The sequence below is a fragment of the Rhinolophus hipposideros genome, assembly GCF_964194185.1.
Source record: "Rhinolophus hipposideros genome assembly, chromosome: 13".
In the NCBI taxonomy this organism is placed as follows: domain Eukaryota; kingdom Metazoa; phylum Chordata; class Mammalia; order Chiroptera; family Rhinolophidae; genus Rhinolophus; species Rhinolophus hipposideros.
Window position 1 is genome coordinate 43,341,749 of NC_138059.1, and position 72,089 is coordinate 43,413,837.

Below are 72,089 nucleotides of genomic sequence, written 5' to 3' on the forward strand. Positions count from 1 at the left end.
GTGTCCGTGATAACTTCCCCTTTCTCATTTCTGATTTTGTTAGTGTCTCCTCTCTTTTTATCTCAGTGAGTCCAACCAAGGGTCGGTCGATTCTGTTAAGCTTTTCAAAGAACCAGCTCTTTGTCACATGAATTTTTTTCTCTTGTCTTTTTGTTCTCTAGTTCATTTAGTTCCGCTCTGATTGTTGTTATTTGCTTTCTCCCGCGGACCTTGGGTTTCACTCGTTCTTACTTTTCTAGCTTTCTAAGGTGGTAACATGAGGTTATTTATTTGGGGTTTTTCTTGTTTTCTTGAGATAGGCCTCTAATGATATAATTTTCCTCTTAGACGTGCTTTCGCTACCTCCCAAAAATTTTGGTAGGATGTGTGTGTGTGTTTTCATTGCCACTTGTTGCTATGTATCTTTTGATCTCTCCTCTAGTTCCTTCTTTGACCCAGTCGTTCTTTACAAGTCTATGGTTTAATCTCCATGTATTTGTTTATTCTCCTGCTTTCTTCTCGCAGTTGATAGCCAATTGATCACAACTCCTTGTGATCAGAGACCATATGCCTGGTGTGATTTCAAGCTTCTTCAATTTGCTGAGGCTGATTTTACGTCCCAATAGGTGGTCTATCCTTGAGAGTGTCCCATGTACCCTCGAAAAGAATGTGTAGTATAGCCTGATGTTTCAGGATGAAGGGCTCTGTACCTGTCAATTGTGTCCATTTCAGCTAGTGTGTCATTTAGGGCTGCTATTTCATTATTTCTTTTCTGTTTGGATGATCTATCCATAGCTGTCAGTGATGTATTTAAGTCCCTAGCATAATTGAGTGTTGCTCAATTTCTCCCTTTAGCTCTGGTAGAAGTTGCTGGGTATATTTCGGTGCTCCCAGATTGGGGCCCTAAATATGGATGATGTTACGTCTTCTTGTTGTATAATCCCCTTTGTCTCTTGTTCATCTTTGTCTCTTGTTATCTGTTCCACTCTGAAGTCTGTTTAATCTGGTTTCAGTATGGCTACACCTGCTTTCCTCTGGGTACCATATACTTGGAGTATCAATTACCACCCTTTCACTTTGAGTCTATGTTTGTCCTTGTAGCTGAGATGTGTCTCTTTGAGACAGCCTATGTTTGGGTTTACTGTTTTGATCCAGTCTGCTACTCTGTGCCTTTTCAGTGGTGAGTTCAGTCCATGTACACTTAGGGTGATTATTGATACGTGAGGATTTTCTGTCATTCTAGCTTGAGTTTTCTGGTAAGACTGTGTCTCCATTGTTTGCCTTTCCACCATCACAGAATACCTGTGGTGGTATTGTATGATGTTTCCCTCTGCTTATTTGTTTATTTTTTGGTGTTTTCTTTTTAAATTTATTGGGGTGACAATCGTTAGTGAAATTACACAGATTTCAGGTGCACAATTCCGTATTACATCATCTATAAATCCCACGGTGTGTTCACCACCCGGACTCAGTTCTCCTTCCATCACCATATCTTTGATCCCACCCCCTTACCCTCATCTTCCTCCCCACACCCCCTTTACTCTCTGGTAACCACTAAACGCTTGTCTGTGTCTATGAGGTTTTCTTTTTTTTTTTCTCATTTGATGTATTCTTCTTATGTTGTTTTTGGTTTCTGTACCACATATCAGTGAAATAACATGGTTCTCTGCTTTTTCCGTCTGACTCAATTCGCTGAGATTTATACTCTCAAGATCCATCCATGCTGTCAGAAATGTTCCTATATCACCTTTCCTTACTGCCGAATGGTATTCCATTGTGTATCTATACCACAACTTCCAACTTTTTCCTTTCGTCTATTGAAGGGCATTTTGGTTGTTCCCATGTCTTGGCCACCGTAAACAAAGCTGCAATGAACATTGGAGCACACGTGTCGTTATGTAGAAATGTTTTCAAATGTTGGGGGTAGATATCCAGGAGAGGGATTGCTGGATCATATGGTCAATTCTTTCTAGTCGAAGTTTTTTGAGGAACCTCCACACTGCCTTCCATAACGGCTGCACCAGTCTGCATTCCCACATCTCACTGTGGTTTTTATTTGAATTTCTCTGATGATTATTGATGTTGAGCATTTTTTCATATGTCTATTTGGCATTTGTATGTCCTCTTTGGAGAAATCTCTCTTCAGGTCATCTGCTCATTTTTCAATGGGTTTTTTTATTTTTATTTTTTTGCTTTGTTTTCTTGTCGTTGGACGACATGAGTTCCTTGTATAGTTTGGATATTAGCCCCTTGTCGGAGGCACTGTTTGCAAAAGTCTTTTCCCGTTCAGTCGGTTGCCTCTTTATTTTGTCGATGGCTTCTTCTGCTGTGCAGAAGCTTTTAAGTTTCATGTAGTCCCATTCGTTTATTTTAGCTTTTACACTTCCATTGCCTTTGGAGTCAAATTCATAAAATGCTCTTTGAACCCCAGGTCTATAAGTTTAGTACGTACGTTTTCTTCTGTGCAGTTTATTGTGTCAGGTCCTATGCTTCGGTCTTTGATCCACTTTGAATTAATTTCGGTACGGGGTGACAGATAGCATTCCAGTTTCGTTCTTTTGCGCGTGGCTGTGCAGTTCTCCCAGCACCGTTTATGGAAGAGGCTGTCTTTCCTCCTCTGTATGTGTTTAGCTTCTTCGTCAAAAATTGTCTGTCCATATTTATGTGGTTTTCTTTCGGGGTTCTCAGTTCTATTCCATTGGTCTATGTGGCTGTTTTGCTGCCAATACCATGCTGTTTTGATTATTGTAGCCCTGTAGTACAAGCTAAAGTCGGGGAGTGCGATACCTCCAGTATTGTTCTTCTTTTTTTCTTAAGATTGCTTTGGCTATTCGGGGTCTTTAGTGGTTCCAAACAGATCGGATGCTTTTTCTGTCGTGTTTCCTTAAAAAGTGCCATTGGGATTTTGATGGGAATGGCATTAAATCTGTGTATTCCTTCGGGTAATATGGCCATTTGAACTATGTTGATTCTTCCAATCCACGAGCACGGGATGTCTTTCCATTTCTTTGTGTCTTCTTCGATTTCTTTAGTTTTCAGCATATAGGTCGTTCACATCCTTGGTTAAGTTTCTCCCTAGGTATTTTATTCTTTTGGCTGCGATGGCAAAGGGAATTGTTTTTCGTGTTTCTTTTTCTGAGATTTCATTGTTGGTAGATAGCAATGCAATGGATTTTGTACGTTGATTTTTGTAGCCAGCAACTTTGCTGTATTCGTTGATTGTTTCTAACAGCAGTTTGGTGGCGTCTTTAGGGTTCTCTATGTATCTCTATGCATGTCATCGGCAAAGAGTGATAATTTACCTTCTTCATTCCCAATGTGGATGCCTTTTATTTCTCTCTCTTGCCTGATTGGTCTGGTAAGGACTTCCAACACTACGTTGAAAAGCAGAGGTGATAGGGGACAGCCCTGCCGTGTTCCTGAACGTCGAGCAAAGGGGCTTCAGTTTGTCACCATTAATTAAGTATGAGATTAGCTGAGGGCTTGGCATATATGGGCCTTAATTGTGTTAAGGTATTTTCCTTCTATACCTATTTTATTAAGTGTTTTAAACATAAATGGATGTTGTGTCTTGCCAAATGCTTTTTCTGCATCAACTGATCAAAGAATATGACTTTTGTCCTTTAGTCTGTTTACGTGACGTATCGCATTGATGGACTTGCGGATGTTGAAACATCCCTGTGGCTCGGGGATGAACCCCACTTGGTCGTGATGAATAATCTTCTTAACGCATCGTTGTATTCGATTTGCTAGAATTTTGTTTAGGATTTTTGCCTCAGTATTCATCAGAGATCTTTGGTGTGTCGTTTTCTTTTCTGTGTGTTGTCCTTACCAGGTTTTGTTATCAGCATAATGTTGGCCTCATAAAATGAGTTAGGGAGTACTGACTCTTCTTCAATGTTTTGGAAGACTTTGAGCAGGATTGGTACTCGATCTTCAGTGAAGGTTTGGTAGAATTCGCTAGTGAAACAATCTGGTCCCAGACTTTTGCTTTTGGGAAGGTTTTGGATGACTGATTCAATGTCCTTAGTGGTGATCGGTCTGTTTAGATTTTCCACTTCTTCATGGTTCAAAGCCTTGGGAGGCTATATGTTCCTAAGAACTTGTCCATTTCTTCTAGGTTATTGGATTTGGTGGCATGTATTCCTTCATAGCATTCTTGCATGATCCTTTGTATTTCCGTGGTGTCCGTGATAACTTCCCCTTTCTCATTTCTGATTTTGTTAGTGTCTCCTCTCTTTTTATCTCAGTGAGTCCAACCAAGGGTCGGTCGATTCTGTTAAGCTTTTCAAAGAACCAGCTCTTTGTCACATGAATTTTTTTCTCTTGTCTTTTTGTTCTCTAGTTCATTTAGTTCCGCTCTGATTGTTGTTATTTGCTTTCTCCCGCGGACCTTGGGTTTCACTCGTTCTTACTTTTCTAGCTTTCTAAGGTGGTAACATGATGTTATTTATTTGGGGTTTTTCTTGTTTTCTTGAGATAGACCTCTAATGATATAATTTTCCTCTTAGACGTGCTTTCGCTACCTCCCAAAAATTTTGGTAGGATGTGTGTGTGTGTTTTCATTGCCACTTGTTGCTATGTATCTTTTGATCTCTCCTCTAGTTCCTTCTTTGACCCAGTCGTTCTTTACAAGTCTATGGTTTAATCTCCATGTATTTGTTTATTCTCCTGCTTTCTTCTCGCAGTTGATAGCCAATTGATAACAACTCCTTGTGATCAGAGACCATATGCCTGGTGTGATTTCAAGCTTCTTCAATTTGCTGAGGCTGATTTTACGTCCCAATAGGTGGTCTATCCTTGAGAGTGTCCCATGTACCCTCGAAAAGAATGTGTAGTATAGCCTGATGTTTCAGGATGAAGGGCTCTGTACCTGTCAATTGTGTCCATTTCAGCTAGTGTGTCATTTAGGGCTGCTATTTCATTATTTCTTTTCTGTTTGGATGATCTATCCATAGCTGTCAGTGATGTATTTAAGTCCCTAGCATAATTGAGTGTTGCTCAATTTCTCCCTCTAGCTCTGTTAGAAGTTGCTGGGTATATTTCGGTGCTCCCAGATTGGGGGCCTAAATATGGATGACTGTTACGTCTTCTGGTTGCATAATCCCCTTTGCCATTATGAAATCTTGATCTTTGTCTCTTGTTATCTGTTCCACTCTGAAGTCTGTTTAATCTGGTATCAGTATGGCTACACCTGATTTTCTCTGGGTACCATATACTTGGAGTATCAATTACCACCCTTTCACTTTGAGTCTATGTTTGTCCTTGTAGCTGAGATGTGTCTCTTTGAGACAGCCTATGTTTGGGTTTACTGTTTTGATCCAGTCTGCTACTCTGTGCCTTTTCAGTGGTGAGTTCAGTCCATGTACACTTAGGGTGATTATTGATACGTGAGAATTTTCTGTCATTCTTGCTTGAGTTTTCTGGTAAGACTGTGTCTCCATTGTTTGCCTTTCCACCATCACAGAATACCTGTGGTGGTATTGTATGATGTTTCCCTCTGCTTATTTGTTTATTTTTTGGTGTTTTCTTTTTAAATTTATTGGGGTGACAATCGTTAGTGAAATTACACAGATTTCAGGTGCACAATTCCGTATCACATCATCTATAAATCCCACGGTGTGTTCACCACCCGGACTCAGTTCTCCTTCCATCACCATATCTTTGATCCCACCCCCTTACCCTCATCTTCCTCCCCACACCCCCTTTACTCTCTGGTAACCACTAAACGCTTGTCTGTGTCTATGAGGTTTTCTTTTTTTTTTTCTCATTTGATGTATTCTTCTTATGTTGTTTTTGGTTTCTGTACCACATATCAGTGAAATAACATGGTTCTCTGCTTTTTCCGTCTGACTCAATTCGCTGAGATTTATACTCTCAAGATCCATCCATGCTGTCAGAAATGTTCCTATATCACCTTTCCTTACTGCCGAATGGTATTCCATTGTGTATCTATACCACAACTTCCAACTTTTTCCTTTCGTCTATTGAAGGGCATTTTGGTTGTTCCCATGTCTTGGCCACCGTAAACAAAGCTGCAATGAACATTGGAGCACACGTGTCGTTATGTAGAAATGTTTTCAAATGTTGGGGGTAGATATCCAGGAGAGGGATTGCTGGATCATATGGTCAATTCTTTCTAGTCGAAGTTTTTTGAGGAACCTCCACACTGCCTTCCATAACGGCTGCACCAGTCTGCATTCCCACATCTCACTGTGGTTTTTATTTGAATTTCTCTGATGATTATTGATGTTGAGCATTTTTTCATATGTCTATTTGGCATTTGTATGTCCTCTTTGGAGAAATCTCTCTTCAGGTCATCTGCTCATTTTTCAATGGGTTTTTTTATTTTTATTTTTTTGCTTTGTTTTCTTGTCGTTGGACGACATGAGTTCCTTGTATAGTTTGGATATTAGCCCCTTGTCGGAGGCACTGTTTGCAAAAGTCTTTTCCCGTTCAGTCGGTTGCCTCTTTATTTTGTCGATGGCTTCTTCTGCTGTGCAGAAGCTTTTAAGTTTCATGTAGTCCCATTCGTTTATTTTAGCTTTTACACTTCCATTGCCTTTGGAGTCAAATTCATAAAATGCTCTTTGAACCCCAGGTCTATAAGTTTAGTACGTACGTTTTCTTCTGTGCAGTTTATTGTGTCAGGTCCTATGCTTCGGTCTTTGATCCACTTTGAATTAATTTCGGTACGGGGTGACAGATAGCATTCCAGTTTCGTTCTTTTGCGCGTGGCTGTGCAGTTCTCCCAGCACCGTTTATGGAAGAGGCTGTCTTTCCTCCTCTGTATGTGTTTAGCTTCTTCGTCAAAAATTGTCTGTCCATATTTATGTGGTTTTCTTTCGGGGTTCTCAGTTCTATTCCATTGGTCTATGTGGCTGTTTTGCTGCCAATACCATGCTGTTTTGATTATTGTAGCCCTGTAGTACAAGCTAAAGTCGGGGAGTGCGATACCTCCAGTATTGTTCTTCTTTTTTTCTTAAGATTGCTTTGGCTATTCGGGGTCTTTAGTGGTTCCAAACAGATCGGATGCTTTTTCTGTCGTGTTTCCTTAAAAAGTGCCATTGGGATTTTGATGGGAATGGCATTAAATCTGTGTATTCCTTCGGGTAATATGGCCATTTGAACTATGTTGATTCTTCCAATCCACGAGCACGGGATGTCTTTCCATTTCTTTGTGTCTTCTTCGATTTCTTTAGTTTTCAGCATATAGGTCGTTCACATCCTTGGTTAAGTTTCTCCCTAGGTATTTTATTCTTTTGGCTGCGATGGCAAAGGGAATTGTTTTTCGTGTTTCTTTTTCTGAGATTTCATTGTTGGTAGATAGCAATGCAATGGATTTTGTACGTTGATTTTTGTAGCCAGCAACTTTGCTGTATTCATTGACTGTTTCTAACAGCAGTTTGGTGGCGTCTTTAGGGTTCTCTATGTATCTCTATGCATGTCATCGGCAAAGAGTGATAATTTACCTTCTTCATTCCCAATGTGGATGCCTTTTATTTCTCTCTCTTGCCTGATTGGTCTGGTAAGGACTTCCAACACTACGTTGAAAAGCAGAGGTGATAGGGGACAGCCCTGCCGTGTTCCTGAACGTCGAGCAAAGGGGCTTCAGTTTGTCACCATTAATTAAGTATGAGATTAGCTGAGGGCTTGGCATATATGGGCCTTAATTGTGTTAAGGTATTTTCCTTCTATACCTATTTTATTAAGTGTTTTAAACATAAATGGATGTTGTGTCTTGCCAAATGCTTTTTCTGCATCAACTGATAGAAGCATATGACTTTTGTCCTTTAGTTTGTTTACGTGACGTATCGCATTGATGGACTTGCGGATGTTGAAACATCCCTGTGGCTCGGGGATGAACCCCACTTGGTCGTGATGAATAATCTTCTTAACGCATCGTTTTATTCGATTTGCTGGGATTTTGTTTAGGATTTTTGCCTCAGTAGTCATCAGAGATCTTTGGCGTGTCGTTTTTTTTTCTGTGTGTTGTCCTTACCAGGTTTTGGTATCAGCATAATGTTGGCCTCATAAAATGAGTCAGGGAGTACTGACTCTTCTTCAATGTTTTGGAAGACTTTGAGCAGGATTGGTACTCGATCTTCTGTGAAGGTTTGGTAGAATGCGCTAGTGAAACCATCTGGTCCCAGACTTTTGCTCTTGGGAAGGTTTTGGATGACTGATTCAATGTCCTTAGTGGTGATCGGTCCGTTTAGATTTTCCACTTCTTCATGGTTCAAAGCCTTGGGAGGCTATATGTTCCTAAGAACTTGTCCATTTCTTCTAGGTTGTTGGATTTGGTGGCATGTATTCCTTCATAGCATTCTTGCATGATCCTTTGTATTTCCGTGGTGTCCGTGATAACTTCCCCTTTCTCATTTCTGATTTTGTTAGTGTCTCCTCTCTTTTTATCTCAGTGAGTCCAGCCAAGGGTCGGTCGATTCTGTTAAGCTTTTCAAAGAACCAGCTCTTGGTCCCATGAATTTTTTTCTCTTGTCTTTTTGTTCTCTAGTTCATTTAGTTCCGCTCTGATTTTTGTTATTTGCTTTCTCCCGCGGACCTTGGGTTTCACTCGTTCTTACTTTTCTAGCTTTCTAAGGTGGTAACATGAAGTTATTTATTTGGGGTTTTTCTTGTTTTCTTGACATAGGCCTCTAATGATATAATTTTCCTCTTAGACGTGCTTTCGCTGCATCCCAAAAATTTTGGTAAGATGTGTGTGTGTGTTTTCATTGCCACTTGTTGCTATGTATCTTTTGATCTCTCCTCTAGTTTCTTCTTTGACCCAGTCGTTCCTTACAAGTCTGTTGTTTAATCTCCATGTATTTGTGTTTTCTCCTGCTTTCTTCTCGCAGTTGATAGCCAATTGATCACAACTCCTTGTGATCAGAAACCATATGCCTGGTGTGATTTCAATCTTCTTCAATTTGCTGAGGCTGATTTTACGTCCCAATAGGTGGTCTATCCTTGAGAGTGTCTCATGTAGCCTCGAAAAGAATGTGTAGTATAGCCTGATGTTTCAGGATGAAGGGCTCTGTACCTGTCAATTGTGTCCATTTCAGCGAATGTGTCATTTAGGGCTGCTATTTCATTATTTCTTTTCTGTTTGGATGATCTATCCATAGCTGTCAGTGATGTATTTAAGTCCCTAGCATAATTGAGTGTTGCTCAATTTCTCCCTTTAGCTCTGGTAGAAGTTGCTGGGTATATTTCGGTGCTCCCAGATTGGGGCCCTAAATATGGATGATGTTACGTCTTCTTGTTGTATAATCCCCTTTGTCTCTTGTTCATCTTTGTCTCTTGTTATCTGTTCCACTCTGAAGTCTGTTTAATCTGGTTTCAGTATGGCTACACCTGCTTTCCTCTGGGTACCATATACTTGGAGTATCAATTACCACCCTTTCACTTTGAGTCTATGTTTGTCCTTGTAGCTGAGATGTGTCTCTTTGAGACAGCCTATGTTTGGGTTTACTGTTTTGATCCAGTCTGCTACTCTGTGCCTTTTCAGTGGTGAGTTCAGTCCATGTACACTTAGGGTGATTATTGATACGTGAGGATTTTCTGTCATTCTAGCTTGAGTTTTCTGGTAAGACTGTGTCTCCATTGTTTGCCTTTCCACCATCACAGAATACCTGTGGTGGTATTGTATGATGTTTCCCTCTGCTTATTTGTTTATTTTTTGGTGTTTTCTTTTTAAATTTATTGGGGTGACAATCGTTAGTGAAATTACACAGATTTCAGGTGCACAATTCCGTATCACATCATCTATAAATCCCACGGTGTGTTCACCACCCGGACTCAGTTCTCCTTCCATCACCATATCTTTGATCCCACCCCCTTACCCTCATCTTCCTCCCCACACCCCCTTTACTCTCTGGTAACCACTAAACGCTTGTCTGTGTCTATGAGGTTTTCTTTTTTTTTTTCTCATTTGATGTATTCTTCTTATGTTGTTTTTGGTTTCTGTACCACATATCAGTGAAATAACATGGTTCTCTGCTTTTTCCGTCTGACTCAATTCGCTGAGATTTATACTCTCAAGATCCATCCATGCTGTCAGAAATGTTCCTATATCACCTTTCCTTACTGCCGAATGGTATTCCATTGTGTATCTATACCACAACTTCCAACTTTTTCCTTTCGTCTATTGAAGGGCATTTTGGTTGTTCCCATGTCTTGGCCACCGTAAACAAAGCTGCAATGAACATTGGAGCACACGTGTCGTTATGTAGAAATGTTTTCAAATGTTGGGGGTAGATATCCAGGAGAGGGATTGCTGGATCATATGGTCAATTCTTTCTAGTCGAAGTTTTTTCAGGAACCTCCACACTGCCTTCCATAACGGCTGCACCAGTCTGCATTCCCACATCTCACTGTGGTTTTTATTTGAATTTCTCTGATGATTATTGATGTTGAGCATTTTTTCATATGTCTATTTGGCATTTGTATGTCCTCTTTGGAGAAATCTCTCTTCAGGTCATCTGCTCATTTTTCAATGGGTTTTTTTATTTTTTATTTTTTTGCTTTGTTTTCTTGTCGTTGGACGACATGAGTTCCTTGTATAGTTTGGATATTAGCCCCTTGTCGGAGGCACTGTTTGCAAAAGTCTTTTCCCGTTCAGTCGGTTGCCTCTTTATTTTGTCGATGGCTTCTTCTGCTGTGCAGAAGCTTTTAAGTTTCATGTAGTCCCATTCGTTTATTTTAGCTTTTACACTTCCATTGCCTTTGGAGTCAAATTCATAAAATGCTCTTTGAACCCCAGGTCTATAAGTTTAGTACGTACGTTTTCTTCTGTGCAGTTTATTGTGTCAGGTCCTATGCTTCGGTCTTTGATCCACTTTGAATTAATTTCGGTACGGGGTGACAGATAGCATTCCAGTTTCGTTCTTTTGCGCGTGGCTGTGCAGTTCTCCCAGCACCGTTTATGGAAGAGGCTGTCTTTCCTCCTCTGTATGTGTTTAGCTTCTTCGTCAAAAATTGTCTGTCCATATTTATGTGGTTTTCTTTCGGGGTTCTCAGTTCTATTCCATTGGTCTATGTGGCTGTTTTGCTGCCAATACCATGCTGTTTTGATTATTGTAGCCCTGTAGTACAAGCTAAAGTCGGGGAGTGCGATACCTCCAGTATTGTTCTTCTTTTTTTCTTAAGATTGCTTTGGCTATTCGGGGTCTTTAGTGGTTCCAAACAGATCGGATGCTTTTTCTGTCGTGTTTCCTTAAAAAGTGCCATTGGGATTTTGATGGGAATGGCATTAAATCTGTGTATTCCTTCGGGTAATATGGCCATTTGAACTATGTTGATTCTTCCAATCCACGAGCACGGGATGTCTTTCCATTTCTTTGTGTCTTCTTCGATTTCTTTAGTTTTCAGCATATAGGTCGTTCACATCCTTGGTTAAGTTTCTCCCTAGGTATTTTATTCTTTTGGCTGCGATGGCAAAGGGAATTGTTTTTCGTGTTTCTTTTTCTGAGATTTCATTGTTGGTAGATAGCAATGCAATGGATTTTGTACGTTGATTTTTGTAGCCAGCAACTTTGCTGTATTCGTTGACTGTTTCTAACAGCAGTTTGGTGGCGTCTTTAGGGTTCTCTATGTATCTCTATGCATGTCATCGGCAAAGAGTGATAATTTACCTTCTTCATTCCCAATGTGGATGCCTTTTATTTCTCTCTCTTGCCTGATTGGTCTGGTAAGGACTTCCAACACTACGTTGAAAAGCAGAGGTGATAGGGGACAGCCCTGCCGTGTTCCTGAACGTCGAGCAAAGGGGCTTCAGTTTGTCACCATTAATTAAGTATGAGATTAGCTGAGGGCTTGGCATATATGGGCCTTAATTGTGTTAAGGTATTTTCCTTCTATACCTATTTTATTAAGTGTTTTAAACATAAATGGATGTTGTGTCTTGCCAAATGCTTTTTCTGCATCAACTGATAGAAGCATATGACTTTTGTCCTTTAGTTTGTTTACGTGACGTATCGCATTGATGGACTTGCGGATGTTGAAACATCCCTGTGGCTCGGGGATGAACCCCACTTGGTCGTGATGAATAATCTTCTTAACGCATCGTTTTATTCGATTTGCTGGGATTTTGTTTAGGATTTTTGCCTCAGTAGTCATCAGAGATCTTTGGCGTGTCGTTTTCTTTTCTGTGTGTTGTCCTTACCAGGTTTTGGTATCAGCATAATGTTGGCCTCATAAAATGAGTCAGGGAGTACTGACTCTTCTTCAATGTTTTGGAAGACTTTGAGCAGGATTGGTACTCGATCTTCTGTGAAGGTTTGGTAGAATGCGCTAGTGAAACCATCTGGTCCCAGACTTTTGCTCTTGGGAAGGTTTTGGATGACTGATTCAATGTCCTTAGTGGTGATCGGTCCGTTTAGATTTTCCACTTCTTCATGGTTCAAAGCCTTGGGAGGCTATATGTTCCTAAGAACTTGTCCATTTCTTCTAGGTTGTTGGATTTGGTGGCATGTATTCCTTCATAGCATTCTTGCATGATCCTTTGTATTTCCGTGGTGTCCGTGATAACTTCCCCTTTCTCATTTCTGATTTTGTTAGTGTCTCCTCTCTTTTTATCTCAGTGAGTCCAGCCAAGGGTCGGTCGATTCTGTTAAGCTTTTCAAAGAACCAGCTCTTGGTCCCATGAATTTTTTTCTCTTGTCTTTTTGTTCTCTAGTTCATTTAGTTCCGCTCTGATTTTTGTTATTTGCTTTCTCCCGCGGACCTTGGGTTTCACTCGTTCTTACTTTTCTAGCTTTCTAAGGTGGTAACATGAAGTTATTTATTTGGGGTTTTTCTTGTTTTCTTGACATAGGCCTCTAATGATATAATTTTCCTCTTAGACGTGCTTTCGCTGCATCCCAAAAATTTTGGTAAGATGTGTGTGTGTGTTTTCATTGCCACTTGTTGCTATGTATCTTTTGATCTCTCCTCTAGTTTCTTCTTTGACCCAGTCGTTCCTTACAAGTCTGTTGTTTAATCTCCATGTATTTGTGTTTTCTCCTGCTTTCTTCTCGCAGTTGATAGCCAATTGATCACAACTCCTTGTGATCAGAAACCATATGCCTGGTGTGATTTCAATCTTCTTCAATTTGCTGAGGCTGATTTTACGTCCCAATAGGTGGTCTATCCTTGAGAGTGTCTCATGTAGCCTCGAAAAGAATGTGTAGTATAGCCTGATGTTTCAGGATGAAGGGCTCTGTACCTGTCAATTGTGTCCATTTCAGCGAATGTGTCATTTAGGGCTGCTATTTCATTATTTCTTTTCTGTTTGGATGATCTATCCATAGCTGTCAGTGATGTATTTAAGTCCCTAGCATAATTGAGTGTTGCTCAATTTCTCCCTTTAGCTCTGGTAGAAGTTGCTGGGTATATTTCGGTGCTCCCAGATTGGGGCCCTAAATATGGATGATGTTACGTCTTCTTGTTGTATAATCCCCTTTGTCTCTTGTTCATCTTTGTCTCTTGTTATCTGTTCCACTCTGAAGTCTGTTTAATCTGGTTTCAGTATGGCTACACCTGCTTTCCTCTGGGTACCATATACTTGGAGTATCAATTACCACCCTTTCACTTTGAGTCTATGTTTGTCCTTGTAGCTGAGATGTGTCTCTTTGAGACAGCCTATGTTTGGGTTTACTGTTTTGATCCAGTCTGCTACTCTGTGCCTTTTCAGTGGTGAGTTCAGTCCATGTACACTTAGGGTGATTATTGATACGTGAGGATTTTCTGTCATTCTAGCTTGAGTTTTCTGGTAAGACTGTGTCTCCATTGTTTGCCTTTCCACCATCACAGAATACCTGTGGTGGTATTGTATGATGTTTCCCTCTGCTTATTTGTTTATTTTTTGGTGTTTTCTTTTTAAATTTATTGGGGTGACAATCGTTAGTGAAATTACACAGATTTCAGGTGCACAATTCCGTATCACATCATCTATAAATCCCACGGTGTGTTCACCACCCGGACTCAGTTCTCCTTCCATCACCATATCTTTGATCCCACCCCCTTACCCTCATCTTCCTCCCCACACCCCCTTTACTCTCTGGTAACCACTAAACGCTTGTCTGTGTCTATGAGGTTTTCTTTTTTTTTTTCTCATTTGATGTATTCTTCTTATGTTGTTTTTGGTTTCTGTACCACATATCAGTGAAATAACATGGTTCTCTGCTTTTTCCGTCTGACTCAATTCGCTGAGATTTATACTCTCAAGATCCATCCATGCTGTCAGAAATGTTCCTATATCACCTTTCCTTACTGCCGAATGGTATTCCATTGTGTATCTATACCACAACTTCCAACTTTTTCCTTTCGTCTATTGAAGGGCATTTTGGTTGTTCCCATGTCTTGGCCACCGTAAACAAAGCTGCAATGAACATTGGAGCACACGTGTCGTTATGTAGAAATGTTTTCAAATGTTGGGGGTAGATATCCAGGAGAGGGATTGCTGGATCATATGGTCAATTCTTTCTAGTCGAAGTTTTTTCAGGAACCTCCACACTGCCTTCCATAACGGCTGCACCAGTCTGCATTCCCACATCTCACTGTGGTTTTTATTTGAATTTCTCTGATGATTATTGATGTTGAGCATTTTTTCATATGTCTATTTGGCATTTGTATGTCCTCTTTGGAGAAATCTCTCTTCAGGTCATCTGCTCATTTTTCAATGGGTTTTATTATTTTTTATTTTTTTGCTTTGTTTTCTTGTCGTTGGACGACATGAGTTCCTTGTATAGTTTGGATATTAGCCCCTTGTCGGAGGCACTGTTTGCAAAAGTCTTTTCCCGTTCAGTCGGTTGCCTCTTTATTTTGTCGATGGCTTCTTCTGCTGTGCAGAAGCTTTTAAGTTTCATGTAGTCCCATTCGTTTATTTTAGCTTTTACACTTCCATTGCCTTTGGAGTCAAATTCATAAAATGCTCTTTGAACCCCAGGTCTATAAGTTTAGTACGTAAGTTTTCTTCTGTGCAGTTTATTGTGTCAGGTCCTATGCTTCGGTCTTTGATCCACTTTGAATTAATTTCGGTACGGGGTGACAGATAGCATTCCAGTTTCGTTCTTTTGCGCGTGGCTGTGCAGTTCTCCCAGCACCGTTTATGGAAGAGGCTGTCTTTCCTCCTCTGTATGTGTTTAGCTTCTTCGTCAAAAATTGTCTGTCCACATTTATGTGGTTTTCTTTCGGGGTTCTCAGTTCTATTCCATTGGTCTATGTGGCTGTTTTGCTGCCAATACCATGCTGTTTTGATTATTGTAGCCCTGTAGTACAAGCTAAAGTCGGGGAGTGCGATACCTCCAGTATTGTTCTTCTTTTTTTCTTAAGATTGCTTTGGCTATTCGGGGTCTTTAGTGGTTCCAAACAGATCGGATGCTTTTTCTGTCGTGTTTCCTTAAAAAGTGCCATTGGGATTTTGATGGGAATGGCATTAAATCTGTGTATTCCTTCGGGTAATATGGCCATTTGAACTATGTTGATTCTTCCAATCCACGAGCACGGGATGTCTTTCCATTTCTTTGTGTCTTCTTCGATTTCTTTAGTTTTCAGCATATAGGTCGTTCACATCCTTGGTTAAGTTTCTCCCTAGGTATTTTATTCTTTTGGCTGCGATGGCAAAGGGAATTGTTTTTCATGTTTCTTTTTCTGAGATTTCATTGTTGGTAGATAGCAATGCAATGGATTTTGTACGTTGATTTTTGTAGCCAGCAACTTTGCTGTATTCGTTGACTGTTTCTAACAGCAGTTTGGTGGCGTCTTTAGGGTTCTCTATGTATCTCTATGCATGTCATCGGCAAAGAGTGATAATTTACCTTCTTCATTCCCAATGTGGATGCCTTTTATTTCTCTCTCTTGCCTGATTGGTCTGGTAAGGACTTCCAACAGTACGTTGAAAAGCAGAGGTGATAGGGGACAGCCCTGCCGTGTTCCTGAACGTCGAGCAAAGGGGCTTCAGTTTGTCACCATTAATTAAGTATGAGATTAGCTGAGGGCTTGGCATATATGGGCCTTAATTGTGTTAAGGTATTTTCCTTCTATACCTATTTTATTAAGTGTTTTAAACATAAATGGATGTTGTGTCTTGCCAAATGCTTTTTCTGCATCAACTGATAGAAGCATATGACTTTTGTCCTTTAGTTTGTTTACGTGACGTATCGCATTGATGGACTTGCGGATGTTGAAACATCCCTGTGGCTCGGGGATGAACCCCACTTGGTCGTGATGAATAATCTTCTTAACGCATCGTTTTATTCGATTTGCTGGGATTTTGTTTAGGATTTTTGCCTCAGTAGTCATCAGAGATCTTTGGCGTGTCGTTTTTTTTTCTGTGTGTTGTCCTTACCAGGTTTTGGTATCAGCATAATGTTGGCCTCATAAAATGAGTCAGGGAGTACTGACTCTTCTTCAATGTTTTGGAAGACTTTGAGCAGGATTGGTACTCGATCTTCTGTGAAGGTTTGGTAGAATGCGCTAGTGAAACCATCTGGTCCCAGACTTTTGCTCTTGGGAAGGTTTTGGATGACTGATTCAATGTCCTTAGTGGTGATCGGTCCGTTTAGATTTTCCACTTCTTCATGGTTCAAAGCCTTGGGAGGCTATATGTTCCTAAGAACTTGTCCATTTCTTCTAGGTTGTTGGATTTGGTGGCATGTATTCCTTCATAGCATTCTTGCATGATCCTTTGTATTTCCGTGGTGTCCGTGATAACTTCCCCTTTCTCATTTCTGATTTTGTTAGTGTCTCCTCTCTTTTTATCTCAGTGAGTCCAGCCAAGGGTCGGTCGATTCTGTTAAGCTTTTCAAAGAACCAGCTCTTGGTCCCATGAATTTTTTTCTCTTGTCTTTTTGTTCTCTAGTTCATTTAGTTCCGCTCTGATTTTTGTTATTTGCTTTCTCCCGCGGACCTTGGGTTTCACTCGTTCTTACTTTTCTAGCTTTCTAAGGTGGTAACATGAAGTTATTTATTTGGGGTTTTTCTTGTTTTCTTGACATAGGCCTCTAATGATATAATTTTCCTCTTAGACGTGCTTTCGCTGCATCCCAAAAATTTTGGTAAGATGTGTGTGTGTGTTTTCATTGCCACTTGTTGCTATGTATCTTTTGATCTCTCCTCTAGTTTCTTCTTTGACCCAGTCGTTCCTTACAAGTCTGTTGTTTAATCTCCATGTATTTGTGTTTTCTCCTGCTTTCTTCTCGCAGTTGATAGCCAATTGATCACAACTCCTTGTGATCAGAAACCATATGCCTGGTGTGATTTCAATCTTCTTCAATTTGCTGAGGCTGATTTTACGTCCCAATAGGTGGTCTATCCTTGAGAGTGTCTCATGTAGCCTCGAAAAGAATGTGTAGTATAGCCTGATGTTTCAGGATGAAGGGCTCTGTACCTGTCAATTGTGTCCATTTCAGCGAATGTGTCATTTAGGGCTGCTATTTCATTATTTCTTTTCTGTTTGGATGATCTATCCATAGCTGTCAGTGATGTATTTAAGTCCCTAGCATAATTGAGTGTTGCTCAATTTCTCCCTTTAGCTCTGGTAGAAGTTGCTGGGTATATTTCGGTGCTCCCAGATTGGGGCCCTAAATATGGATGATGTTACGTCTTCTTGTTGTATAATCCCCTTTGTCTCTTGTTCATCTTTGTCTCTTGTTATCTGTTCCACTCTGAAGTCTGTTTAATCTGGTTTCAGTATGGCTACACCTGCTTTCCTCTGGGTACCATATACTTGGAGTATCAATTACCACCCTTTCACTTTGAGTCTATGTTTGTCCTTGTAGCTGAGATGTGTCTCTTTGAGACAGCCTATGTTTGGGTTTACTGTTTTGATCCAGTCTGCTACTCTGTGCCTTTTCAGTGGTGAGTTCAGTCCATGTACACTTAGGGTGATTATTGATACGTGAGGATTTTCTGTCATTCTAGCTTGAGTTTTCTGGTAAGACTGTGTCTCCATTGTTTGCCTTTCCACCATCACAGAATACCTGTGGTGGTATTGTATGATGTTTCCCTCTGCTTATTTGTTTATTTTTTGGTGTTTTCTTTTTAAATTTATTGGGGTGACAATCGTTAGTGAAATTACACAGATTTCAGGTGCACAATTCCGTATCACATCATCTATAAATCCCACGGTGTGTTCACCACCCGGACTCAGTTCTCCTTCCATCACCATATCTTTGATCCCACCCCCTTACCCTCATCTTCCTCCCCACACCCCCTTTACTCTCTGGTAACCACTAAACGCTTGTCTGTGTCTATGAGGTTTTCTTTTTTTTTTTCTCATTTGATGTATTCTTCTTATGTTGTTTTTGGTTTCTGTACCACATATCAGTGAAATAACATGGTTCTCTGCTTTTTCCGTCTGACTCAATTCGCTGAGATTTATACTCTCAAGATCCATCCATGCTGTCAGAAATGTTCCTATATCACCTTTCCTTACTGCCGAATGGTATTCCATTGTGTATCTATACCACAACTTCCAACTTTTTCCTTTCGTCTATTGAAGGGCATTTTGGTTGTTCCCATGTCTTGGCCACCGTAAACAAAGCTGCAATGAACATTGGAGCACACGTGTCGTTATGTAGAAATGTTTTCAAATGTTGGGGGTAGATATCCAGGAGAGGGATTGCTGGATCATATGGTCAATTCTTTCTAGTCGAAGTTTTTTCAGGAACCTCCACACTGCCTTCCATAACGGCTGCACCAGTCTGCATTCCCACATCTCACTGTGGTTTTTATTTGAATTTCTCTGATGATTATTGATGTTGAGCATTTTTTCATATGTCTATTTGGCATTTGTATGTCCTCTTTGGAGAAATCTCTCTTCAGGTCATCTGCTCATTTTTCAATGGGTTTTTTTATTTTTTATTTTTTTGCTTTGTTTTCTTGTCGTTGGACGACATGAGTTCCTTGTATAGTTTGGATATTAGCCCCTTGTCGGAGGCACTGTTTGCAAAAGTCTTTTCCCGTTCAGTCGGTTGCCTCTTTATTTTGTCGATGGCTTCTTCTGCTGTGCAGAAGCTTTTAAGTTTCATGTAGTCCCATTCGTTTATTTTAGCTTTTACACTTCCATTGCCTTTGGAGTCAAATTCATAAAATGCTCTTTGAACCCCAGGTCTATAAGTTTAGTACGTACGTTTTCTTCTGTGCAGTTTATTGTGTCAGGTCCTATGCTTCGGTCTTTGATCCACTTTGAATTAATTTCGGTACGGGGTGACAGATAGCATTCCAGTTTCGTTCTTTTGCGCGTGGCTGTGCAGTTCTCCCAGCACCGTTTATGGAAGAGGCTGTCTTTCCTCCTCTGTATGTGTTTAGCTTCTTCGTCAAAAATTGTCTGTCCATATTTATGTGGTTTTCTTTCGGGGTTCTCAGTTCTATTCCATTGGTCTATGTGGCTGTTTTGCTGCCAATACCATGCTGTTTTGATTATTGTAGCCCTGTAGTACAAGCTAAAGTCGGGGAGTGCGATACCTCCAGTATTGTTCTTCTTTTTTTCTTAAGATTGCTTTGGCTATTCGGGGTCTTTAGTGGTTCCAAACAGATCGGATGCTTTTTCTGTCGTGTTTCCTTAAAAAGTGCCATTGGGATTTTGATGGGAATGGCATTAAATCTGTGTATTCCTTCGGGTAATATGGCCATTTGAACTATGTTGATTCTTCCAATCCACGAGCACGGGATGTCTTTCCATTTCTTTGTGTCTTCTTCGATTTCTTTAGTTTTCAGCATATAGGTCGTTCACATCCTTGGTTAAGTTTCTCCCTAGGTATTTTATTCTTTTGGCTGCGATGGCAAAGGGAATTGTTTTTCATGTTTCTTTTTCTGAGATTTCATTGTTGGTAGATAGCAATGCAATGGATTTTGTACGTTGATTTTTGTAGCCAGCAACTTTGCTGTATTCGTTGACTGTTTCTAACAGCAGTTTGGTGGCGTCTTTAGGGTTCTCTATGTATCTCTATGCATGTCATCGGCAAAGAGTGATAATTTACCTTCTTCATTCCCAATGTGGATGCCTTTTATTTCTCTCTCTTGCCTGATTGGTCTGGTAAGGACTTCCAACAGTACGTTGAAAAGCAGAGGTGATAGGGGACAGCCCTGCCGTGTTCCTGAACGTCGAGCAAAGGGGCTTCAGTTTGTCACCATTAATTAAGTATGAGATTAGCTGAGGGCTTGGCATATATGGGCCTTAATTGTGTTAAGGTATTTTCCTTCTATACCTATTTTATTAAGTGTTTTAAACATAAATGGATGTTGTGTCTTGCCAAATGCTTTTTCTGCATCAACTGATAGAAGCATATGACTTTTGTCCTTTAGTTTGTTTACGTGACGTATCGCATTGATGGACTTGCGGATGTTGAAACATCCCTGTGGCTCGGGGATGAACCCCACTTGGTCGTGATGAATAATCTTCTTAACGCATCGTTTTATTCGATTTGCTGGGATTTTGTTTAGGATTTTTGCCTCAGTAGTCATCAGAGATCTTTGGCGTGTCGTTTTTTTTTCTGTGTGTTGTCCTTACCAGGTTTTGGTATCAGCATAATGTTGGCCTCATAAAATGAGTCAGGGAGTACTGACTCTTCTTCAATGTTTTGGAAGACTTTGAGCAGGATTGGTACTCGATCTTCTGTGAAGGTTTGGTAGAATGCGCTAGTGAAACCATCTGGTCCCAGACTTTTGCTCTTGGGAAGGTTTTGGATGACTGATTCAATGTCCTTAGTGGTGATCGGTCCGTTTAGATTTTCCACTTCTTCATGGTTCAAAGCCTTGGGAGGCTATATGTTCCTAAGAACTTGTCCATTTCTTCTAGGTTGTTGGATTTGGTGGCATGTATTCCTTCATAGCATTCTTGCATGATCCTTTGTATTTCCGTGGTGTCCGTGATAACTTCCCCTTTCTCATTTCTGATTTTGTTAGTGTCTCCTCTCTTTTTATCTCAGTGAGTCCAGCCAAGGGTCGGTCGATTCTGTTAAGCTTTTCAAAGAACCAGCTCTTGGTCCCATGAATTTTTTTCTCTTGTCTTTTTGTTCTCTAGTTCATTTAGTTCCGCTCTGATTTTTGTTATTTGCTTTCTCCCGCGGACCTTGGGTTTCACTCGTTCTTACTTTTCTAGCTTTCTAAGGTGGTAACATGAGGTTATTTATTTGGGGTTTTTCTTGTTTTCTTGACATAGGCCTCTAATGATATAATTTTCCTCTTAGACGTGCTTTCGCTGCATCCCAAAAATTATGGTAAGATGTGTGTGTGTGTTTTCATTGCCACTTGTTGCTATGTATCTTTTGATCTCTCCTCTAGTTTCTTCTTTGACCCAGTCGTTCCTTACAAGTCTGTTGTTTAATCTCCATGTATTTGTGTTTTCTCCTGCTTTCTTCTCGCAGTTGATAGCCAATTGATCACAACTCCTTGTGATCAGAAACCATATGCCTGGTGTGATTTCAATCTTCTTCAATTTGCTGAGGCTGATTTTACGTCCCAATAGGTGGTCTATCCTTGAGAGTGTCTCATGTAGCCTCGAAAAGAATGTGTAGTATAGCCTGATGTTTCAGGATGAAGGGCTCTGTACCTGTCAATTGTGTCCATTTCAGCGAATGTGTCATTTAGGGCTGCTATTTCATTATTTCTTTTCTGTTTGGATGATCTATCCATAGCTGTCAGTGATGTATTTAAGTCCCTAGCATAATTGAGTGTTGCTCAATTTCTCCCTTTAGCTCTGGTAGAAGTTGCTGGGTATATTTCGGTGCTCCCAGATTGGGGCCCTAAATATGGATGATGTTACGTCTTCTTGTTGTATAATCCCCTTTGTCTCTTGTTCATCTTTGTCTCTTGTTATCTGTTCCACTCTGAAGTCTGTTTAATCTGGTTTAAGTATGGCTACACCTGCTTTCCTCTGGGTACCATATACTTGGAGTATCAATTACCACCCTTTCACTTTGAGTCTATGTTTGTCCTTGTAGCTGAGATGTGTCTCTTTGAGACAGCCTATGTTTGGGTTTACTGTTTTGATCCAGTCTGCTACTCTGTGCCTTTTCAGTGGTGAGTTCAGTCCATGTACACTTAGGGTGATTATTGATACGTGAGGATTTTCTGTCATTCTAGCTTGAGTTTTCTGGTAAGACTGTGTCTCCATTGTTTGCCTTTCCACCATCACAGAATACCTGTGGTGGTATTGTATGATGTTTCCCTCTGCTTATTTGTTTATTTTTTGGTGTTTTCTTTTTAAATTTATTGGGGTGACAATCGTTAGTGAAATTACACAGATTTCAGGTGCACAATTCCGTATCACATCATCTATAAATCCCACGGTGTGTTCACCACCCGGACTCAGTTCTCCTTCCATCACCATATCTTTGATCCCACCCCCTTACCCTCATCTTCCTCCCCACACCCCCTTTACTCTCTGGTAACCACTAAACGCTTGTCTGTGTCTATGAGGTTTTCTTTTTTTTTTTCTCATTTGATGTATTCTTCTTATGTTGTTTTTGGTTTCTGTACCACATATCAGTGAAATAACATGGTTCTCTGCTTTTTCCGTCTGACTCAATTCGCTGAGATTTATACTCTCAAGATCCATCCATGCTGTCAGAAATGTTCCTATATCACCTTTCCTTACTGCCGAATGGTATTCCATTGTGTATCTATACCACAACTTCCAACTTTTTCCTTTCGTCTATTGAAGGGCATTTTGGTTGTTCCCATGTCTTGGCCACCGTAAACAAAGCTGCAATGAACATTGGAGCACACGTGTCGTTATGTAGAAATGTTTTCAAATGTTGGGGGTAGATATCCAGGAGAGGGATTGCTGGATCATATGGTCAATTCTTTCTAGTCGAAGTTTTTTCAGGAACCTCCACACTGCCCTCCATAACGGCTGCACCAGTCTGCATTCCCACATCTCACTGTGGTTTTTATTTGAATTTCTCTGATGATTATTGATGTTGAGCATTTTTTCATATGTCTATTTGGCATTTGTATGTCCTCTTTGGAGAAATCTCTCTTCAGGTCATCTGCTCATTTTTCAATGGGTTTTTTTATTTTTTATTTTTTTGCTTTGTTTTCTTGTCGTTGGACGACATGAGTTCCTTGTATAGTTTGGATATTAGCCCCTTGTCGGAGGCACTGTTTGCAAAAGTCTTTTCCCGTTCAGTCGGTTGCCTCTTTATTTTGTCGATGGCTTCTTCTGCTGTGCAGAAGCTTTTAAGTTTCATGTAGTCCCATTCGTTTATTTTAGCTTTTACACTTCCATTGCCTTTGGAGTCAAATTCATAAAATGCTCTTTGAACCCCAGGTCTATAAGTTTAGTACGTACGTTTTCTTCTGTGCAGTTTATTGTGTCAGGTCCTATGCTTCGGTCTTTGATCCACTTTGAATTAATTTCGGTACGGGGTGACAGATAGCATTCCAGTTTCGTTCTTTTGCGCGTGGCTGTGCAGTTCTCCCAGCACCGTTTATGGAAGAGGCTGTCTTTCCTCCTCTGTATGTGTTTAGCTTCTTCGTCAAAAATTGTCTGTCCATATTTATGTGGTTTTCTTTCGGGGTTCTCAGTTCTATTCCATTGGTCTATGTGGCTGTTTTGCTGCCAATACCATGCTGTTTTGATTATTGTAGCCCTGTAGTACAAGCTAAAGTCGGGGAGTGCGATACCTCCAGTATTGTTCTTCTTTTTTTCTTAAGATTGCTTTGGCTATTCGGGGTCTTTAGTGGTTCCAAACAGATCGGATGCTTTTTCTGTCGTGTTTCCTTAAAAAGTGCCATTGGGATTTTGATGGGAATGGCATTAAATCTGTGTATTCCTTCGGGTAATATGGCCATTTGAACTATGTTGATTCTTCCAATCCACGAGCACGGGATGTCTTTCCATTTCTTTGTGTCTTCTTCGATTTCTTTAGTTTTCAGCATATAGGTCGTTCACATCCTTGGTTAAGTTTCTCCCTAGGTATTTTATTCTTTTGGCTGCGATGGCAAAGGGAATTGTTTTTCGTGTTTCTTTTTCTGAGATTTCATTGTTGGTAGATAGCAATGCAATGGATTTTGTACGTTGATTTTTGTAGCCAGCAACTTTGCTGTATTCGTTGACTGTTTCTAACAGCAGTTTGGTGGCGTCTTTAGGGTTCTCTATGTATCTCTATGCATGTCATCGGCAAAGAGTGATAATTTACCTTCTTCATTCCCAATGTGGATGCCTTTTATTTCTCTCTCTTGCCTGATTGGTCTGGTAAGGACTTCCAACAGTACGTTGAAAAGCAGAGGTGATAGGGGACAGCCCTGCCGTGTTCCTGAACGTCGAGCAAAGGGGCTTCAGTTTGTCACCATTAATTAAGTATGAGATTAGCTGAGGGCTTGGCATATATGGGCCTTAATTGTGTTAAGGTATTTTCCTTCTATACCTATTTTATTAAGTGTTTTAAACATAAATGGATGTTGTGTCTTGCCAAATGCTTTTTCTGCATCAACTGATAGAAGCATATGACTTTTGTCCTTTAGTTTGTTTACGTGACGTATCGCATTGATGGACTTGCGGATGTTGAAACATCCCTGTGGCTCGGGGATGAACCCCACTTGGTCGTGATGAATAATCTTCTTAACGCATCGTTTTATTCGATTTGCTGGGATTTTGTTTAGGATTTTTGCCTCAGTAGTCATCAGAGATCTTTGGCGTGTCGTTTTTTTTTCTGTGTGTTGTCCTTACCAGGTTTTGGTATCAGCATAATGTTGGCCTCATAAAATGAGTCAGGGAGTACTGACTCTTCTTCAATGTTTTGGAAGACTTTGAGCAGGATTGGTACTCGATCTTCTGTGAAGGTTTGGTAGAATGCGCTAGTGAAACCATCTGGTCCCAGACTTTTGCTCTTGGGAAGGTTTTGGATGACTGATTCAATGTCCTTAGTGGTGATCGGTCCGTTTAGATTTTCCACTTCTTCATGGTTCAAAGCCTTGGGAGGCTATATGTTCCTAAGAACTTGTCCATTTCTTCTAGGTTGTTGGATTTGGTGGCATGTATTCCTTCATAGCATTCTTGCATGATCCTTTGTATTTCCGTGGTGTCCGTGATAACTTCCCCTTTCTCATTTCTGATTTTGTTAGTGTCTCCTCTCTTTTTATCTCAGAGTCCAGCCAAGGGTCGGTCGATTCTGTTAAGCTTTTCAAAGAACCAGCTCTTGGTCCCATGAATTTTTTTCTCTTGTCTTTTTGTTCTCTAGTTCATTTAGTTCCGCTCTGATTTTTGTTATTTGCTTTCTCCCGCGGACCTTGGGTTTCACTCGTTCTTACTTTTCTAGCTTTCTAAGGTGGTAACATGAGGTTATTTATTTGGGGTTTTTCTTGTTTTCTTGACATAGGCCTCTAATGATATAATTTTCCTCTTAGACGTGCTTTCGCTGCATCCCAAAAATTTTGGTAAGATGTGTGTGTGTGTTTTCATTGCCACTTGTTGCTATGTATCTTTTGATCTCTCCTCTAGTTTCTTCTTTGACCCAGTCGTTCCTTACAAGTCTGTTGTTTAATCTCCATGTATTTGTGTTTTCTCCTGCTTTCTTCTCGCAGTTGATAGCCAATTGATCACAACTCCTTGTGATCAGAAACCATATGCCTGGTGTGATTTCAATCTTCTTCAATTTGCTGAGGCTGATTTTACGTCCCAATAGGTGGTCTATCCTTGAGAGTGTCTCATGTAGCCTCGAAAAGAATGTGTAGTATAGCCTGATGTTTCAGGATGAAGGGCTCTGTACCTGTCAATTGTGTCCATTTCAGCGAATGTGTCATTTAGGGCTGCTATTTCATTATTTCTTTTCTGTTTGGATGATCTATCCATAGCTGTCAGTGATGTATTTAAGTCCCTAGCATAATTGAGTGTTGCTCAATTTCTCCCTTTAGCTCTGGTAGAAGTTGCTGGGTATATTTCGGTGCTCCCAGATTGGGGCCCTAAATATGGATGATGTTACGTCTTCTTGTTGTATAATCCCCTTTGTCTCTTGTTCATCTTTGTCTCTTGTTATCTGTTCCACTCTGAAGTCTGTTTAATCTGGTTTCAGTATGGCTACACCTGCTTTCCTCTGGGTACCATATACTTGGAGTATCAATTACCACCCTTTCACTTTGAGTCTATGTTTGTCCTTGTAGCTGAGATGTGTCTCTTTGAGACAGCCTATGTTTGGGTTTACTGTTTTGATCCAGTCTGCTACTCTGTGCCTTTTCAGTGGTGAGTTCAGTCCATGTACACTTAGGGTGATTATTGATACGTGAGGATTTTCTGTCATTCTAGCTTGAGTTTTCTGGTAAGACTGTGTCTCCATTGTTTGCCTTTCCACCATCACAGAATACCTGTGGTGGTATTGTATGATGTTTCCCTCTGCTTATTTGTTTATTTTTTGGTGTTTTCTTTTTAAATTTATTGGGGTGACAATCGTTAGTGAAATTACACAGATTTCAGGTGCACAATTCCGTATCACATCATCTATAAATCCCACGGTGTGTTCACCACCCGGACTCAGTTCTCCTTCCATCACCATATCTTTGATCCCACCCCCTTACCCTCATCTTCCTCCCCACACCCCCTTTACTCTCTGGTAACCACTAAACGCTTGTCTGTGTCTATGAGGTTTTCTTTTTTTTTTTCTCATTTGATGTATTCTTCTTATGTTGTTTTTGGTTTCTGTACCACATATCAGTGAAATAACATGGTTCTCTGCTTTTTCCGTCTGACTCAATTCGCTGAGATTTATACTCTCAAGATCCATCCATGCTGTCAGAAATGTTCCTATATCACCTTTCCTTACTGCCGAATGGTATTCCATTGTGTATCTATACCACAACTTCCAACTTTTTCCTTTCGTCTATTGAAGGGCATTTTGGTTGTTCCCATGTCTTGGCCACCGTAAACAAAGCTGCAATGAACATTGGAGCACACGTGTCGTTATGTAGAAATGTTTTCAAATGTTGGGGGTAGATATCCAGGAGAGGGATTGCTGGATCATATGGTCAATTCTTTCTAGTCGAAGTTTTTTCAGGAACCTCCACACTGCCTTCCATAACGGCTGCACCAGTCTGCATTCCCACATCTCACTGTGGTTTTTATTTGAATTTCTCTGATGATTATTGATGTTGAGCATTTTTTCATATGTCTATTTGGCATTTGTATGTCCTCTTTGGAGAAATCTCTCTTCAGGTCATCTGCTCATTTTTCAATGGGTTTTTTTATTTTTTATTTTTTTGCTTTGTTTTCTTGTCGTTGGACGACATGAGTTCCTTGTATAGTTTGGATATTAGCCCCTTGTCGGAGGCACTGTTTGCAAAAGTCTTTTCCCGTTCAGTCGGTTGCCTCTTTATTTTGTCGATGGCTTCTTCTGCTGTGCAGAAGCTTTTAAGTTTCATGTAGTCCCATTCGTTTATTTTAGCTTTTACACTTCCATTGCCTTTGGAGTCAAATTCATAAAATGCTCTTTGAACCCCAGGTCTATAAGTTTAGTACGTGCGTTTTCTTCTGTGCAGTTTATTGTGTCAGGTCCTATGCTTCGGTCTTTGATCCACTTTGAATTAATTTCGGTACGGGGTGACAGATAGCATTCCAGTTTCGTTCTTTTGCGCGTGGCTGTGCAGTTCTCCCAGCACCGTTTATGGAAGAGGCTGTCTTTCCTCCTCTGTATGTGTTTAGCTTCTTCGTCAAAAATTGTCTGTCCATATTTATGTGGTTTTCTTTCGGGGTTCTCAGTTCTATTCCATTGGTCTATGTGGCTGTTTTGCTGCCAATACCATGCTGTTTTGATTATTGTAGCCCTGTAGTACAAGCTAAAGTCGGGGAGTGCGATACCTCCAGTATTGTTCTTCTTTTTTTCTTAAGATTGCTTTGGCTATTCGGGGTCTTTAGTGGTTCCAAACAGATCGGATGCTTTTTCTGTCGTGTTTCCTTAAAAAGTGCCATTGGGATTTTGATGGGAATGGCATTAAATCTGTGTATTCCTTCGGGTAATATGGCCATTTGAACTATGTTGATTCTTCCAATCCACGAGCACGGGATGTCTTTCCATTTCTTTGTGTCTTCTTCGATTTCTTTAGTTTTCAGCATATAGGTCGTTCACATCCTTGGTTAAGTTTCTCCCTAGGTATTTTATTCTTTTGGCTGCGATGGCAAAGGGAATTGTTTTTCATGTTTCTTTTTCTGAGATTTCATTGTTGGTAGATAGCAATGCAATGGATTTTGTACGTTGATTTTTGTAGCCAGCAACTTTGCTGTATTCGTTGACTGTTTCTAACAGCAGTTTGGTGGCGTCTTTAGGGTTCTCTATGTATCTCTATGCATGTCATCGGCAAAGAGTGATAATTTACCTTCTTCATTCCCAATGTGGATGCCTTTTATTTCTCTCTCTTGCCTGATTGGTCTGGTAAGGACTTCCAACAGTACGTTGAAAAGCAGAGGTGATAGGGGACAGCCCTGCCGTGTTCCTGAACGTCGAGCAAAGGGGCTTCAGTTTGTCACCATTAATTAAGTATGAGATTAGCTGAGGGCTTGGCATATATGGGCCTTAATTGTGTTAAGGTATTTTCCTTCTATACCTATTTTATTAAGTGTTTTAAACATAAATGGATGTTGTGTCTTGCCAAATGCTTTTTCTGCATCAACTGATAGAAGCATATGACTTTTGTCCTTTAGTTTGTTTACGTGACGTATCGCATTGATGGACTTGCGGATGTTGAAACATCCCTGTGGCTCGGGGATGAACCCCACTTGGTCGTGATGAATAATCTTCTTAACGCATCGTTTTATTCGATTTGCTGGGATTTTGTTTAGGATTTTTGCCTCAGTAGTCATCAGAGATCTTTGGCGTGTCGTTTTTTTTTCTGTGTGTTGTCCTTACCAGGTTTTGGTATCAGCATAATGTTGGCCTCATAAAATGAGTCAGGGAGTACTGACTCTTCTTCAATGTTTTGGAAGACTTTGAGCAGGATTGGTACTCGATCTTCTGTGAAGGTTTGGTAGAATGCGCTAGTGAAACCATCTGGTCCCAGACTTTTGCTCTTGGGAAGGTTTTGGATGACTGATTCAATGTCCTTAGTGGTGATCGGTCCGTTTAGATTTTCCACTTCTTCATGGTTCAAAGCCTTGGGAGGCTATATGTTCCTAAGAACTTGTCCATTTCTTCTAGGTTGTTGGATTTGGTGGCATGTATTCCTTCATAGCATTCTTGCATGATCCTTTGTATTTCCGTGGTGTCCGTGATAACTTCCCCTTTCTCATTTCTGATTTTGTTAGTGTCTCCTCTCTTTTTATCTCAGTGAGTCCAGCCAAGGGTCGGTCGATTCTGTTAAGCTTTTCAAAGAACCAGCTCTTGGTCCCATGAATTTTTTTCTCTTGTCTTTTTGTTCTCTAGTTCATTTAGTTCCGCTCTGATTTTTGTTATTTGCTTTCTCCCGCGGACCTTGGGTTTCACTCGTTCTTACTTTTCTAGCTTTCTAAGGTGGTAACATGAGGTTATTTATTTGGGGTTTTTCTTGTTTTCTTGACATAGGCCTCTAATGATATAATTTTCCTCTTAGACGTGCTTTCGCTGCATCCCAAAAATTTTGGTAAGATGTGTGTGTGTGTTTTCATTGCCACTTGTTGCTATGTATCTTTTGATCTCTCCTCTAGTTTCTTCTTTGACCCAGTCGTTCCTTACAAGTCTGTTGTTTAATCTCCATGTATTTGTGTTTTCTCCTGCTTTCTTCTCGCAGTTGATAGCCAATTGATCACAACTCCTTGTGATCAGAAACCATATGCCTGGTGTGATTTCAATCTTCTTCAATTTGCTGAGGCTGATTTTACGTCCCAATAGGTGGTCTATCCTTGAGAGTGTCTCATGTAGCCTCGAAAAGAATGTGTAGTATAGCCTGATGTTTCAGGATGAAGGGCTCTGTACCTGTCAATTGTGTCCATTTCAGCGAATGTGTCATTTAGGGCTGCTATTTCATTATTTCTTTTCTGTTTGGATGATCTATCCATAGCTGTCAGTGATGTATTTAAGTCCCTAGCATAATTGAGTGTTGCTCAATTTCTCCCTTTAGCTCTGGTAGAAGTTGCTGGGTATATTTCGGTGCTCCCAGATTGGGGCCCTAAATATGGATGATGTTACGTCTTCTTGTTGTATAATCCCCTTTGTCTCTTGTTCATCTTTGTCTCTTGTTATCTGTTCCACTCTGAAGTCTGTTTAATCTGGTTTAAGTATGGCTACACCTGCTTTCCTCTGGGTACCATATACTTGGAGTATCAATTACCACCCTTTCACTTTGAGTCTATGTTTGTCCTTGTAGCTGAGATGTGTCTCTTTGAGACAGCCTATGTTTGGGTTTACTGTTTTGATCCAGTCTGCTACTCTGTGCCTTTTCAGTGGTGAGTTCAGTCCATGTACACTTAGGGTGATTATTGATACGTGAGGATTTTCTGTCATTCTAGCTTGAGTTTTCTGGTAAGACTGTGTCTCCATTGTTTGCCTTTCCACCATCACAGAATACCTGTGGTGGTATTGTATGATGTTTCCCTCTGCTTATTTGTTTATTTTTTGGTGTTTTCTTTTTAAATTTATTGGGGTGACAATCGTTAGTGAAATTACACAGATTTCAGGTGCACAATTCCATATCACATCATCTATAAATCCCACGGTGTGTTCACCACCCGGACTCAGTTCTCCTTCCATCACCATATCTTTGATCCCACCCCCTTACCCTCATCTTCCTCCCCACACCCCCTTTACTCTCTGGTAACCACTAAACGCTTGTCTGTGTCTATGAGGTTTTCTTTTTTTTTTTCTCATTTGATGTATTCTTCTTATGTTGTTTTTGGTTTCTGTACCACATATCAGTGAAATAACATGGTTCTCTGCTTTTTCCGTCTGACTCAATTCGCTGAGATTTATACTCTCAAGATCCATCCATGCTGTCAGAAATGTTCCTATATCACCTTTCCTTACTGCCGAATAGTATTCCATTGTGTATCTATACCACAACTTCCAACTTTTTCCTTTCGTCTATTGAAGGGCATTTTGGTTGTTCCCATGTCTTGGCCACCGTAAACAAAGCTGCAATGAACATTGGAGCACACGTGTCGTTATGTAGAAATGTTTTCAAATGTTGGGGGTAGATATCCAGGAGAGGGATTGCTGGATCATATGGTCAATTCTTTCTAGTCGAAGTTTTTTCAGGAACCTCCACACTGCCCTCCATAACGGCTGCACCAGTCTGCATTCCCACATCTCACTGTGGTTTTTATTTGAATTTCTCTGATGATTATTGATGTTGAGCATTTTTTCATATGTCTATTTGGCATTTGTATGTCCTCTTTGGAGAAATCTCTCTTCAGGTCATCTGCTCATTTTTCAATGGGTTTTTTTATTTTTTATTTTTTTGCTTTGTTTTCTTGTCGTTGGACGACATGAGTTCCTTGTATAGTTTGGATATTAGCCCCTTGTCGGAGGCACTGTTTGCAAAAGTCTTTTCCCGTTCAGTCGGTTGCCTCTTTATTTTGTCGATGGCTTCTTCTGCTGTGCAGAAGCTTTTAAGTTTCATGTAGTCCCATTCGTTTATTTTAGCTTTTACACTTCCATTGCCTTTGGAGTCAAATTCATAAAATGCTCTTTGAACCCCAGGTCTATAAGTTTAGTACGTACGTTTTCTTCTGTGCAGTTTATTGTGTCAGGTCCTATGCTTCGGTCTTTGATCCACTTTGAATTAATTTCGGTACGGGGTGACAGATAGCATTCCAGTTTCGTTCTTTTGCGCGTGGCTGTGCAGTTCTCCCAGCACCGTTTATGGAAGAGGCTGTCTTTCCTCCTCTGTATGTGTTTAGCTTCTTCGTCAAAAATTGTCTGTCCATATTTATGTGGTTTTCTTTCGGGGTTCTCAGTTCTATTCCATTGGTCTATGTGGCTGTTTTGCTGCCAATACCATGCTGTTTTGATTATTGTAGCCCTGTAGTACAAGCTAAAGTCGGGGAGTGCGATACCTCCAGTATTGTTCTTCTTTTTTTCTTAAGATTGCTTTGGCTATTCGGGGTCTTTAGTGGTTCCAAACAGATCGGATGCTTTTTCTGTCGTGTTTCCTTAAAAAGTGCCATTGGGATTTTGATGGGAATGGCATTAAATCTGTGTATTCCTTCGGGTAATATGGCCATTTGAACTATGTTGATTCTTCCAATCCACGAGCACGGGATGTCTTTCCATTTCTTTGTGTCTTCTTCGATTTCTTTAGTTTTCAGCATATAGGTCGTTCACATCCTTGGTTAAGTTTCTCCCTAGGTATTTTATTCTTTTGGCTGCGATGGCAAAGGGAATTGTTTTTCATGTTTCTTTTTCTGAGATTTCATTGTTGGTAGATAGCAATGCAATGGATTTTGTACGTTGATTTTTGTAGCCAGCAACTTTGCTGTATTCGTTGACTGTTTCTAACAGCAGTTTGGTGGCGTCTTTAGGGTTCTCTATGTATCTCTATGCATGTCATCGGCAAAGAGTGATAATTTACCTTCTTCATTCCCAATGTGGATGCCTTTTATTTCTCTCTCTTGCCTGATTGGTCTGGTAAGGACTTCCAACAGTACGTTGAAAAGCAGAGGTGATAGGGGACAGCCCTGCCGTGTTCCTGAACGTAGAGCAAAGGGGCTTCAGTTTGTCACCATTAATTAAGAATGAGATTAGCTGAGGGCTTGGCATATATGGGCCTTAATTGTGTTAAGGTATTTTCCTTCTATACCTATTTTATTAAGTGTTTTAAACATAAATGGATGTTGTGTCTTGCCAAATGCTTTTTCTGCATCAACTGATAGAAGCATATGACTTTTGTCCTTTAGTTTGTTTACGTGACGTATCGCATTGATGGACTTGCGGATGTTGAAACATCCCTGTGGCTCGGGGATGAACCCCACTTGGTCGTGATGAATAATCTTCTTAACGCATCGTTTTATTCGATTTGCTAGAATTTTGTTTAGGATTTTTGCCTCAGTAGTCATCAGAGATCTTTGGCGTGTCGTTTTTTTTTCTGTGTGTTGTCCTTACCAGGTTTTGGTATCAGCATAATGTTGGCCTCATAAAATGAGTCAGGGAGTACTGACTCTTCTTCAATGTTTTGGAAGACTTTGAGCAGGATTGGTACTCGATCTTCTGTGAAGGTTTGGTAGAATGCGCTAGTGAAACCATCTGGTCCCAGACTTTTGCTCTTGGGAAGGTTTTGGATGACTGATTCAATGTCCTTAGTGGTGATCGGTCCGTTTAGATTTTCCACTTCTTCATGGTTCAAAGCCTTGGGAGGCTATATGTTCCTAAGAACTTGTCCATTTCTTCTAGGTTGTTGGATTTGGTGGCATGTATTCCTTCATAGCATTCTTGCATGATCCTTTGTATTTCCGTGGTGTCCGTGATAACTTCCCCTTTCTCATTTCTGATTTTGTTAGTGTCTCCTCTCTTTTTATCTCAGTGAGTCCAGCCAAGGGTCGGTCGATTCTGTTAAGCTTTTCAAAGAACCAGCTCTTGGTCCCATGAATTTTTTTCTCTTGTCTTTTTGTTCTCTAGTTCATTTAGTTCCGCTCTGATTTTTGTTATTTGCTTTCTCCCGCGGACCTTGGGTTTCACTCGTTCTTACTTTTCTAGCTTTCTAAGGTGGTAACATGAGGTTATTTATTTGGGGTTTTTCTTGTTTTCTTGACATAGGCCTCTAATGATATAATTTTCCTCTTAGACGTGCTTTCGCTGCATCCCAAAAATTTTGGTAAGATGTGTGTGTGTGTTTTCATTGCCACTTGTTGCTATGTATCTTTTGATCTCTCCTCTAGTTTCTTCTTTGACCCAGTCGTTCTTTACAAGTCTGTTGTTTAATCTCCATGTATTTGTGTTTTCTCCTGCTTTCTTCTCGCAGTTGATAGCCAATTGATCACAACTCCTTGTGATCAGAGACCATATGCCTGGTGTGATTTCAATCTTCTTCAATTTGCTGAGGCTGATTTTACGTCCCAATAGGTGGTCTATCCTTGAGAGTGTCTCATGTAGCCTCGAAAAGAATGTGTAGTATAGCCTGATGTTTCAGGATGAAGGGCTCTGTACCTGTCAATTGTGTCCATTTCAGCGAATGTGTCATTTAGGGCTGCTATTTCATTATTTCTTTTCTGTTTGGATGATCTATCCATAGCTGTCAGTGATGTATTTAAGTCCCTAGCATAATTGAGTGTTGCTCAATTTCTCCCTTTAGCTCTGGTAGAAGTTGCTGGGTATATTTCGGTGCTCCCAGATTGGGGCCCTAAATATGGATGATGTTACGTCTTCTTGTTGTATAATCCCCTTTGTCTCTTGTTCATCTTTGTCTCTTGTTATCTGTTCCACTCTGAAGTCTGTTTAATCTGGTTTCAGTATGGCTACACCTGCTTTCCTCTGGGTACCATATACTTGGAGTATCAATTACCACCCTTTCACTTTGAGTCTATGTTTGTCCTTGTAGCTGAGATGTGTCTCTTTGAGACAGCCTATGTTTGGGTTTACTGTTTTGATCCAGTCTGCTACTCTGTGCCTTTTCAGTGGTGAGTTCAGTCCATGTACACTTAGGGTGATTATTGATACGTGAGGATTTTCTGTCATTCTAGCTTGAGTTTTCTGGTAAGACTGTGTCTCCATTGTTTGCCTTTCCACCATCACAGAATACCTGTGGTGGTATTGTATGATGTTTCCCTCTGCTTATTTGTTTATTTTTTGGTGTTTTCTTTTTAAATTTATTGGGGTGACAATCGTTAGTGAAATTACACAGATTTCAGGTGCACAATTCCGTATCACATCATCTATAAATCCCACGGTGTGTTCACCACCCGGACTCAGTTCTCCTTCCATCACCATATCTTTGATCCCACCCCCTTACCCTCATCTTCCTCCCCACACCCCCTTTACTCTCTGGTAACCACTAAACGCTTGTCTGTGTCTATGAGGTTTTCTTTTTTTTTTTCTCATTTGATGTATTCTTCTTATGTTGTTTTTGGTTTCTGTACCACATATCAGTGAAATAACATGGTTCTCTGCTTTTTCCGTCTGACTCAATTCGCTGAGATTTATACTCTCAAGATCCATCCATGCTGTCAGAAATGTTCCTATATCACCTTTCCTTACTGCCGAATGGTATTCCATTGTGTATCTATACCACAACTTCCAACTTTTTCCTTTCGTCTATTGAAGGGCATTTTGGTTGTTCCCATGTCTTGGCCACCGTAAACAAAGCTGCAATGAACATTGGAGCACACGTGTCGTTATGTAGAAATGTTTTCAAATGTTGGGGGTAGATATCCAGGAGAGGGATTGCTGGATCATATGGTCAATTCTTTCTAGTCGAAGTTTTTTGAGGAACCTCCACACTGCCTTCCATAACGGCTGCACCAGTCTGCATTCCCACATCTCACTGTGGTTTTTATTTGAATTTCTCTGATGATTATTGATGTTGAGCATTTTTTCATATGTCTATTTGGCATTTGTATGTCCTCTTTGGAGAAATCTCTCTTCAGGTCATCTGCTCATTTTTCAATGGGTTTTTTTATTTTTATTTTTTTGCTTTGTTTTCTTGTCGTTGGACGACATGAGTTCCTTGTATAGTTTGGATATTAGCCCCTTGTCGGAGGCACTGTTTGCAAAAGTCTTTTCCCGTTCAGTCGGTTGCCTCTTTATTTTGTCGATGGCTTCTTCTGCTGTGCAGAAGCTTTTAAGTTTCATGTAGTCCCATTCGTTTATTTTAGCTTTTACACTTCCATTGTCTTTGGAGTCAAATTCATAAAATGCTCTTTGAACCCCAGGGCTATAAGTTTAGTACGTACGTTTTCTTCTGTGCAGTTTATTGTCTCAGGTCCTATGCTTCGGTCTTTGATCCATTTTTATTTAATTTCGGTATGGGGTGACAGATAGCAGTCCAGTTTCGTTCTTTTGCACGTGGCTATGCAGTTCTCCCAGCACCGTTTATGGAAGAGGCTGTCTTTCCTCCTCTGTATGTGTTTAGCTTCTTCATCAAAAATTGTCTGTCCATATTTATGTGGTTTTATTTCTGGGTTCTCAGTTCTATTCCATTGGTCTATGTGGCTGTTTTGCTGCCAATACCATGCTTTTTGATTATTGTAGCCCTGTAGTACAAGCTAAAGTCGGGGAGTGCGATACCTCCAGTATTGTTCTTTTTTCTTAAGATTGCTTTGGCTATTCGGGGTCTTTAGTGGTTCCAAACAGATCGGATGCTTTTTCTGTCGTGTTTCCTTAAAAAGTGCCATTGGGATTTTGATGGAAATGGCATTAAATCTGTGTATTCCTTTGGGTAATATGGCCATTTGAACTATGTTGATTCTTCCAATCCACGAGCACGGGATGTCTTTCCATTTCTTTGTGTCTTCTTCGATTTCTTTAGTTTTCAGCAAATAGGTCGTTCACATCCTTGGTTAAGTTTCTTCCTAGGTATTTTATTCTTTTTGCTGCAATTGCAAAGGGAATTGTTTTTCATGTTTCTTTTTCTGAGATTTCATTGTTGGTAGATAGCAATGCAATGGATTTTGTACGTTGATTTTTGTAGCCAGCAACTTTGCTGTATTCGTTGATTGTTTCTAACAGCAGTTTGGTGGCGTCTTTAGGGTTCTCTATGTATCTCTATGCATGTCATCGGCAAAGAGTGATAATTTACCATCTTCATTCCCAATGTGGATGCCTTTTATTTCTCTCTCTTGCCTGATTGGTCTGGTAAGGACTTCCAACACTATGTTGAAAAGCAGAGGTGATAGGGGACAGCCCTGCCGTGTTCCTGAACGTCGAGCAAAGGGGCTTCAGTTTGTCACCATTAATTAAGTATGAGATTAGCTGAGGGCTTGGCATATATGGGCCTTAATTGTGTTAAGGTATTTTCCTTCTTTACCTATTTTATTAAGTGTTTTAAACATAAATGGATGTTGTGTCTTGCCAAATGCTTTTTCTGCATCAACTGATAGAAGCATATGACTTTTGTACTTTACTTTGTTTACGTGACGTATCGCATGGATGGACTTGCGGATGTTGAAACATCCCTGTGGCTCGGGGATGAACCCCATTTGGTCGTGATGAATAATCTTCTTAACGCATCGTTGTATTCGATCTGCTAGAATTTTGTTTAGGATTTTTGCCTCAGTATTCATCAGAGATCTTTGGTGTGTCGTTTTCTTTTCTGTGTGTTGTCCTTACCAGGTTTTGGTTTCAGCATAATGTTGGCCTCATAAAATGAGTTAGGGAGTACTGACTCTTCTTCAATGTTTTGGAAGACTTTGAGCAGGATTGGTACTCGATCTTCAGTGAAGGTTTGGTAGAATTCGCTAGTGAAACAATCTGGTCCCAGACTTTTGCTTTTGGGAAGGTTTTGGATGACTGATTCAATGTCCTTAGTGGTGATCGGTCTGTTTAGATTTTCCACTTCTTCATGGTTCAAAGCCTTGGGAGGCTATATGTTCCTAAGAACTTGTCCATTTCTTCTAGGTTATTGGATTTGGTGGCATGTATTCCTTCATAGCATTCTTTCATGATCCTTTGGATTTCCGTGGTGTCCGTGATAACTTCCCCTTTCTCATTTCTGATTTTGTTAGTGTCTCCTCTCTTTTTATCTCAGTGAGTCCAACCAAGGGTCGTTCGATTCTGTTAAGCTTTTCAAAGAACCAGCTCTTTGTCACATGAATTTTTTTCTCTTGTCTTTTTGTTCTCTAGTTCATTTAGTTCCGCTCTGATTGTTGTTATTTGCTTTCTCCCGCGGACCTTGGGTTTCACTCGTTCTTACTTTTCTAGCTTTCTAAGGTGGTAACATGAGGTTATTTATTTGGGGTTTTTCTTGTTTTCTTGAGATAGGCCTCTAATGATATAATTTTCCTCTTAGACGTGCTTTCGCTACCTCCCAAAAATTTTGGTAGGATGTGTGTGTGTGTTTTCATTGCCACTTGTTGCTATGTATCTTTTGATCTCTCCTCTAGTTCCTTCTTTGACCCAGTCGTTCTTTACAAGTCTATGGTTTAATCTCCATGTATTTGTTTATTCTCCTGCTTTCTTCTCGCAGTTCATAGCCAATTGATAACAACTCCTTGTGATCAGAGACCATATGCCTGGTGTGATTTCAAGCTTCTTCAATTTGCTGAGGCTGATTTTACGTCCCAATAGGTGGTCTATCCTTGAGAGTGTCCCATGTACCTCGAAAAGAATGTGTAGTATAGCCTGATGTTTCAGGATGAAGGGCTCTGTACCTGTCAATTGTGTCCATTTCAGCTAGTGTGTCATTTAGGGCTGCTATTTCATTATTTCTTTTCTGTTTGGATGATCTATCCATAGCTGTCAGTGATGTATTTAAGTCCCTAGCATAATTGAGTGTTGCTCAATTTCTCCCTTTAGCTCTGTTAGAAGTTGCTGGGTATATTTCGGTGCTCCCAGATTGGGGGCCTAAATATGGATGACTGTTACGTCTTCTGGTTGCATAATCCCCTTTGCCATTATGAAATCTTGATCTTTGTCTCTTGTTATCTGTTCCACTCTGAAGTCTGTTTAATCTGGTATCAGTATGGCTACACCTGATTTTCTCTGGGTACCATATACTTCGAGTATCAATTACCACCCTTTCACTTTGAGTCTATGTTTGTCCTTGTAGCTGAGATGTGTCTCTTTGAGACAGCCTATGTTTGGGTTTACTGTTTTGATCCAGTCTGCTACTCTGTGCCTTTTCAGTGGTGAGTTCAGTCCATGTACACTTAGGGTGATTATTGATACGTGAGGATTTTCTCTGATTCTAGCTTGAGTTTTCTGGTAAGACTGTGTCTCCATTGTTTGCCTTTCCACCATCACAGAATACCTGTGGTGGTATTGTATGATGTTTCCCTCTGCTTATTTGTTTATTTTTTGGTGTTTTCTTTTTAAATTTATTGGGGTGACAATCGTTAGTGAAATTACACAGATTTCAGGTGCACAATTCCGTATCACATCATCTATAAATCCCACGGTGTGTTCACCACCCGGACTCAGTTCTCCTTCCATCACCATATCTTTGATCCCACCCCCTTACCCTCATCTTCCTCCCCACACCCCCTTTACTCTCTGGTAACCACTAAACGCTTGTCTGTGTCTATGAGGTTTTCTTTTTTTTTTTCTCATTTGATGTATTCTTCTTATGTTGTTTTTGGTTTCTGTACCACATATCAGTGAAATAACATGGTTCTCTGCTTTTTCCGTCTGACTCAATTCGCTGAGATTTATACTCTCAAGATCCATCCATGCTGTCAGAAATGTTCCTATATCACCTTTCCTTACTGCCGAATGGTATTCCATTGTGTATCTATACCACAACTTCCAACTTTTTCCTTTCGTCTATTGAAGGGCATTTTGGTTGTTCCCATGTCTTGGCCACCGTAAACAAAGCTGCAATGAACATTGGAGCACACGTGTCGTTATGTAGAAATGTTTTCAAATGTTGGGGGTAGATATCCAGGAGAGGGATTGCTGGATCATATGGTCAATTCTTTCTAGTCGAAGTTTTTTCAGGAACCTCCACACTGCCTTCCATAACGGCTGCACCAGTCTGCATTCCCACATCTCACTGTGGTTTTTATTTGAATTTCTCTGATGATTATTGATGTTGAGCATTTTTTCATATGTCTATTTGGCATTTGTATGTCCTCTTTGGAGAAATCTCTCTTCAGGTCATCTGCTCATTTTTCAATGGGTTTTTTTATTTTTATTTTTTTGCTTTGTTTTCTTGTCGTTGGACGACATGAGTTCCTTGTATAGTTTGGATATTAGCCCCTTGTCGGAGGCACTGTTTGCAAAAGTCTTTTCCCGTTCAGTCGGTTGCCTCTTTATTTTGTCGATGGCTTCTTCTGCTGTGCAGAAGCTTTTAAGTTTCATGTAGTCCCATTCGTTTATTTTAGCTTTTACACTTCCATTGCCTTTGGAGTCAAATTCATAAAATGCTCTTTGAACCCCAGGTCTATAAGTTTAGTACGTACGTTTTCTTCTGTGCAGTTTATTGTGTCAGGTCCTATGCTTCGGTCTTTGATCCACTTTGAATTAATTTCGGTACGGGGTGACAGATAGCATTCCAGTTTCGTTCTTTTGCGCGTGGCTGTGCAGTTCTCCCAGCACCGTTTATGGAAGAGGCTGTCTTTCCTCCTCTGTATGTGTTTAGCTTCTTCGTCAAAAATTGTCTGTCCATATTTATGTGGTTTTCTTTCGGGGTTCTCAGTTCTATTCCATTGGTCTATGTGGCTGTTTTGCTGCCAATACCATGCTGTTTTGATTATTGTAGCCCTGTAGTACAAGCTAAAGTCGGGGAGTGCGATACCTCCAGTATTGTTCTTCTTTTTTTCTTAAGATTGCTTTGGCTATTCGGGGTCTTTAGTGGTTCCAAACAGATCGGATGCTTTTTCTGTCGTGTTTCCTTAAAAAGTGCCATTGGGATTTTGATGGGAATGGCATTAAATCTGTGTATTCCTTCGGGTAATATGGCCATTTGAACTATGTTGATTCTTCCAATCCACGAGCACGGGATGTCTTTCCATTTCTTTGTGTCTTCTTCGATTTCTTTAGTTTTCAGCATATAGGTCGTTCACATCCTTGGTTAAGTTTCTCCCTAGGTATTTTATTCTTTTGGCTGCGATGGCAAAGGGAATTGTTTTTCGTGTTTCTTTTTCTGAGATTTCATTGTTGGTAGATAGCAATGCAATGGATTTTGTACGTTGATTTTTGTAGCCAGCAACTTTGCTGTATTCGTTGACTGTTTCTAACAGCAGTTTGGTGGCGTCTTTAGGGTTCTCTATGTATCTCTATGCATGTCATCGGCAAAGAGTGATAATTTACCTTCTTCATTCCCAATGTGGATGCCTTTTATTTCTCTCTCTTGCCTGATTGGTCTGGTAAGGACTTCCAACAGTACGTTGAAAAGCAGAGGTGATAGGGGACAGCCCTGCCGTGTTCCTGAACGTCGAGCAAAGGGGCTTCAGTTTGTCACCATTAATTAAGTATGAGATTAGCTGAGGGCTTGGCATATATGGGCCTTAATTGTGTTAAGGTATTTTCCTTCTATACCTATTTTATTAAGTGTTTTAAACATAAATGGATGTTGTGTCTTGCCAAATGCTTTTTCTGCATCAACTGATAGAAGCATATGACTTTTGTCCTTTAGTTTGTTTACGTGACGTATCGCATTGATGGACTTGCGGATGTTGAAACATCCCTGTGGCTCGGGGATCAACCCCACTTGGTCGTGATGAATAATCTTCTTAACGCATCGTTTTATTCGATTTGCTGGGATTTTGTTTAGGATTTTTGCCTCAGTAGTCATCAGAGATCTTTGGCGTGTCGTTTTCTTTTCTGTGTGTTGTCCTTACCAGGTTTTGGTATCAGCATAATGTTGGCCTCATAAAATGAGTCAGGGAGTACTGACTCTTCTTCAATGTTTTGGAAGACTTTGAGCAGGATTGGTACTCGATCTTCTGTGAAGGTTTGGTAGAATGCGCTAGTGAAACCATCTGGTCCCAGACTTTTGCTCTTGGGAAGGTTTTGGATGACTGATTCAATGTCCTTAGTGGTGATCGGTCCGTTTAGATTTTCCACTTCTTCATGGTTCAAAGCCTTGGGAGGCTATATGTTCCTAAGAACTTGTCCATTTCTTCTAGGTTGTTGGATTTGGTGGCATGTATTCCTTCATAGCATTCTTGCATGATCCTTTGTATTTCCGTGGTGTCCGTGATAACTTCCCCTTTCTCATTTCTGATTTTGTTAGTGTCTCCTCTCTTTTTATCTCAGTGAGTCCAGCCAAGGGTCGGTCGATTCTGTTAAGCTTTTCAAAGAACCAGCTCTTGGTCCCATGAATTTTTTTCTCTTGTCTTTTTGTTCTCTAGTTCATTTAGTTCCGCTCTGATTTTTGTTATTTGCTTTCTCCCGCGGACCTTGGGTTTCACTCGTTCTTACTTTTCTAGCTTTCTAAGGTGGTAACATGAGGTTATTTATTTGGGGTTTTTCTTGTTTTCTTGACATAGGCCTCTAATGATATAATTTTCCTCTTAGACGTGCTTTCGCTGCATCCCAAAAATTTTGGTAAGATGTGTGTGTGTGTTTTCATTGCCACTTGTTGCTATGTATCTTTTGATCTCTCCTCTAGTTTCTTCTTTGACCCAGTCGTTCCTTACAAGTCTGTTGTTTAATCTCCATGTATTTGTGTTTTCTCCTGCTTTCTTCTCGCAGTTGATAGCCAATTGATCACAACTCCTTGTGATCAGAGACCATATGCCTGGTGTGATTTCAATCTTCTTCAATTTGCTGAGGCTGATTTTACGTCCCAATAGGTGGTCTATCCTTGAGAGTGTCTCATGTAGCCTCGAAAAGAATGTGTAGTATAGCCTGATGTTTCAGGATGAAGGGCTCTGTACCTGTCAATTGTGTCCATTTCAGCGAATGTGTCATTTAGGGCTGCTATTTCATTATTTCTTTTCTGTTTGGATGATCTATCCATAGCTGTCAGTGATGTATTTAAGTCCCTAGCATAATTGAGTGTTGCTCAATTTCTCCCTTTAGCTCTGGTAGAAGTTGCTGGGTATATTTCGGTGCTCCCAGATTGGGGCCCTAAATATGGATGATGTTACGTCTTCTTGTTGTATAATCCCCTTTGTCTCTTGTTCATCTTTGTCTCTTGTTATCTGTTCCACTCTGAAGTCTGTTTAATCTGGTTTCAGTATGGCTACACCTGCTTTCCTCTGGGTACCATATACTTGGAGTATCAATTACCACCCTTTCACTTTGAGTCTATGTTTGTCCTTGTAGCTGAGATGTGTCTCTTTGAGACAGCCTATGTTTGGGTTTACTGTTTTGATCCAGTCTGCTACTCTGTGCCTTTTCAGTGGTGAGTTCAGTCCATGTACACTTAGGGTGATTATTGATACGTGAGGATTTTCTGTCATTCTAGCTTGAGTTTTCTGGTAAGACTGTGTCTCCATTGTTTGCCTTTCCACCATCACAGAATACCTGTGGTGGTATTGTATGATGTTTCCCTCTGCTTATTTGTTTATTTTTTGGTGTTTTCTTTTTAAATTTATTGGGGTGACAATCGTTAGTGAAATTACACAGATTTCAGGTGCACAATTCCGTATCACATCATCTATAAATCCCACGGTGTGTTCACCACCCGGACTCAGTTCTCCTTCCATCACCATATCTTTGATCCCACCCCCTTACCCTCATCTTCCTCCCCACACCCCCTTTACTCTCTGGTAACCACTAAACGCTTGTCTGTGTCTATGAGGTTTTCTTTTTTTTTTTCTCATTTGATGTATTCTTCTTATGTTGTTTTTGGTTTCTGTACCACATATCAGTGAAATAACATGGTTCTCTGCTTTTTCCGTCTGACTCAATTCGCTGAGATTTATACTCTCAAGATCCATCCATGCTGTCAGAAATGTTCCTATATCACCTTTCCTTACTGCCGAATGGTATTCCATTGTGTATCTATACCACAACTTCCAACTTTTTCCTTTCGTCTATTGAAGGGCATTTTGGTTGTTCCCATGTCTTGGCCACCGTAAACAAAGCTGCAATGAACATTGGAGCACACGTGTCGTTATGTAGAAATGTTTTCAAATGTTGGGGGTAGATATCCAGGAGAGGGATTGCTGGATCATATGGTCAATTCTTTCTAGTCGAAGTTTTTTCAGGAACCTCCACACTGCCTTCCATAACGGCTGCACCAGTCTGCATTCCCACATCTCACTGTGGTTTTTATTTGAATTTCTCTGATGATTATTGATGTTGAGCATTTTTTCATATGTCTATTTGGCATTTGTATGTCCTCTTTGGAGAAATCTCTCTTCAGGTCATCTGCTCATTTTTCAATGGGTTTTTTTATTTTTTATTTTTTTGCTTTGTTTTCTTGTCGTTGGACGACATGAGTTCCTTGTATAGTTTGGATATTAGCCCCTTGTCGGAGGCACTGTTTGCAAAAGTCTTTTCCCGTTCAGTCGGTTGCCTCTTTATTTTGTCGATGGCTTCTTCTGCTGTGCAGAAGCTTTTAAGTTTCATGTAGTCCCATTCGTTTATTTTAGCTTTTACACTTCCATTGCCTTTGGAGTCAAATTCATAAAATGCTCTTTGAACCCCAGGTCTATAAGTTTAGTACGTACGTTTTCTTCTGTGCAGTTTATTGTGTCAGGTCCTATGCTTCGGTCTTTGATCCACTTTGAATTAATTTCGGTACGGGGTGACAGATAGCATTCCAGTTTCGTTCTTTTGCGCGTGGCTGTGCAGTTCTCCCAGCACCGTTTATGGAAGAGGCTGTCTTTCCTCCTCTGTATGTGTTTAGCTTCTTCGTCAAAAATTGTCTGTCCATATTTATGTGGTTTTCTTTCGGGGTTCTCAGTTCTATTCCATTGGTCTATGTGGCTGTTTTGCTGCCAATACCATGCTGTTTTGATTATTGTAGCCCTGTAGTACAAGCTAAAGTCGGGGAGTGCGATACCTCCAGTATTGTTCTTCTTTTTTTCTTAAGATTGCTTTGGCTATTCGGGGTCTTTAGTGGTTCCAAACAGATCGGATGCTTTTTCTGTCGTGTTTCCTTAAAAAGTGCCATTGGGATTTTGATGGGAATGGCATTAAATCTGTGTATTCCTTCGGGTAATATGGCCATTTGAACTATGTTGATTCTTCCAATCCACGAGCACGGGATGTCTTTCCATTTCTTTGTGTCTTCTTCGATTTCTTTAGTTTTCAGCATATAGGTCGTTCACATCCTTGGTTAAGTTTCTCCCTAGGTATTTTATTCTTTTGGCTGCGATGGCAAAGGGAATTGTTTTTCGTGTTTCTTTTTCTGAGATTTCATTGTTGGTAGATAGCAATGCAATGGATTTTGTACGTTGATTTTTGTAGCCAGCAACTTTGCTGTATTCGTTGACTGTTTCTAACAGCAGTTTGGTGGCGTCTTTAGGGTTCTCTATGTATCTCTATGCATGTCATCGGCAAAGAGTGATAATTTACCTTCTTCATTCCCAATGTGGATGCCTTTTATTTCTCTCTCTTGCCTGATTGGTCTGGTAAGGACTTCCAACAGTACGTTGAAAAGCAGAGGTGATAGGGGACAGCCCTGCCGTGTTCCTGAACGTCGAGCAAAGGGGCTTCAGTTTGTCACCATTAATTAAGTATGAGATTAGCTGAGGGCTTGGCATATATGGGCCTTAATTGTGTTAAGGTATTTTCCTTCTATACCTATTTTATTAAGTGTTTTAAACATAAATGGATGTTGTGTCTTGCCAAATGCTTTTTCTGCATCAACTGATAGAAGCATATGACTTTTGTCCTTTAGTTTGTTTACGTGACGTATCGCATTGATGGACTTGCGGATGTTGAAACATCCCTGTGGCTCGGGGATCAACCCCACTTGGTCGTGATGAATAATCTTCTTAACGCATCGTTTTATTCGATTTGCTGGGATTTTGTTTAGGATTTTTGCCTCAGTAGTCATCAGAGATCTTTGGCGTGTCGTTTTTTTTTCTGTGTGTTGTCCTTACCAGGTTTTGGTATCAGCATAATGTTGGCCTCATAAAATGAGTCAGGGAGTACTGACTCTTCTTCAATGTTTTGGAAGACTTTGAGCAGGATTGGTACTCGATCTTCTGTGAAGGTTTGGTAGAATGCGCTAGTGAAACCATCTGGTCCCAGACTTTTGCTCTTGGGAAGGTTTTGGATGACTGATTCAATGTCCTTAGTGGTGATCGGTCCGTTTAGATTTTCCACTTCTTCATGGTTCAAAGCCTTGGGAGGCTATATGTTCCTAAGAACTTGTCCATTTCTTCTAGGTTGTTGGATTTGGTGGCATGTATTCCTTCATAGCATTCTTGCATGATCCTTTGTATTTCCGTGGTGTCCGTGATAACTTCCCCTTTCTCATTTCTGATTTTGTTAGTGTCTCCTCTCTTTTTATCTCAGTGAGTCCAGCCAAGGGTCGGTCGATTCTGTTAAGCTTTTCAAAGAACCAGCTCTTGGTCCCATGAATTTTTTTCTCTTGTCTTTTTGTTCTCTAGTTCATTTAGTTCCGCTCTGATTTTTGTTATTTGCTTTCTCCCGCGGACCTTGGGTTTCACTCGTTCTTACTTTTCTAGCTTTCTAAGGTGGTAACATGAGGTTATTTATTTGGGGTTTTTCTTGTTTTCTTGACATAGGCCTCTAATGATATAATTTTCCTCTTAGACGTGCTTTCGCTGCATCCCAAAAATTTTGGTAAGATGTGTGTGTGTGTTTTCATTGCCACTTGTTGCTATGTATCTTTTGATCTCTCCTCTAGTTTCTTCTTTGACCCAGTCGTTCCTTACAAGTCTGTTGTTTAATCTCCATGTATTTGTGTTTTCTCCTGCTTTCTTCTCGCAGTTGATAGCCAATTGATCACAACTCCTTGTGATCAGAGACCATATGCCTGGTGTGATTTCAATCTTCTTCAATTTGCTGAGGCTGATTTTACGTCCCAATAGGTGGTCTATCCTTGAGAGTGTCTCATGTAGCCTCGAAAAGAATGTGTAGTATAGCCTGATGTTTCAGGATGAAGGGCTCTGTACCTGTCAATTGTGTCCATTTCAGCGAATGTGTCATTTAGGGCTGCTATTTCATTATTTCTTTTCTGTTTGGATGATCTATCCATAGCTGTCAGTGATGTATTTAAGTCCCTAGCATAATTGAGTGTTGCTCAATTTCTCCCTTTAGCTCTGGTAGAAGTTGCTGGGTATATTTCGGTGCTCCCAGATTGGGGCCCTAAATATGGATGATGTTACGTCTTCTTGTTGTATAATCCCCTTTGTCTCTTGTTCATCTTTGTCTCTTGTTATCTGTTCCACTCTGAAGTCTGTTTAATCTGGTTTCAGTATGGCTACACCTGCTTTCCTCTGGGTACCATATACTTGGAGTATCAATTACCACCCTTTCACTTTGAGTCTATGTTTGTCCTTGTAGCTGAGATGTGTCTCTTTGAGACAGCCTATGTTTGGGTTTACTGTTTTGATCCAGTCTGCTACTCTGTGCCTTTTCAGTGGTGAGTTCAGTCCATGTACACTTAGGGTGATTATTGATACGTGAGGATTTTCTGTCATTCTAGCTTGAGTTTTCTGGTAAGACTGTGTCTCCATTGTTTGCCTTTCCACCATCACAGAATACCTGTGGTGGTATTGTATGATGTTTCCCTCTGCTTATTTGTTTATTTTTTGGTGTTTTCTTTTTAAATTTAGTGGGGTGACAATCGTTAGTGAAATTACACAGATTTCAGGTGCACAATTCCGTATCACATCATCTATAAATCCCACGGTGTGTTCACCACCCGGACTCAGTTCTCCTTCCATCACCATATCTTTGATCCCACCCCCTTACCCTCATCTTCCTCCCCACACCCCCTTTACTCTCTGGTAACCACTAAACGCTTGTCTGTGTCTATGAGGTTTTCTTTTTTTTTTTCTCATTTGATGTATTCTTCTTATGTTGTTTTTGGTTTCTGTACCACATATCAGTGAAATAACATGGTTCTCTGCTTTTTCCGTCTGACTCAATTCGCTGAGATTTATACTCTCAAGATCCATCCATGCTGTCAGAAATGTTCCTATATCACCTTTCCTTACTGCCGAATGGTATTCCATTGTGTATCTATACCACAACTTCCAACTTTTTCCTTTCGTCTATTGAAGGGCATTTTGGTTGTTCCCATGTCTTGGCCACCGTAAACAAAGCTGCAATGAACATTGGAGCACACGTGTCGTTATGTAGAAATGTTTTCAAATGTTGGGGGTAGATATCCAGGAGAGGGATTGCTGGATCATATGGTCAATTCTTTCTAGTCGAAGTTTTTTGAGGAACCTCCACACTGCCTTCCATAACGGCTGCACCAGTCTGCATTCCCACATCTCACTGTGGTTTTTATTTGAATTTCTCTGATGATTATTGATGTTGAGCATTTTTTCATATGTCTATTTGGCATTTGTATGTCCTCTTTGGAGAAATCTCTCTTCAGGTCATCTGCTCATTTTTCAATGGGTTTTTTTATTTTTATTTTTTTGCTTTGTTTTCTTGTCGTTGGACGACATGAGTTCCTTGTATAGTTTGGATATTAGCCCCTTGTCGGAGGCACTGTTTGCAAAAGTCTTTTCCCGTTCAGTCGGTTGCCTCTTTATTTTGTCGATGGCTTCTTCTGCTGTGCAGAAGCTTTTAAGTTTCATGTAGTCCCATTCGTTTATTTTAGCTTTTACACTTCCATTGCCTTTGGAGTCAAATTCATAAAATGCTCTTTGAACCCCAGGTCTATAAGTTTAGTACGTACGTTTTCTTCTGTGCAGTTTATTGTGTCAGGTCCTATGCTTCGGTCTTTGATCCACTTTGAATTAATTTCGGTACGGGGTGACAGATAGCATTCCAGTTTCGTTCTTTTGCGCGTGGCTGTGCAGTTCTCCCAGCACCGTTTATGGAAGAGGCTGTCTTTCCTCCTCTGTATGTGTTTAGCTTCTTCGTCAAAAATTGTCTGTCCATATTTATGTGGTTTTCTTTCGGGGTTCTCAGTTCTATTCCATTGGTCTATGTGGCTGTTTTGCTGCCAATACCATGCTGTTTTGATTATTGTAGCCCTGTAGTACAAGCTAAAGTCGGGGAGTGCGATACCTCCAGTATTGTTCTTCTTTTTTTCTTAAGATTGCTTTGGCTATTCGGGGTCTTTAGTGGTTCCAAACAGATCGGATGCTTTTTCTGTCGTGTTTCCTTAAAAAGTGCCATTGGGATTTTGATGGGAGTGGCATTAAATCTGTGTATTCCTTCGGGTAATATGGCCATTTGAACTATGTTGATTCTTCCAATCCACGAGCACGGGATGTCTTTCCATTTCTTTGTGTCTTCTTCGATTTCTTTAGTTTTCAGCATATAGGTCGTTCACATCCTTGGTTAAGTTTCTCCCTAGGTATTTTATTCTTTTGGCTGCGATGGCAAAGGGAATTGTTTTTCGTGTTTCTTTTTCTGAGATTTCATTGTTGGTAGATAGCAATGCAATGGATTTTGTACGTTGATTTTTGTAGCCAGCAACTTTGCTGTATTCGTTGACTGTTTCTAACAGCAGTTTGGTGGCGTCTTTAGGGTTCTCTATGTATCTCTATGCATGTCATCGGCAAAGAGTGATAATTTACCTTCTTCATTCCCAATGTGGATGCCTTTTATTTCTCTCTCTTGCCTGATTGGTCTGGTAAGGACTTCCAACAGTACGTTGAAAAGCAGAGGTGATAGGGGACAGCCCTGCCGTGTTCCTGAACGTCGAGCAAAGGGGCTTCAGTTTGTCACCATTAATTAAGTATGAGATTAGCTGAGGGCTTGGCATATATGGGCCTTAATTGTGTTAAGGTATTTTCCTTCTATACCTATTTTATTAAGTGTTTTAAACATAAATGGATGTTGTGTCTTGCCAAATGCTTTTTCTGCATCAACTGATAGAAGCATATGACTTTTGTCCTTTAGTTTGTTTACGTGACGTATCGCATTGATGGACTTGCGGATGTTGAAACATCCCTGTGGCTCGGGGATCAACCCCACTTGGTCGTGATGAATAATCTTCTTAACGCATCGTTTTATTCGATTTGCTGGGATTTTGTTTAGGATTTTTGCCTCAGTAGTCATCAGAGATCTTTGGCGTGTCGTTTTTTTTTCTGTGTGTTGTCCTTACCAGGTTTTGGTATCAGCATAATGTTGGCCTCATAAAATGAGTCAGGGAGTACTGACTCTTCTTCAATGTTTTGGAAGACTTTGAGCAGGATTGGTACTCGATCTTCTGTGAAGGTTTGGTAGAATGCGCTAGTGAAACCATCTGGTCCCAGACTTTTGCTCTTGGGAAGGTTTTGGATGACTGATTCAATGTCCTTAGTGGTGATCGGTCCGTTTAGATTTTCCACTTCTTCATGGTTCAAAGCCTTGGGAGGCTATATGTTCCTAAGAACTTGTCCATTTCTTCTAGGTTGTTGGATTTGGTGGCATGTATTCCTTCATAGCATTCTTGCATGATCCTTTGTATTTCCGTGGTGTCCGTGATAACTTCCCCTTTCTCATTTCTGATTTTGTTAGTGTCTCCTCTCTTTTTATCTCAGTGAGTCCAGCCAAGGGTCGGTCGATTCTGTTAAGCTTTTCAAAGAACCAGCTCTTGGTCCCATGAATTTTTTTCTCTTGTCTTTTTGTTCTCTAGTTCATTTAGTTCCGCTCTGATTTTTGTTATTTGCTTTCTCCCGCGGACCTTGGGTTTCACTCGTTCTTACTTTTCTAGCTTTCTAAGGTGGTAACATGAGGTTATTTATTTGGGGTTTTTCTTGTTTTCTTGACATAGGCCTCTAATGATATAATTTTCCTCTTAGACGTGCTTTCGCTGCATCCCAAAAATTTTGGTAAGATGTGTGTGTGTGTTTTCATTGCCACTTGTTGCTATGTATCTTTTGATCTCTCCTCTAGTTTCTTCTTTGACCCAGTCGTTCCTTACAAGTCTGTTGTTTAATCTCCATGTATTTGTGTTTTCTCCTGCTTTCTTCTCGCAGTTGATAGCCAATTGATCACAACTCCTTGTGATCAGAGACCATATGCCTGGTGTGATTTCAATCTTCTTCAATTTGCTGAGGCTGATTTTACGTCCCAATAGGTGGTCTATCCTTGAGAGTGTCTCATGTAGCCTCGAAAAGAATGTGTAGTATAGCCTGATGTTTCAGGATGAAGGGCTCTGTACCTGTCAATTGTGTCCATTTCAGCGAATGTGTCATTTAGGGCTGCTATTTCATTATTTCTTTTCTGTTTGGATGATCTATCCATAGCTGTCAGTGATGTATTTAAGTCCCTAGCATAATTGAGTGTTGCTCAATTTCTCCCTTTAGCTCTGGTAGAAGTTGCTGGGTATATTTCGGTGCTCCCAGATTGGGGCCCTAAATATGGATGATGTTACGTCTTCTTGTTGTATAATCCCCTTTGTCTCTTGTTCATCTTTGTCTCTTGTTATCTGTTCCACTCTGAAGTCTGTTTAATCTGGTTTCAGTATGGCTACACCTGCTTTCCTCTGGGTACCATATACTTGGAGTATCAATTACCACCCTTTCACTTTGAGTCTATGTTTGTCCTTGTAGCTGAGATGTGTCTCTTTGAGACAGCCTATGTTTGGGTTTACTGTTTTGATCCAGTCTGCTACTCTGTGCCTTTTCAGTGGTGAGTTCAGTCCATGTACACTTAGGGTGATTATTGATACGTGAGGATTTTCTGTCATTCTAGCTTGAGTTTTCTGGTAAGACTGTGTCTCCATTGTTTGCCTTTCCACCATCACAGAATACCTGTGGTGGTATTGTATGATGTTTCCCTCTGCTTATTTGTTTATTTTTTGGTGTTTTCTTTTTAAATTTAGTGGGGTGACAATCGTTAGTGAAATTACACAGATTTCAGGTGCACAATTCCGTATCACATCATCTATAAATCCCACGGTGTGTTCACCACCCGGACTCAGTTCTCCTTCCATCACCATATCTTTGATCCCACCCCCTTACCCTCATCTTCCTCCCCACACCCCCTTTACTCTCTGGTAACCACTAAACGCTTGTCTGTGTCTATGAGGTTTTCTTTTTTTTTTTCTCATTTGATGTATTCTTCTTATGTTGTTTTTGGTTTCTGTACCACATATCAGTGAAATAACATGGTTCTCTGCTTTTTCCGTCTGACTCAATTCGCTGAGATTTATACTCTCAAGATCCATCCATGCTGTCAGAAATGTTCCTATATCACCTTTCCTTACTGCCGAATGGTATTCCATTGTGTATCTATACCACAACTTCCAACTTTTTCCTTTCGTCTATTGAAGGGCATTTTGGTTGTTCCCATGTCTTGGCCACCGTAAACAAAGCTGCAATGAACATTGGAGCACACGTGTCGTTATGTAGAAATGTTTTCAAATGTTGGGGGTAGATATCCAGGAGAGGGATTGCTGGATCATATGGTCAATTCTTTCTAGTCGAAGTTTTTTGAGGAACCTCCACACTGCCTTCCATAACGGCTGCACCAGTCTGCATTCCCACATCTCACTGTGGTTTTTATTTGAATTTCTCTGATGATTATTGATGTTGAGCATTTTTTCATATGTCTATTTGGCATTTGTATGTCCTCTTTGGAGAAATCTCTCTTCAGGTCATCTGCTCATTTTTCAATGGGTTTTTTTATTTTTATTTTTTTGCTTTGTTTTCTTGTCGTTGGACGACATGAGTTCCTTGTATAGTTTGGATATTAGCCCCTTGTCGGAGGCACTGTTTGCAAAAGTCTTTTCCCGTTCAGTCGGTTGCCTCTTTATTTTGTCGATGGCTTCTTCTGCTGTGCAGAAGCTTTTAAGTTTCATGTAGTCCCATTCGTTTATTTTAGCTTTTACACTTCCATTGCCTTTGGAGTCAAATTCATAAAATGCTCTTTGAACCCCAGGTCTATAAGTTTAGTACGTACGTTTTCTTCTGTGCAGTTTATTGTGTCAGGTCCTATGCTTCGGTCTTTGATCCACTTTGAATTAATTTCGGTACGGGGTGACAGATAGCATTCCAGTTTCGTTCTTTTGCGCGTGGCTGTGCAGTTCTCCCAGCACCGTTTATGGAAGAGGCTGTCTTTCCTCCTCTGTATGTGTTTAGCTTCTTCGTCAAAAATTGTCTGTCCATATTTATGTGGTTTTCTTTCGGGGTTCTCAGTTTTATTCCATTGGTCTATGTGGCTGTTCTGCTGCCAATACCATGCTGTTTTGATTATTGTAGCCCTGTAGTACAAGCTAAAGTCGGGGAGTGCGATACCTCCAGTATTGTTCTTCTTTTTTTCTTAAGATTGCTTTGGCTATTCGGGGTCTTTAGTGGTTCCAAACAGATCGGATGCTTTTTCTGTCGTGTTTCCTTAAAAAGTGCCATTGGGATTTTGATGGGAATGGCATTAAATCTGTGTATTCCTTCGGGTAATATGGCCATTTGAACTATGTTGATTCTTCCAATCCACGAGCACGGGATGTCTTTCCATTTCTTTGTGTCTTCTTCGATTTCTTTAGTTTTCAGCATATAGGTCGTTCACATCCTTGGTTAAGTTTCTCCCTAGGTATTTTATTCTTTTGGCTGCGATGGCAAAGGGAATTGTTTTTCATGTTTCTTTTTCTGAGATTTCATTGTTGGTAGATAGCAATGCAATGGATTTTGTACGTTGATTTTTGTAGCCAGCAACTTTGCTGTATTCGTTGACTGTTTCTAACAGCAGTTTGGTGGCGTCTTTAGGGTTCTCTATGTATCTCTATGCATGTCATCGGCAAAGAGTGATAATTTACCTTCTTCATTCCCAATGTGGATGCCTTTTATTTCTCTCTCTTGCCTGATTGGTCTGGTAAGGACTTCCAACAGTACGTTGAAAAGCAGAGGTGATAGGGGACAGCCCTGCCGTGTTCCTGAACGTAGAGCAAAGGGGCTTCAGTTTGTCACCATTAATTAAGAATGAGATTAGCTGAGGGCTTGGCATATATGGGCCTTAATTGTGTTAAGGTATTTTCCTTCTATACCTATTTTATTAAGTGTTTTAAACATAAATGGATGTTGTGTCTTGCCAAATGCTTTTTCTGCATCAACTGATAGAAGCATATGACTTTTGTCCTTTAGTTTGTTTACGTGACGTATCGCATTGATGGACTTGCAGATGTTGAAACATCCCTGTGGCTCGGGGATGAACCCCACTTGGTCGTGATGAATAATCTTCTTAACGCATCGTTTTATTCGATTTGCTGGGATTTTGTTTAGGATTTTTGCCTCAGTAGTCATCAGAGATCTTTGGCGTGTCGTTTTCTTTTCTGTGTGTTGTCCTTACCAGGTTTTGGTATCAGCATAATGTTGGCCTCATAAAATGAGTCAGGGAGTACTGACTCTTCTTCAATGTTTTGGAAGACTTTGAGCAGGATTGGTACTCGATCTTCTGTGAAGGTTTGGTAGAATGCGCTAGTGAAACCATCTGGTCCCAGACTTTTGCTCTTGGGAAGGTTTTGGATGACTGATTCAATGTCCTTAGTGGTGATCGGTCCGTTTAGATTTTCCACTTCTTCATGGTTCAAAGCCTTGGGAGGCTATATGTTCCTAAGAACTTGTCCATTTCTTCTAGGTTGTTGGATTTGGTGGCATGTATTCCTTCATAGCATTCTTGCATGATCCTTTGTATTTCCGTGGTGTCCGTGATAACTTCCCCTTTCTCATTTCTGATTTTGTTAGTGTCTCCTCTCTTTTTATCTCAGTGAGTCCAGCCAAGGGTCGGTCGATTCTGTTAAGCTTTTCAAAGAACCAGCTCTTGGTCCCATGAATTTTTTTCTCTTGTCTTTTTGTTCTCTAGTTCATTTAGTTCCGCTCTGATTTTTGTTATTTGCTTTCTCCCGCGGACCTTGGGTTTCACTCGTTCTTACTTTTCTAGCTTTCTAAGGTGGTAACATGAGGTTATTTATTTGGGGTTTTTCTTGTTTTCTTGACATAGGCCTCTAATGATATAATTTTCCTCTTAGACGTGCTTTCGCTGCTACCCAAAAATTTTGGTAAGATGTGTGTGTGTGTTTTCATTGCCACTTGTTGCTATGTATCTTTTGATCTCTCCTCTAGTTTCTTCTTTGACCCAGTCGTTCTTTACAAGTCTGTTGTTTAATCTCCATGTATTTGTGTTTTCTCCTGCTTTCTTCTCGCAGTTGATAGCCAATTGATCACAACTCCTTGTGATCAGAGACCATATGCCTGGTGTGATTTCAATCTTCTTCAATTTGCTGAGGCTGATTTTACGTCCCAATAGGTGGTCTATCCTTGAGAGTGTCTCATGTAGCCTCGAAAAGAATGTGTAGTATAGCCTGATGTTTCAGGATGAAGGGCTCTGTACCTGTCAATTGTGTCCATTTCAGCGAATGTGTCATTTAGGGCTGCTATTTCATTATTTCTTTTCTGTTTGGATGATCTATCCATAGCTGTCAGTGATGTATTTAAGTCCCTAGCATAATTGAGTGTTGCTCAATTTCTCCCTTTAGCTCTGGTAGAAGTTGCTGGGTATATTTCGGTGCTCCCAGATTGGGGCCCTAAATATGGATGATGTTACGTCTTCTTGTTGTATAATCCCCTTTGTCTCTTGTTCATCTTTGTCTCTTGTTATCTGTTCCACTCTGAAGTCTGTTTAATCTGGTTTCAGTATGGCTACACCTGCTTTCCTCTGGGTACCATATACTTGGAGTATCAATTACCACCCTTTCACTTTGAGTCTATGTTTGTCCTTGTAGCTGAGATGTGTCTCTTTGAGACAGCCTATGTTTGGGTTTACTGTTTTGATCCAGTCTGCTACTCTGTGCCTTTTCAGTGGTGAGTTCAGTCCATGTACACTTAGGGTGATTATTGATACGTGAGGATTTTCTGTCATTCTAGCTTGAGTTTTCTGGTAAGACTGTGTCTCCATTGTTTGCCTTTCCACCATCACAGAATACCTGTGGTGGTATTGTATGATGTTTCCCTCTGCTTATTTGTTTATTTTTTGGTGTTTTCTTTTTAAATTTATTGGGGTGACAATCGTTAGTGAAATTACACAGATTTCAGGTGCACAATTCCGTATCACATCATCTATAAATCCCACGGTGTGTTCACCACCCGGACTCAGTTCTCCTTCCATCACCATATCTTTGATCCCACCCCCTTACCCTCATCTTCCTCCCCACACCCCCTTTACTCTCTGGTAACCACTAAACGCTTGTCTGTGTCTATGAGGTTTTCTTTTTTTTTTTCTCATTTGATGTATTCTTCTTATGTTGTTTTTGGTTTCTGTACCACATATCAGTGAAATAACATGGTTCTCTGCTTTTTCCGTCTGACTCAATTCGCTGAGATTTATACTCTCAAGATCCATCCATGCTGTCAGAAATGTTCCTATATCACCTTTCCTTACTGCCGAATGGTATTCCATTGTGTATCTATACCACAACTTCCAACTTTTTCCTTTCGTCTATTGAAGGGCATTTTGGTTGTTCCCATGTCTTGGCCACCGTAAACAAAGCTGCAATGAACATTGGAGCACACGTGTCGTTATGTAGAAATGTTTTCAAATGTTGGGGGTAGATATCCAGGAGAGGGATTGCTGGATCATATGGTCAATTCTTTCTAGTCGAAGTTTTTTGAGGAACCTCCACACTGCCTTCCATAACGGCTGCACCAGTCTGCATTCCCACATCTCACTGTGGTTTTTATTTGAATTTCTCTGATGATTATTGATGTTGAGCATTTTTTCATATGTCTATTTGGCATTTGTATGTCCTCTTTGGAGAAATCTCTCTTCAGGTCATCTGCTCATTTTTCAATGGGTTTTTTTATTTTTATTTTTTTGCTTTGTTTTCTTGTCGTTGGACGACATGAGTTCCTTGTATAGTTTGGATATTAGCCCCTTGTCGGAGGCACTGTTTGCAAAAGTCTTTTCCCGTTCAGTCGGTTGCCTCTTTATTTTGTCGATGGCTTCTTCTGCTGTGCAGAAGCTTTTAAGTTTCATGTAGTCCCATTCGTTTATTTTAGCTTTTACACTTCCATTGCCTTTGGAGTCAAATTCATAAAATGCTCTTTGAACCCCAGGTCTATAAGTTTAGTACGTACGTTTTCTTCTGTGCAGTTTATTGTGTCAGGTCCTATGCTTCGGTCTTTGATCCACTTTGAATTAATTTCGGTACGGGGTGACAGATAGCATTCCAGTTTCGTTCTTTTGCGCGTGGCTGTGCAGTTCTCCCAGCACCGTTTATGGAAGAGGCTGTCTTTCCTCCTCTGTATGTGTTTAGCTTCTTCGTCAAAAATTGTCTGTCCATATTTATGTGGTTTTCTTTCGGGGTTCTCAGTTCTATTCCATTGGTCTATGTGGCTGTTTTGCTGCCAATACCATGCTGTTTTGATTATTGTAGCCCTGTAGTACAAGCTAAAGTCGGGGAGTGCGATACCTCCAGTATTGTTCTTTTTTTCTTAAGATTGCTTTGGCTATTCGGGGTCTTTAGTGGTTCCAAACAGATCGGATGCTTTTTCTGTCGTGTTTCCTTAAAAAGTGCCATTGGGATTTTGATGGGAATGGCATTAAATCTGTGTATTCCTTCGGGTAATATGGCCATTTGAACTATGTTGATTCTTCCAATCCACGAGCACGGGATGTCTTTCCATTTCTTTGTGTCTTCTTCGATTTCTTTAGTTTTCAGCATATAGGTCGTTCACATCCTTGGTTAAGTTTCTCCCTAGGTATTTTATTCTTTTGGCTGCGATGGCAAAGGGAATTGTTTTTCGTGTTTCTTTTTCTGAGATTTCATTGTTGGTAGATAGCAATGCAATGGATTTTGTACGTTGATTTTTGTAGCCAGCAACTTTGCTGTATTCGTTGACTGTTTCTAACAGCAGTTTGGTGGCGTCTTTAGGGTTCTCTATGTATCTCTATGCATGTCATCGGCAAAGAGTGATAATTTACCTTCTTCATTCCCAATGTGGATGCCTTTTATTTCTCTCTCTTGCCTGATTGGTCTGGTAAGGACTTCCAACACTACGTTGAAAAGCAGAGGTGATAGGGGACAGCCCTGCCGTGTTCCTGAACGTCGAGCAAAGGGGCTTCAGTTTGTCACCATTAATTAAGTATGAGATTAGCTGAGGGCTTGGCATATATGGGCCTTAATTGTGTTAAGGTATTTTCCTTCTATACCTATTTTATTAAGTGTTTTAAACATAAATGGATGTTGTGTCTTGCCAAATGCTTTTTCTGCATCAACTGATAGAAGCATATGACTTTTGTCCTTTAGTTTGTTTACGTGACGTATCGCATTGATGGACTTGCGGATGTTGAAACATCCCTGTGGCTCGGGGATGAACCCCACTTGGTCGTGATGAATAATCTTCTTAACGCATCGTTTTATTCGATTTGCTGGGATTTTGTTTAGGATTTTTGCCTCAGTAGTCATCAGAGATCTTTGGCGTGTCGTTTTCTTTTCTGTGTGTTGTCCTTACCAGGTTTTGGTATCAGCATAATGTTGGCCTCATAAAATGAGTCAGGGAGTACTGACTCTTCTTCAATGTTTTGGAAGACTTTGAGCAGGATTGGTACTCGATCTTCTGTGAAGGTTTGGTAGAATGCGCTAGTGAAACCATCTGGTCCCAGACTTTTGCTCTTGGGAAGGTTTTGGATGACTGATTCAATGTCCTTAGTGGTGATCGGTCCGTTTAGATTTTCCACTTCTTCATGGTTCAAAGCCTTGGGAGGCTATATGTTCCTAAGAACTTGTCCATTTCTTCTAGGTTGTTGGATTTGGTGGCATGTATTCCTTCATAGCATTCTTGCATGATCCTTTGTATTTCCGTGGTGTCCGTGATAACTTCCCCTTTCTCATTTCTGATTTTGTTAGTGTCTCCTCTCTTTTTATCTCAGTGAGTCCAGCCAAGGGTCGGTCGATTCTGTTAAGCTTTTCAAAGAACCAGCTCTTGGTCCCATGAATTTTTTTCTCTTGTCTTTTTGTTCTCTAGTTCATTTAGTTCCGCTCTGATTTTTGTTATTTGCTTTCTCCCGCGGACCTTGGGTTTCACTCGTTCTTACTTTTCTAGCTTTCTAAGGTGGTAACATGAGGTTATTTATTTGGGGTTTTTCTTGTTTTCTTGACATAGGCCTCTAATGATATAATTTTCCTCTTAGACGTGCTTTCGCTGCATCCCAAAAATTTTGGTAAGATGTGTGTGTGTGTTTTCATTGCCACTTGTTGCTATGTATCTTTTGATCTCTCCTCTAGTTTCTTCTTTGACCCAGTCGTTCCTTACAAGTCTGTTGTTTAATCTCCATGTATTTGTGTTTTCTCCTGCTTTCTTCTCGCAGTTGATAGCCAATTGATCACAACTCCTTGTGATCAGAAACCATATGCCTGGTGTGATTTCAATCTTCTTCAATTTGCTGAGGCTGATTTTACGTCCCAATAGGTGGTCTATCCTTGAGAGTGTCTCATGTAGCCTCGAAAAGAATGTGTAGTATAGCCTGATGTTTCAGGATGAAGGGCTCTGTACCTGTCAATTGTGTCCATTTCAGCGAATGTGTCATTTAGGGCTGCTATTTCATTATTTCTTTTCTGTTTGGATGATCTATCCATAGCTGTCAGTGATGTATTTAAGTCCCTAGCATAATTGAGTGTTGCTCAATTTCTCCCTTTAGCTCTGGTAGAAGTTGCTGGGTATATTTCGGTGCTCCCAGATTGGGGCCCTAAATATGGATGATGTTACGTCTTCTTGTTGTATAATCCCCTTTGTCTCTTGTTCATCTTTGTCTCTTGTTATCTGTTCCACTCTGAAGTCTGTTTAATCTGGTTTCAGTATGGCTACACCTGCTTTCCTCTGGGTACCATATACTTGGAGTATCAATTACCACCCTTTCACTTTGAGTCTATGTTTGTCCTTGTAGCTGAGATGTGTCTCTTTGAGACAGCCTATGTTTGGGTTTACTGTTTTGATCCAGTCTGCTACTCTGTGCCTTTTCAGTGGTGAGTTCAGTCCATGTACACTTAGGGTGATTATTGATACGTGAGGATTTTCTGTCATTCTAGCTTGAGTTTTCTGGTAAGACTGTGTCTCCATTGTTTGCCTTTCCACCATCACAGAATACCTGTGGTGGTATTGTATGATGTTTCCCTCTGCTTATTTGTTTATTTTTTGGTGTTTTCTTTTTAAATTTAGTGGGGTGACAATCGTTAGTGAAATTACACAGATTTCAGGTGCACAATTCCGTATCACATCATCTATAAATCCCACGGTGTGTTCACCACCCGGACTCAGTTCTCCTTCCATCACCATATCTTTGATCCCACCCCCTTACCCTCATCTTCCTCCCCACACCCCCTTTACTCTCTGGTAACCACTAAACGCTTGTCTGTGTCTATGAGGTTTTCTTTTTTTTTTTCTCATTTGATGTATTCTTCTTATGTTGTTTTTGGTTTCTGTACCACATATCAGTGAAATAACATGGTTCTCTGCTTTTTCCGTCTGACTCAATTCGCTGAGATTTATACTCTCAAGATCCATCCATGCTGTCAGAAATGTTCCTATATCACCTTTCCTTACTGCCGAATGGTATTCCATTGTGTATCTATACCACAACTTCCAACTTTTTCCTTTCGTCTATTGAAGGGCATTTTGGTTGTTCCCATGTCTTGGCCACCGTAAACAAAGCTGCAATGAACATTGGAGCACACGTGTCGTTATGTAGAAATGTTTTCAAATGTTGGGGGTAGATATCCAGGAGAGGGATTGCTGGATCATATGGTCAATTCTTTCTAGTCGAAGTTTTTTCAGGAACCTCCACACTGCCTTCCATAACGGCTGCACCAGTCTGCATTCCCACATCTCACTGTGGTTTTTATTTGAATTTCTCTGATGATTATTGATGTTGAGCATTTTTTCATATGTCTATTTGGCATTTGTATGTCCTCTTTGGAGAAATCTCTCTTCAGGTCATCTGCTCATTTTTCAATGGGTTTTTTTATTTTTATTTTTTTGCTTTGTTTTCTTGTCGTTGGACGACATGAGTTCCTTGTATAGTTTGGATATTAGCCCCTTGTCGGAGGCACTGTTTGCAAAAGTCTTTTCCCGTTCAGTCGGTTGCCTCTTTATTTTGTCGATGGCTTCTTCTGCTGTGCAGAAGCTTTTAAGTTTCATGTAGTCCCATTCGTTTATTTTAGCTTTTACACTTCCATTGCCTTTGGAGTCAAATTCATAAAATGCTCTTTGAACCCCAGGTCTATAAGTTTAGTACGTACGTTTTCTTCTGTGCAGTTTATTGTGTCAGGTCCTATGCTTCGGTCTTTGATCCACTTTGAATTAATTTCGGTACGGGGTGACAGATAGCATTCCAGTTTCGTTCTTTTGCGCGTGGCTGTGCAGTTCTCCCAGCACCGTTTATGGAAGAGGCTGTCTTTCCTCCTCTGTATGTGTTTAGCTTCTTCGTCAAAAATTGTCTGTCCATATTTATGTGGTTTTCTTTCGGGGTTCTCAGTTCTATTCCATTGGTCTATGTGGCTGTTTTGCTGCCAATACCATGCTGTTTTGATTATTGTAGCCCTGTAGTACAAGCTAAAGTCGGGGAGTGCGATACCTCCAGTATTGTTCTTCTTTTTTTCTTAAGATTGCTTTGGCTATTCGGGGTCTTTAGTGGTTCCAAACAGATCGGATGCTTTTTCTGTCGTGTTTCCTTAAAAAGTGCCATTGGGATTTTGATGGGAATGGCATTAAATCTGTGTATTCCTTCGGGTAATATGGCCATTTGAACTATGTTGATTCTTCCAATCCACGAGCACGGGATGTCTTTCCATTTCTTTGTGTCTTCTTCGATTTCTTTAGTTTTCAGCATATAGGTCGTTCACATCCTTGGTTAAGTTTCTCCCTAGGTATTTTATTCTTTTGGCTGCGATGGCAAAGGGAATTGTTTTTCGTGTTTCTTTTTCTGAGATTTCATTGTTGGTAGATAGCAATGCAATGGATTTTGTACGTTGATTTTTGTAGCCAGCAACTTTGCTGTATTCGTTGACTGTTTCTAACAGCAGTTTGGTGGCGTCTTTAGGGTTCTCTATGTATCTCTATGCATGTCATCGGCAAAGAGTGATAATTTACCTTCTTCATTCCCAATGTGGATGCCTTTTATTTCTCTCTCTTGCCTGATTGGTCTGGTAAGGACTTCCAACACTACGTTGAAAAGCAGAGGTGATAGGGGACAGCCCTGCCGTGTTCCTGAACGTCGAGCAAAGGGGCTTCAGTTTGTCACCATTAATTAAGTATGAGATTAGCTGAGGGCTTGGCATATATGGGCCTTAATTGTGTTAAGGTATTTTCCTTCTATACCTATTTTATTAAGTGTTTTAAACATAAATGGATGTTGTGTCTTGCCAAATGCTTTTTCTGCATCAACTGATAGAAGCATATGACTTTTGTCCTTTAGTTTGTTTACGTGACGTATCGCATTGATGGACTTGCGGATGTTGAAACATCCCTGTGGCTCGGGGATGAACCCCACTTGGTCGTGATGAATAATCTTCTTAACGCATCGTTTTATTCGATTTGCTGGGATTTTGTTTAGGATTTTTGCCTCAGTAGTCATCAGAGATCTTTGGCGTGTCGTTTTCTTTTCTGTGTGTTGTCCTTACCAGGTTTTGGTATCAGCATAATGTTGGCCTCATAAAATGAGTCAGGGAGTACTGACTCTTCTTCAATGTTTTGGAAGACTTTGAGCAGGATTGGTACTCGATCTTCTGTGAAGGTTTGGTAGAATGCGCTAGTGAAACCATCTGGTCCCAGACTTTTGCTCTTGGGAAGGTTTTGGATGACTGATTCAATGTCCTTAGTGGTGATCGGTCCGTTTAGATTTTCCACTTCTTCATGGTTCAAAGCCTTGGGAGGCTATATGTTCCTAAGAACTTGTCCATTTCTTCTAGGTTGTTGGATTTGGTGGCATGTATTCCTTCATAGCATTCTTGCATGATCCTTTGTATTTCCGTGGTGTCCGTGATAACTTCCCCTTTCTCATTTCTGATTTTGTTAGTGTCTCCTCTCTTTTTATCTCAGTGAGTCCAGCCAAGGGTCGGTCGATTCTGTTAAGCTTTTCAAAGAACCAGCTCTTGGTCCCATGAATTTTTTTCTCTTGTCTTTTTGTTCTCTAGTTCATTTAGTTCCGCTCTGATTTTTGTTATTTGCTTTCTCCCGCGGACCTTGGGTTTCACTCGTTCTTACTTTTCTAGCTTTCTAAGGTGGTAACATGAGGTTATTTATTTGGGGTTTTTCTTGTTTTCTTGACATAGGCCTCTAATGATATAATTTTCCTCTTAGACGTGCTTTCGCTGCATCCCAAAAATTTTGGTAAGATGTGTGTGTGTGTTTTCATTGCCACTTGTTGCTATGTATCTTTTGATCTCTCCTCTAGTTTCTTCTTTGACCCAGTCGTTCCTTACAAGTCTGTTGTTTAATCTCCATGTATTTGTGTTTTCTCCTGCTTTCTTCTCGCAGTTGATAGCCAATTGATCACAACTCCTTGTGATCAGAAACCATATGCCTGGTGTGATTTCAATCTTCTTCAATTTGCTGAGGCTGATTTTACGTCCCAATAGGTGGTCTATCCTTGAGAGTGTCTCATGTAGCCTCGAAAAGAATGTGTAGTATAGCCTGATGTTTCAGGATGAAGGGCTCTGTACCTGTCAATTGTGTCCATTTCAGCGAATGTGTCATTTAGGGCTGCTATTTCATTATTTCTTTTCTGTTTGGATGATCTATCCATAGCTGTCAGTGATGTATTTAAGTCCCTAGCATAATTGAGTGTTGCTCAATTTCTCCCTTTAGCTCTGGTAGAAGTTGCTGGGTATATTTCGGTGCTCCCAGATTGGGGCCCTAAATATGGATGATGTTACGTCTTCTTGTTGTATAATCCCCTTTGTCTCTTGTTCATCTTTGTCTCTTGTTATCTGTTCCACTCTGAAGTCTGTTTAATCTGGTTTCAGTATGGCTACACCTGCTTTCCTCTGGGTACCATATACTTGGAGTATCAATTACCACCCTTTCACTTTGAGTCTATGTTTGTCCTTGTAGCTGAGATGTGTCTCTTTGAGACAGCCTATGTTTGGGTTTACTGTTTTGATCCAGTCTGCTACTCTGTGCCTTTTCAGTGGTGAGTTCAGTCCATGTACACTTAGGGTGATTATTGATACGTGAGGATTTTCTGTCATTCTAGCTTGAGTTTTCTGGTAAGACTGTGTCTCCATTGTTTGCCTTTCCACCATCACAGAATACCTGTGGTGGTATTGTATGATGTTTCCCTCTGCTTATTTGTTTATTTTTTGGTGTTTTCTTTTTAAATTTAGTGGGGTGACAATCGTTAGTGAAATTACACAGATTTCAGGTGCACAATTCCGTATCACATCATCTATAAATCCCACGGTGTGTTCACCACCCGGACTCAGTTCTCCTTCCATCACCATATCTTTGATCCCACCCCCTTACCCTCATCTTCCTCCCCACACCCCCTTTACTCTCTGGTAACCACTAAACGCTTGTCTGTGTCTATGAGGTTTTCTTTTTTTTTTTCTCATTTGATGTATTCTTCTTATGTTGTTTTTGGTTTCTGTACCACATATCAGTGAAATAACATGGTTCTCTGCTTTTTCCGTCTGACTCAATTCGCTGAGATTTATACTCTCAAGATCCATCCATGCTGTCAGAAATGTTCCTATATCACCTTTCCTTACTGCCGAATGGTATTCCATTGTGTATCTATACCACAACTTCCAACTTTTTCCTTTCGTCTATTGAAGGGCATTTTGGTTGTTCCCATGTCTTGGCCACCGTAAACAAAGCTGCAATGAACATTGGAGCACACGTGTCGTTATGTAGAAATGTTTTCAAATGTTGGGGGTAGATATCCAGGAGAGGGATTGCTGGATCATATGGTCAATTCTTTCTAGTCGAAGTTTTTTCAGGAACCTCCACACTGCCTTCCATAACGGCTGCACCAGTCTGCATTCCCACATCTCACTGTGGTTTTTATTTGAATTTCTCTGATGATTATTGATGTTGAGCATTTTTTCATATGTCTATTTGGCATTTGTATGTCCTCTTTGGAGAAATCTCTCTTCAGGTCATCTGCTCATTTTTCAATGGGTTTTTTTATTTTTATTTTTTTGCTTTGTTTTCTTGTCGTTGGACGACATGAGTTCCTTGTATAGTTTGGATATTAGCCCCTTGTCGGAGGCACTGTTTGCAAAAGTCTTTTCCCATTCAGTCGGTTGCCTCTTTATTTTGTCGATGGCTTCTTCTGCTGTGCAGAAGCTTTTAAGTTTCATGTAGTCCCATTCGTTTATTTTAGCTTTTACACTTCCATTGCCTTTGGAGTCAAATTCATAAAATGCTCTTTGAACCCCAGGTCTATAAGTTTAGTACGTACGTTTTCTTCTGTGCAGTTTATTGTGTCAGGTCCTATGCTTCGGTCTTTGATCCACTTTGAATTAATTTCGGTACGGGGTGACAGATAGCATTCCAGTTTCGTTCTTTTGCGCGTGGCTGTGCAGTTCTCCCAGCACCGTTTATGGAAGAGGCTGTCTTTCCTCCTCTGTATGTGTTTAGCTTCTTCGTCAAAAATTGTCTGTCCATATTTATGTGGTTTTCTTTCGGGGTTCTCAGTTCTATTCCATTGGTCTATGTGGCTGTTTTGCTGCCAATACCATGCTGTTTTGATTATTGTAGCCCTGTAGTACAAGCTAAAGTCGGGGAGTGCGATACCTCCAGTATTGTTCTTCTTTTTTTCTTAAGATTGCTTTGGCTATTCGGGGTCTTTAGTGGTTCCAAACAGATCGGATGCTTTTTCTGTCGTGTTTCCTTAAAAAGTGCCATTGGGATTTTGATGGGAATGGCATTAAATCTGTGTATTCCTTCGGGTAATATGGCCATTTGAACTATGTTGATTCTTCCAATCCACGAGCACGGGATGTCTTTCCATTTCTTTGTGTCTTCTTCGATTTCTTTAGTTTTCAGCATATAGGTCGTTCACATCCTTGGTTAAGTTTCTCCCTAGGTATTTTATTCTTTTGGCTGCGATGGCAAAGGGAATTGTTTTTCATGTTTCTTTTTCTGAGATTTCATTGTTGGTAGATAGCAATGCAATGGATTTTGTACGTTGATTTTTGTAGCCAGCAACTTTGCTGTATTCGTTGACTGTTTCTAACAGCAGTTTGGTGGCGTCTTTAGGGTTCTCTATGTATCTCTATGCATGTCATCGGCAAAGAGTGATAATTTACCTTCTTCATTCCCAATGTGGATGCCTTTTATTTCTCTCTCTTGCCTGATTGGTCTGGTAAGGACTTCCAACACTACGTTGAAAAGCAGAGGTGATAGGGGACAGCCCTGCCGTGTTCCTGAACGTCGAGCAAAGGGGCTTCAGTTTGTCACCATTAATTAAGTATGAGATTAGCTGAGGGCTTGGCATATATGGGCCTTAATTGTGTTAAGGTATTTTCCTTCTATACCTATTTTATTAAGTGTTTTAAACATAAATGGATGTTGTGTCTTGCCAAATGCTTTTTCTGCATCAACTGATAGAAGCATATGACTTTTGTCCTTTAGTTTGTTTACGTGACGTATCGCATTGATGGACTTGCGGATGTTGAAACATCCCTGTGGCTCGGGGATGAACCCCACTTGGTCGTGATGAATAATCTTCTTAACGCATCGTTTTATTCGATTTGCTGGGATTTTGTTAGGGTTTTTGCCTCAGTAGTCATCAGAGATCTTTGGCGTGTCGTTTTCTTTTCTGTGTGTTGTCCTTACCAGGTTTTGGTATCAGCATAATGTTGGCCTCATAAAATGAGTCAGGGAGTACTGACTCTTCTTCAATGTTTTGGAAGACTTTGAGCAGGATTGGTACTCGATCTTCTGTGAAGGTTTGGTAGAATGCGCTAGTGAAACCATCTGGTCCCAGACTTTTGCTCTTGGGAAGGTTTTGGATGACTGATTCAATGTCCTTAGTGGTGATCGGTCCGTTTAGATTTTCCACTTCTTCATGGTTCAAAGCCTTGGGAGGCTATATGTTCCTAAGAACTTGTCCATTTCTTCTAGGTTGTTGGATTTGGTGGCATGTATTCCTTCATAGCATTCTTGCATGATCCTTTGTATTTCCGTGGTGTCCGTGATAACTTCCCCTTTCTCATTTCTGATTTTGTTAGTGTCTCCTCTCTTTTTATCTCAGTGAGTCCAGCCAAGGGTCGGTCGATTCTGTTAAGCTTTTCAAAGAACCAGCTCTTGGTCCCATGAATTTTTTTCTCTTGTCTTTTTGTTCTCTAGTTCATTTAGTTCCGCTCTGATTTTTGTTATTTGCTTTCTCCCGCGGACCTTGGGTTTCACTCGTTCTTACTTTTCTAGCTTTCTAAGGTGGTAACATGAGGTTATTTATTTGGGGTTTTTCTTGTTTTCTTGACATAGGCCTCTAATGATATAATTTTCCTCTTAGACGTGCTTTCGCTGCATCCCAAAAATTTTGGTAAGATGTGTGTGTGTGTTTTCATTGCCACTTGTTGCTATGTATATTTTGATCTCTCCTCTAGTTTCTTCTTTGACCCAGTCGTTCTTTACAAGTCTGTTGTTCAATCTCCATGTATTTGTGTTTTCTCCTGCTTTCTTCTCGCAGTTGATAGCCAATTGATCACAACTCCTTGTGATCAGAGACCATATGCCTGGTGTGATTTCAATCTTCTTCAATTTGCTGAGGCTGATTTTACGTCCCAATAGGTGGTCTATCCTTGAGAGTGTCTCATGTAGCCTCGAAAAGAATGTGTAGTATAGCCTGATGTTTCAGGATGAAGGGCTCTGTACCTGTCAATTGTGTCCATTTCAGCGAATGTGTCATTTAGGGCTGCTATTTCATTATTTCTTTTCTGTTTGGATGATCTATCCATAGCTGTCAGTGATGTATTTAAGTCCCTAGCATAATTGAGTGTTGCTCAATTTCTCCCTTTAGCTCTGGTAGAAGTTGCTGGGTATATTTCGGTGCTCCCAGATTGGGGCCCTATATATGGATGATGTTACGTCTTCTTGTTGTATAATCCCCTTTGTCTCTTGTTCATCTTTGTCTCTTGTTATCTGTTCCACTCTGAAGTCTGTTTAATCTGGTTTCAGTATGGCTACACCTGCTTTCCTCTGGGTACCATATACTTGGAGTATCAATTACCACCCTTTCACTTTGAGTCTATGTTTGTCCTTGTAGCTGAGATGTGTCTCTTTGAGACAGCCTATGTTTGGGTTTACTGTTTTGATCCAGTCTGCTACTCTGTGCCTTTTCAGTGGTGAGTTCAGTCCATGTACACTTAGGGTGATTATTGATACGTGAGGATTTTCTGTCATTCTAGCTTGAGTTTTCTGGTAAGACTGTGTCTCCATTGTTTGCCTTTCCACCATCACAGAATACCTGTGGTGGTATTGTATGATGTTTCCCTCTGCTTATTTGTTTATTTTTTGGTGTTTTCTTTTTAAATTTAGTGGGGTGACAATCGTTAGTGAAATTACACAGATTTCAGGTGCACAATTCCGTATCACATCATCTATAAATCCCACGGTGTGTTCACCACCCGGACTCAGTTCTCCTTCCATCACCATATCTTTGATCCCACCCCCTTACCCTCATCTTCCTCCCCACACCCCCTTTACTCTCTGGTAACCACTAAACGCTTGTCTGTGTCTATGAGGTTTTCTTTTTTTTTTTCTCATTTGATGTATTCTTCTTATGTTGTTTTTGGTTTCTGTACCACATATCAGTGAAATAACATGGTTCTCTGCTTTTTCCGTCTGACTCAATTCGCTGAGATTTATACTCTCAAGATCCATCCATGCTGTCAGAAATGTTCCTATATCACCTTTCCTTACTGCCGAATGGTATTCCATTGTGTATCTATACCACAACTTCCAACTTTTTCCTTTCGTCTATTGAAGGGCATTTTGGTTGTTCCCATGTCTTGGCCACCGTAAACAAAGCTGCAATGAACATTGGAGCACACGTGTCGTTATGTAGAAATGTTTTCAAATGTTGGGGGTAGATATCCAGGAGAGGGATTGCTGGATCATATGGTCAATTCTTTCTAGTCGAAGTTTTTTGAGGAACCTCCACACTGCCTTCCATAACGGCTGCACCAGTCTGCATTCCCACATCTCACTGTGGTTTTTATTTGAATTTCTCTGATGATTATTGATGTTGAGCATTTTTTCATATGTCTATTTGGCATTTGTATGTCCTCTTTGGAGAAATCTCTCTTCAGGTCATCTGCTCATTTTTCAATGGGTTTTTTTATTTTTATTTTTTTGCTTTGTTTTCTTGTCGTTGGACGACATGAGTTCCTTGTATAGTTTGGATATTAGCCCCTTGTCGGAGGCACTGTTTGCAAAAGTCTTTTCCCGTTCAGTCGGTTGCCTCTTTATTTTGTCGATGGCTTCTTCTGCTGTGCAGAAGCTTTTAAGTTTCATGTAGTCCCATTCGTTTATTTTAGCTTTTACACTTCCATTGCCTTTGGAGTCAAATTCATAAAATGCTCTTTGAACCCCAGGTCTATAAGTTTAGTACGTACGTTTTCTTCTGTGCAGTTTATTGTGTCAGGTCCTATGCTTCGGTCTTTGATCCACTTTGAATTAATTTCGGTACGGGGTGACAGATAGCATTCCAGTTTCGTTCTTTTGCGCGTGGCTGTGCAGTTCTCCCAGCACCGTTTATGGAAGAGGCTGTCTTTCCTCCTCTGTATGTGTTTAGCTTCTTCGTCAAAAATTGTCTGTCCATATTTATGTGGTTTTCTTTCGGGGTTCTCAGTTCTATTCCATTGGTCTATGTGGCTGTTTTGCTGCCAATACCATGCTGTTTTGATTATTGTAGCCCTGTAGTACAAGCTAAAGTCGGGGAGTGCGATACCTCCAGTATTGTTCTTCTTTTTTTCTTAAGATTGCTTTGGCTATTCGGGGTCTTTAGTGGTTCCAAACAGATCGGATGCTTTTTCTGTCGTGTTTCCTTAAAAAGTGCCATTGGGATTTTGATGGGAATGGCATTAAATCTGTGTATTCCTTCGGGTAATATGGCCATTTGAACTATGTTGATTCTTCCAATCCACGAGCACGGGATGTCTTTCCATTTCTTTGTGTCTTCTTCGATTTCTTTAGTTTTCAGCATATAGGTCGTTCACATCCTTGGTTAAGTTTCTCCCTAGGTATTTTATTCTTTTTGCTGCGATGGCAAAGGGAATTGTTTTTCATGTTTCTTTTTCTGAGATTTCATTGTTGGTAGATAGCAATGCAATGGATTTTGTACGTTGATTTTTGTAGCCAGCAACTTTGCTGTATTCGTTGACTGTTTCTAACAGCAGTTTGGTGGCGTCTTTAGGGTTCTCTATGTATCTCTATGCATGTCATCGGCAAAGAGTGATAATTTACCTTCTTCATTCCCAATGTGGATGCCTTTTATTTCTCTCTCTTGCCTGATTGGTCTGGTAAGGACTTCCAACACTACGTTGAAAAGCAGAGGTGATAGGGGACAGCCCTGCCGTGTTCCTGAACGTCGAGCAAAGGGGCTTCAGTTTGTCACCATTAATTAAGTATGAGATTAGCTGAGGGCTTGGCATATATGGGCCTTAATTGTGTTAAGGTATTTTCCTTCTATACCTATTTTATTAAGTGTTTTAAACATAAATGGATGTTGTGTCTTGCCAAATGCTTTTTCTGCATCAACTGATAGAAGCATATGACTTTTGTCCTTTAGTTTGTTTACGTGACGTATCGCATTGATGGACTTGCGGATGTTGAAACATCCCTGTGGCTCGGGGATGAACCCCACTTGGTCGTGATGAATAATCTTCTTAACGCATCGTTTTATTCGATTTGCTGGGATTTTGTTTAGGATTTTTGCCTCAGTAGTCATCAGAGATCTTTGGCGCGTCGTTTTGTTTTCTGTGTGTTGTCCTTACCAGGTTTTGGTATCAGCATAATGTTGGCCTCATAAAATGAGTCAGGGAGTACTGACTCTTCTTCAATGTTTTGGAAGACTTTGAGCAGGATTGGTACTCGATCTTCTGTGAAGGTTTGGTAGAATGCGCTAGTGAAACCATCTGGTCCCAGACTTTTGCTCTTGGGAAGGTTTTGGATGACTGATTCAATGTCCTTAGTGGTGATCGGTCCGTTTAGATTTTCCACTTCTTCATGGTTCAAAGCCTTGGGAGGCTATATGTTCCTAAGAACTTGTCCATTTCTTCTAGGTTGTTGGATTTGGTGGCATGTATTCCTTCATAGCATTCTTGCATGATCCTTTGTATTTCCGTGGTGTCCGTGATAACTTCCCCTTTCTCATTTCTGATTTTGTTAGTGTCTCCTCTCTTTTTATCTCAGTGAGTCCAGCCAAGGGTCGGTCGATTCTGTTAAGCTTTTCAAAGAACCAGCTCTTGGTCCCATGAATTTTTTTCTCTTGTCTTTTTGTTCTCTAGTTCATTTAGTTCCGCTCTGATTTTTGTTATTTGCTTTCTCCCGCGGACCTTGGGTTTCACTCGTTCTTACTTTTCTAGCTTTCTAAGGTGGTAACATGAGGTTATTTATTTGGGGTTTTTCTTGTTTTCTTGACATAGGCCTCTAATGATATAATTTTCCTCTTAGACGTGCTTTCGCTGCATCCCAAAAATTTTGGTAAGATGTGTGTGTGTGTTTTCATTGCCACTTGTTGCTATGTATCTTTTGATCTCTCCTCTAGTTTCTTCTTTGACCCAGTCGTTCTTTACAAGTCTGTTGTTCAATCTCCATGTATTTGTGTTTTCTCCTGCTTTCTTCTCGCAGTTGATAGCCAATTGATCACAACTCCTTGTGATCAGAGACCATATGCCTGGTGTGATTTCAATCTTCTTCAATTTGCTGAGGCTGATTTTACGTCCCAATAGGTGGTCTATCCTTGAGAGTGTCTCATGTAGCCTCGAAAAGAATGTGTAGTATAGCCTGATGTTTCAGGATGAAGGGCTCTGTACCTGTCAATTGTGTCCATTTCAGCGAATGTGTCATTTAGGGCTGCTATTTCATTATTTCTTTTCTGTTTGGATGATCTATCCATAGCTGTCAGTGATGTATTTAAGTCCCTAGCATAATTGAGTGTTGCTCAATTTCTCCCTTTAGCTCTGGTAGAAGTTGCTGGGTATATTTCGGTGCTCCCAGATTGGGGCCCTAAATATGGATGATGTTACGTCTTCTTGTTGTATAATCCCCTTTGTCTCTTGTTCATCTTTGTCTCTTGTTATCTGTTCCACTCTGAAGTCTGTTTAATCTGGTTTCAGTATGGCTACACCTGCTTTCCTCTGGGTACCATATACTTGGAGTATCAATTACCACCCTTTCACTTTGAGTCTATGTTTGTCCTTGTAGCTGAGATGTGTCTCTTTGAGACAGCCTATGTTTGGGTTTACTGTTTTGATCCAGTACTGTTTGATCCAGTCTGTGCCTTTTCAGTGGTGAGTTCAGTCCATGTACACTTAGGGTGATTATTGATACGTGAGGATTTTCTGTCATTCTAGCTTGAGTTTTCTGGTAAGACTGTGTCTCCATTGTTTGCCTTTCCACCATCACAGAATACCTGTGGTGGTATTGTATGATG